At 51.1% G+C, this 70,753-nt stretch overlaps 1 long non-coding RNA gene across 2 annotated transcripts; it reads right to left on the reverse strand.

Moving 5' to 3' along the window:
* Positions 1-6,953: 6,953 nt before the first annotated feature.
* On the reverse strand, positions 6,954-8,964 carry LOC108539370 (uncharacterized). 2 transcript variants are annotated; one of them, XR_001888338.1, is made up of 3 exons: positions 8,771-8,964; positions 7,363-7,434; positions 6,954-7,041 (listed from the first exon to the last, which is right to left on the reverse strand). It is a non-coding gene; the product is annotated as an uncharacterized LOC108539370 (long non-coding RNA). The 2 variants fall into 2 exon arrangements; XR_001888337.1 differs by lacking the exon at positions 8,771-8,964 and adding an exon at positions 7,836-8,148.
* Between the last annotated feature and the right edge of the window lie 61,789 nt (positions 8,965-70,753).

The following is a 70,753-nucleotide window of genomic DNA, read 5'->3' on the forward strand; positions in this document are numbered from 1 at the left end:
ACCCGCCTTGGCCTCCCAAAGTGTTGGGATTACAGGCATAAGCCATTGCTCCCTGCCAAAGTTGTTATTATATTTTTAAAAATTGGGCCAGGCATGGTGGCTCATGCCTGTAATCCCAGCACTTTGGGAGGCCGAGGCGGGTGGATCACCTGAGGTCAAGTGTTCAAGACCAGCCTGGCCAACATGGCGAAACCCCATCTCTACTAAAAATACAAAAATTAGCTGGGCATGGTGGCACGTATTGTAATCCCAGCTACTCCAGAGACTGAGGCAGGGGAATCACTTAAACTTGGGAGGTGGAGGTTGCAGTGAGCTGAGATCACACAATTGCACTCCAGCCAGGGCAACAGAGTGAGACCCTGTCTCCAAAACTAACTAACTAACTAACTAACTAAACAAATAAATAAATGTGTGTTTCCCATGTGCATGTGTGCACATATGTGTGTGCACTTGTGGACATGTGGGGCCCCCTCCTGTACTCCATAGTGGTGCAGTTATTATTTTGGGTATTAAGTAGGCGCCGAACATGAAGGGAACCCAGTGCAATGAGCGTCACCTGGTAAAGCCATCTCAATGTCTGGACAACCAGTCTCCGTGCAGCTCCAAGGAGGATAACGGGAACCACAGAGGCTGTGAGCAAAGGGTTGCTCAGAGCCCCTCCGCACGGAGGTGAGGAGGAGGTGGAGCCATTCGTTATCCTGCCAGCTTGGCACAGAGGCTGGGTGCAGGGGTTGGGTGGCTCTGCTGAGAAGAGCCATTCCATTTCCAAGAAGGAACAGGGAGGGGATCGTGAGGAGCAAAGATAACCAAGTCAGTCAAGCAAGGCAAAGCACGGTGTAATCCGTGCCCCAGGCCATCACAGTGGCTGCAGCCAATCTCACGGCATGAGAGGTGGGAGAAGATGGGCTTCCCCAGGAGAGGCCCTGCCCTGGAAACCCCACTGCTTGCCCTGGGTCATCCATGATACTCATTCCCTTGTCTGTCTCAGTGGTGGGAGTAACAGCGGCATGTCAAGGCCGCCTAACCACAGTTGCAGACAGAGCCACCAGACGCTGGATCTGGGCAGCAACTTGGGGTTCACCGAAGCCTTCTCTGTGCGTGTCTCACGCTGGCCTCCCCATGGCCCTGAGAGGTGCATGCTCGGCTTGTTTCATGGGCTGAGTGGTTCAGTGACTTGCTCGGGGTCACTAAATACACAGCACTCATTTGGTTAAAAGTCTTTTTCATTTTCAACACTTCTTTCTTTTGAAGGGGGGAGCAAAGCATGATCGGTTGCCTTTTATAAATCTCGTTTTCAATTTCAATCTCTCTTTTTTTTTTTTATTATACTTTAAGTTCTAGGGTACATGTGCATAACGTGCAGGTTTGTTACATATGTATATTTGTGCCATGTTGGTGTGCTGCACCCATCAACTCGTCAGCACCCATCAATTCATCATTTATATCATGTATAACTCCCCAGTGCAATCCGTCCCCCCTCCCCCCTCCCCATGATAGGCCCCAGTGTGTGATGTTCCCCTTCCCGAGTCCAAGAGAAAGAGTCACAGCTGCCTCTTTTGTTATTGCCTTCATCTCCCACCCTCTTTCCCGCCTCTCCTCCTCGCCTTTCCCTCCCTAACCCTTTCCATGGCTCCTCTGAGCCGCCCAGGCATGGGGCCGGCTTGTCATGCTGGTGGCCTTGGGTGTGGGAGAAGAGGGAGAAGAGGTAGGATTGAGGGGCTCCAGCAGAGACAGGGTCTCAGGGGTCTTCACAGTTTGATGGATTTTTTTTTTTTTTTTTTTTTTTTGAGACAGTCTCTGTTGCCCAGGCTGGAGTGCAGTGACACGATCTCGGTTCACTGCAACCTGCGCCTCCCAGGTTCAAGTGATTCTCCTGCCTCAGCCTCCCAAGTAGCTGGGACTATAGGTGCATGCCACCATGCCCAGCTAATTTTTATATTTTTAGTAGAGACAGGGTCTCACCATGTTGGCCAGACTGGTCTCGAACTCCTGACCTCAGGTGATCCACCCGTCTTGGCCTCCCAAAGTACTGGGATTACAGGCGTGAGCCACCGCGCCCAGCCTAATTTTTGTAGAGGCAGAGTCTTGCCATGCTGCCCAGGCTGGAGTCAAATAGCAAGAAGGCTCTGCTCCAAACAATGCTTGGTTTTCCATTGAAGACATCTAATAACTTTACACATTTTTTTTTTTTTTTTAGACAGAGTCTCCCTCTATCGCCCAGGCTGGAGTGCAGTGGTGTGATCTTGGCTCACTACAAGCTCCACCCCGCAGGTTCACGCCATTCTCCTGCCTCAGCCTCCTGAGTAGCTGGGACTACAGGCGCCTGCCACCATGCCCAGCTAATTTTTGTATTTTTAGTAGAGACAGGGTTTCACCATGTTGGCCAGGCTGGTCTCAAACTCCTGACCTCAGGTGATCCACCTGCCTCGGCCTCTCAAAGTGCTGGGATTACAGGCATGAGCCACCATGGCAAGCCAAAAAAATATTTTTGTTTATTCAAAATTTCTCTCTCTCTTTTTTTTTTTTTTTNCCCGTCTTGGCCTCCCAAAGTACTGGGATTACAGGCGTGAGCCACCGCGCCCAGCCTAATTTTTGTAGAGGCAGAGTCTTGCCATGCTGCCCAGGCTGGAGTCAAATAGCAAGAAGGCTCTGCTCCAAACAATGCTTGGTTTTCCATTGAAGACATCTAATAACTTTACACATTTTTTTTTTTTTTAGACAGAGTCTCCCTCTATCACCCAGGCTGGAGTGCAGTGGTGTGATCTTGGCTCACTGCAACCTCTGCCTCCTGGGTTCAAGCGATTCCTGTGCCTCAGCCTCCTGAGTAGCTGGGATTACAGGCCCCTACCACCATGCCTGGCTAATTTTTGTATTTTTAGTAAGACAGGGTTTCACCATGTTGGCCGGGCTGGTCTCAAACTCCTGACCTCAGGTGATCCACCAGCCTCGGCCTCTCAAAGTGCTGGGATTACAGGCATGAGCCACCATGGCAAGCCAAAAAAATATTTTGTTTATTCAAAATTTCTCTCTCTCTTTTTTTTTTTTTTTGAGACAGGGTCTCACTCTGTGGCCCAGGCTGGAGTGCAGTGGCAAGATCACCGCTCACTGAGGCCTCGACCGCCCAGGCTCAGGCGATCCTCACACCTCAGCCTCCCAAGTAGCTGGTACTATAGGCACGCACCACCACACCCAGCTAATTTTTGTGTTTTAGTAGATATGGGTTTTTACCATGTTGACCAGGCTGGTCTCGAACTCCTGACCTCAAGTGATCCAGCTGCCTTGGCTTCCCAAAGTGCTGGGATTACAGACATGAGCCACCACACCCAGTGAATGGATGGTTGATTCTATTTGCTTTGTGCGGTCTGACTGATGGAAATCATCTCAGCCATGTCTGGGCATTGGAGTCAGGTTTAGGCACAAGTGGCCTCCAGGTCACCTGCAGAAACACACGCTGCCATGGCTCACCCCCTTGCTCCCAGTCACTCTGTGTCTGAGCCAACTTAGGATCACATATGTGTGTTCTCACACTTGAGACTCTTAGCAATTCCATGACTGAGGTATGACAACTTCCATTTTATAGATGAGGAAACCGAGGCTCCTTCAGCAAGTTAAATACCTGGCTCTCTGTCCCCAAACAGACACAGCACCCCACACCCCAAGGTCTCGGAGCTGATGGCAGTGCTGGGATGAGAAACCAAGCCCTTTGACTTCTAACCCAGTGCTTTTCCTACCATGCTCTGTGTCCCATCCTTAGTCCTAACCTTGAGAAGGCAGGACTAAGGTTGGAGGACTTGTGGCTTCCAAGTTCCTCCTGAAAGCCCTAGAGATTTAAAAAAAAAAAAAAGTGAGAGGTTAGCCTGATCTAGCAAGAGCAGCGATGGCACCCCGGGTGAGGATACATGCCAGCGAGTGAGGAGCCACTGACTAGGGGATTATCTCCTTGATAAATGATGGAGTGCCAGTTGCTTCTGCAGCTGCAGGGCTGCATCTGGGCCCCAGTGCTGACGCACGCTCCACCTCCAGATCCACATTGTCACCAGCTTGTTGGAAAAACAGACGTTATTGTCCTCTGTTCCTGTCCCTTTGTCCCTAATAGGCACTTAAGCGCAGGAGGGGGAACAAGAAATGGAGACAGAATTGTGTAACTATTTCAGGCTCTTTCCGGAAGCATGCACTTCTGTGGGACTTGGGGTCTCTGGGATAGAAATGGTGCAGGGAAGCACCCCCTGCCCCAGTGTTTTTGGGACAGCCCTGGGGAGAAGCTACCCTATTGGTCCAAGGCAGTGGGTGCTGAGGACTAGTTCTTGGAGGAGACACCTTCCCTCTCTCTTAGATCTGCACCTGGAGTGGGCCATAAGCTGACATTTCAAAGAAGGAATGCTGGGGACCTCTGGTCTTCCACCTGGACTCCCAGAGTTTGGAAGATTGGATGAGATCAAGGGCTGATGAGATAAAGGTCTTTTGTTCCATTCTTGTTTGGGCTTCATCCATCTGTCCGTCCGTCCGTCCATCCATCCATCCATCCATCCATCCATCCATCCATCCAAAGATTTGCTAAGCATATTCTTTTTTTTTTTTTTTTTGAGACAAGGTCTTGCTCCCAGACAGGGGTGGCAGTGGCATAGTCACAGCTCACTGCAGCCTCCAGGGCTCAAACAATTCTCATGCCTCAACCTGTCAAGTAGCTGGGACCACAGGTGCGTGCCACCATGCCTAGCTAATTTTTCGATTTTTTGTAGGGATGGGGTCTCACTATATTGCCTAGCCTTAAGCACATCCCTAAGGGCTTAACCCTACCCCTGACAGCAGCATACTGGTTTGTGGGTGAAAACTTTTCATGGAAAGGACAATACATTCTCTTCCATCAGGTCAGCCATGTCTATGACTTAATGGGAGCTCTGAGGCTCTCCTGCACCTAAATAGCTCTGCATCAACCTGCCTCTGTGCCTCAGATTCCACCATTAGTCAGTCCTCTGAATGAAGGCCTTCTATTTCCCAAAGGTCCTTGCTAAAGTACGAGCACATAACTGAGGAGATTCTCATCAAGGAAAAAAAATCTGCTTGTCACCATGGAGAACAGAGGATCAGGGCCTAAAATGAGTGCTACACAAGATAGGGACATTTTGATCGGGGAAAGATGAGAAGAGGGATGTCCATTCTGTGGGCTGCTGTCCTGGGAGGGAGAACCTGAGGGGCTGTATGAGAGAATTAGGAATTCAGGGAAAGCAGTTTTTTTTTTTTTTTTGAGATAGAGTCTTGCTCTGTCGCCCAGGCTGGAGTGCAGTGGTGCGATCTCAGCTCACTGCAACCTCTGCCTCCTGGGTTCAAGCAATTCTCTTGTGTCAGCCTCCTAAGTAGCTGGGATTATAGGCGCCCACCACCACGCACGACTAATTTTTGTATTTTTAGTAGAGACAGGGTTTTGCTATGTTGGCCAGGCTGGTCTCCAACTCCTGACCTCAAGTGATCCACCTGTCTTGGCCTCCTAAAGTGCTGGGATTACAGGTACGAGCCATCGCACCCGGTCTAGGGGGAACAGTTCTGAGAGGGACCTGGCTGCATGCATCATTGGTTGCCCCATTGTGCTTTGAGACTGGCTGTGTAAGTACAGACTCCTAAAGAACTATCTCAACCTTCCTGGTCCTCGCTGGAGTCAGATATGGTTTTTTGTTTGTTTGTTTGTTCGTTTTGTTTTTTGAGACAGGGTCTTGCACTGTTGCCCAGGCTGGAGTGCCATGGTGGTATAATCATAGCTCACTGCAGTCTCGAATTCTTGGGCTCAATGGATCCTCCTGCCCCAGTCTCCTCTGTAACTGGGACTAAAGGTGTACACTGCCTTGCCTAAGTTTTAAAAAATGTTTTGTAGAGATGGGGGTTTTGTTATGTTGCCCAGACTGATCTCAAACTCCTGGGCTTAAGCGATCCTCCTGCCTTGGCCTCCCAAAATGCTGAAATTACGGGCATGAGCCACTTTGTCCAGGTGGGATGCATTTTTATGTTCTATTGACCCTCAAAATGGGAAAGCTCGGAAATTGGGTCACCTCTGTCCCCATAGGTACCTCCCTCAACATTTCACTGGGATATGAGGGACAGAAATGGGGTGGAGGCGGAGGCCCTCGCACCCCATCTATCTCCCTTGCTCCTGCTGCCTTACCATGCCCTGCACTCTGCTCTGGGGCTTCTAGATGGTAAAAGTGGACAGAGCTTTTGAGGGCTCAGTCCTGCCACCAAGGATGCTGGCATTGGCTAGTGGGGACTCAGCAAAGGGCATTGGTAACCGTATTAGTTATAAATTGCTGTACGGCAAAGCACTGCAAGACGTAGTGGCTTAGAACAAGTGTCTATTTGCTTATGGTCCTGTGGGTGGCCAATTTGGGCTGGGCTCTCCTGGGCTTATTCGTGTGGCTGCAGTTGGCTGGTGCCTGGGATGGCACATATGTGTCTCTGTGCCTGTCTCCTCCCACAGCTGGAACTTGGGGGCTAATTGCAGGTGAGCTCAGGCCCCTAATCAGGAGCTTTTCTTTTTTTTTTTTTTGAGATGGAGTCTCACTCTGTGGCCCAGGCTGGAGTGCAGTGGCACAATCTCAGCTCACTGCAAGCTCCGCCTCCCAGGTTCATGCCATTCTCCTGCCTCAGCCTCCCGAATAGCTGGGACTACAGGCGCCCACCACCAGGCCTGGCTAATTTTTTTGTATTTTTGGTAGAGATGGGGTTTCACCATGCTAGCCAGGATGGTCTCAATCTCCTGACCACGTGATCCGCCCGCCTCGGCTCCCAAAGTGCTGGGATTAACAGGGGTGAGCCACATGCCTGGCGCTAGGGGCTTTTCAAAAGCAGAGTGCCCTGGTCCACCTGGACAATTTTGATGAAAGAAGAGAACGGCATTGAGAGGGTGTGGGAAGGACCCTCGCCTGCCATCCCCCTCACCTGATGAGTATTAGGGAGTTAATTACCTGGGAGGTGCTACCAGGCAGAGATGCCCTTCATAACCTCTTACTGCTTAACATTCAGAACCTGTTTCACCTTCCTGTTGCAGAACTTCTGAAAAAGTCACATAATAAAGCACATTAGAATTAATCTTAAAAAGGTTTCCATAAAGATGATGATGATTATTATCTAGGGATAATTCCAGGTGGGTGCACAGGCTTACTGAATGCTGGCACAGAGGAGTGAGGGAGAGGTCGCCCCTCCAACCAATGCCCCCAGCCTCTGTGGGCCGCACACATTTTCCTGCTCCAAGAGTGTCCCCAAAAGCTCCACCCCTACCCCGTCCTCACTGCATCCCAGCTCTTCTGCGTTCGCATCACAAAGTCTTGCTTCCCTCTGCTGGCCCTTTTCCGCTCCCCCAACTCTTCTACCCACCTGCCCACTCCTGCTCCCATGCTCGGATCTGGTATGGCAATAGAGGCGTGCTCTGGCCCAAAGACCTTTGCCCTGAGGACGAAACACAAGGACTTAGGATGGGGAGGAGCCATGAGAAGTTGGAAGGCCATATCCTTGCCTCCAAGCAGGGACTCCTGATTCAATAATAGCTCGGAAGGCGGTAACTGCCTACCTCTGGGACCTGGGCCACGGGCTTTTAAAAGCCTGTTCCCTATGCATATACAATTCTGCAGAACTAATCTATGGTGTCAGAAGGCAGGATAGAAGTTTTTCTTGTTGGGGTGGGGGGTAAGGGTCTGTTTAAACAGATGTATTCACTTTGTGAAGGTTCATTGAATTGCACACTTAACTGTGCACCCTTCTGAATGTATGTTACACCTCAAGGAAAAGTTTACCACCAAAGCCCTTTGTGAGGTAGAGTTGTGACTTCCATAATGTTGAAATTAAATTACCTCTGATAGGATGGGATGACGCAGTAGGAAGCAGCAGATAATCCACAGTTGTTTCCTACTTGGAATTAGAACATTCCGCATAATATGCACATTTGTGAAAGATTCGCTTTTGTAATTGTGCATGTTCTTGCTAATTTTAACATTGGCAAGAGCACACAAGAGCATGCACTTGCTAATTTCTAAACAGTAGTACTCAACTTCTAGGTGAGATGGTCCAGAAGCATTCAGGTGGCAGGAGGTCACATTGAGACAGGATTAAGAATTTGGCACAGATTGCCGGCCAGATGGGGAGACTCACACCTGTAATCCCAGCACTTTGGGAGGCCAAGGTGGGTGAATCACTTGAGGTCAGGAGTTCAAGACCAGCCTGGCCCACATGGTGAAACCCCACCTCTACTAGAAATACAAAAAGTTAGCTGAGCGTGGTGGCCCGTGCCTGTAATCCCAGCTACTCAAGAGGCTGAGGCAGGAGAATCGCTTGAACATGGGAAGTGGAGGTTGCAGTGAGCCAAGATTGAGCCACTGCACTCCAGCCTGGGCTGGGTGACAGAGCAAGGCTCTGTCTCAAAAAAAAAAAAAAAAAAAAGATTTTGGCACAGATTCCCTCTTCCCTCTGCCTCCTGTCCCTTAGCTCAGCATTGGATGTGGTTGTTGTTCGGGTTTCAGGAATGCACATTTCTCTCCTGCTTGGATGGGTCCTGAGGTCTTGAAGAATAAGAGCCATCATCTCTTGGTGTGAAGGGTTGAAAATAAACTGTCCATTGGAGGAGGGCCCCAGAACCAGATCCCAGATTGGTCACTGTCGTGTCCTGTTTGCAATGAGCCCCCCATCCCTGTGGCACACCCCTCTGTCATGTGCCTTTGGCTCATTCTTCTCATCAGAAGGTGGAGTCTTGTTCTCCACCCTTTGAATCTGGATCGGTCTTTTGGCTTACTTTGACCAAAAGGATCTGGTGAAAAGTGATGCCAGGAGTCTGGTCCCGCTTCCTGAAGGATGAGACGCTACTCGAAGCAGAGAAGAGCCATCCCAGCTGACATCCCTAGACCATCCGGCCGATAACCAGCACCAACCACCAGATGTGTGTGTGAAGCTGGCTTTAGACTCTCCAGCTATCCCAGTCACCAGCCAACTGCAGCCACCCAAGTGAGCCCAGGATCCCAGCTCAAATTGGCCACCTAGAGGACTGTGAGCAAATAGACACTATTGTTCTAGGTCACTAAGTCTTGGGGTGGTTAGTCACACAGCAATACATAACTGATACAGTTACCCACACCCTTTGCTGAGCCCCTGCTGGCCAGTGCCAGCATCCTAGGGGCAGGACTAAGCCTTCAATCTGGGAAGCAACTTTCTTCCCAGGATTGGTTTCTTCACTCATCCCCACCTGTTTCCAGGGCTGACACGCCAGTGCCCATTGCTCTTTATTAGTTTAATATATATTGAAACCTCCAAATAGATGCTGGGGCCCAGGTGGAACAGATGAAATGTGACTAAGTTCTGGGAGATGATTGATAATGAGTAGGGACTGGAAAATCAATTGTGTTAATTCCTGGTCTGTCACTGGGACCAAGAATTAATGAGAAAATCTGTCTAACTTAATGGTATTTACACATTATACAGAGTGTGATAAAATTGTCTGCAGGTGCTGCCTGGCATTTCAATTATATGAGGCCTGTGCTACCCAAGGGGCAGGCAGGTCTCAGCTGTCCAGGACCTGGGCTGGACATATACAGACTCGCTGGAGCCCCCCAAAGACCACACCAACTTCTGAGCAGGTCGTGATTCGCAGGTCCCAGGCCCTTGCATGGACCCTGTTGGCATGGCTGGTCCTTGCTGAGTGTGGATCATCCAACTGGCAGCATCCCAGGGTTTTGCTAGAGGGCACATTTTGGGCCTGCTCTGAGGATAACCACTCCAGAAGCCATGTGGGCAGTTGAACACAAGATCAAGCCAGGAAGGGCTTGATCTTATGTGTTGGCAGAGCCCATGGCTTGAGACACAGATAGTCCTCTTGACCCCCAACCCCTTCCCCAAGAGATGGTCAGCACCAGCCCTGCCCCATGTCACACCCACCAATTGGAAGGCTGCCTTGAGAAGTGTGGTGGAAACTGATGAAAGAGCCTGCTTCAGGGGCTGAGCGTGTGCTTCCCTGGAACTCTGTAGGCCAGGGCTCCTCCTGCTGGTATGGTTTGGCTGGGTCCCCACCCAAATCTCATCTTGACTCGTAGTTCCCATCAGCCTCACGGGAGGGACCTGGTGGGAGGTAATTGAATCATGGGGGCAGTTTCCCCCATGCTTGTAAGTAAGTTCTCACGAGATCTGATAGTTTTATAAAGGGCTTCCCCCTTTGCTCGGCTCCCATTCTTCTCCTTCTTGCCACTGTGTGAAGAAAGATGTGTTTGCTTCTCCTTCTGCCATGATTGTAAGTTTTCTTTTTTTTTTTTTATTGAGACGGAGTCTCACTCTGTCACCCGGGCTGGAGTGCAGTGGCCGGATCTTAGCTCACTGCAAGCTCTGCCTCCTGGGTTTACGCCATTCTCCTGCCTCAGCCTCCCGAGTAGCTGGGACTACAGGCGCCCGCCACCTCACCCGGCTAGTTTTTTTTAATATTTTTTTTTAGTAGAGACGGGGTTTCACCGTGTTAGCCAGGATGGTCTCCATCTCCTGACCTCGTGATCCGCCCGTCTCGGCCTCCCAAAGTGCTGGGATTACAGGCTTGAGCCACCGTGCCCGGCCTGATTGTAAGTTTTCTAAGGCCTCCCCAGCCCTGCTGAACTCTGAGTCAATTAAACCCCTTTCCTTTATAATTCACTCAGTCTTGGGTATTTCTTCATAGCAGCATGAGAAGGGACTAATGCACCTGCCTAGGGCTGCCCACGGGAGGTGGCATGGCAGCCAGCCTCCAAGATGGTCCTGACAATACTACTACTACTATTAATCCCCAGCTCCTGATACATCCTTCATGGTCTTCTCTCGTACTGAATAGGGCTGGTCTGAATATTCAGTAAGCTATCGCTTTGGCCTGGTTCTCTCTTGGATCACCCACTCTGGGGAGTGCCACCATGTGGGCACGCCCATGTAGGGAGGACCCCAGGCCTCCTGCCAACAGCCAGCACCATGTGAGTGCCATCTTGGAGGCGGGTCCTCCAGCCCTAGCAAGACCCCTGAGGACGGCGACCTCAGGAGAGACCCTGAGCTCAGCTGCTCCTGGACTCCTGACCCACAGAAACTGGAATAGGGATGGAGATGTTTATTGTTGTCTTAAGCTGCTAAGTTTGGGGGTAGCTCACTAATCCAGGTGGGGAGGGAGATGGGTGGGCAGGCCCAGGGTCTGTTCACCTTGCAGTGTGGCATTCATGGAACACCTGTGTTGCTCTGCCCTCCACATCCATTCTGATTTTTATTCCAGTGAAATCCACTTCTGCGTTTTGCCACCTCCCAAACCCACCCTGCCCTTCCTACCTCCCTGCCCTTTGCTGCTCTCTTTGCCAGGAATGCCTTTTCTGCTCCTCCTCCTTCTCTTCTTTATTCTTAAGATGAACTCCTACTCAGCCTTCAAGAACCAGCTCAAATGTGCCCTCATCTGTGAAGGCTTTTCCAGTCTCTCTTGGGCAGTTTTTGTCACCTTCTTTGGCACCCCCGTGATACTCTATTCCTCAACGGATAGCTGAGAAGGGTGAGCAATCATGATTGGTCCTCTGAGCTCTGGCATTTAGAAATTGAATTTCATTAATCAACTCTGCCCTTCTCTTTTCATTGGCACCCAGAGGAGGCTCCAGGTAAGGGTGTTGAATGAATGAATGAATGAGTGTGCAAGCAGAATGGCTGCCTTGGGGAGAAAGGGAGGAAACTTGTGAAGCCTGCATGGCGGGAGGAGGGCAGAGCTTGGCCTGAGTGAGGGCCAGGCTGCTTCTTGGCCTGTGTCCGTGAGTTCCAGGGCTGCTCATTCTAACACCATCAAGGGCGCTCTTCTCTCCAAATGCCCCAGAGCTTCCCTGGCTCAGGGGCCAGGCATACCTGGGAAGCCCTTTGTGTCGCTGTGTCCCTGTCATTCTCTGTTTTTTTATTTTGTCTTGTTTTGAGACAGAGTCTTGCTCTGTTGTCCAGGCTGGAGTGCAGTGGCTCAGTCACAGCTCACTGCAGCTTTGACCTCCTGGGCACAAGCAATCCTCCCACCTTAGCCTCCCAAGTAGCTGGGACCACAGGCACGTGCCACCACACGCTGCTAATTTTTAACGTATTTAGTAGAGACAGGGTCTTGTTATGTTGCCCAGGCTGGTCTTGAACTCTTGGCCTCAAGTGATCCTCCCATCTCAGCCTCCCTAAGTTCTTGGATTATAGGCATGAACCATCCTGCCACCCTCTTTCCCTTAACCTTGCCCTCCCTTGCCCACTGCTTTCCATGCCTGTCAGACAGCCCTCCAGAGTCCCTTCCCCTTATTCCAGACCTGGAGGGCAGATGAGCCGCAGCCAGACATCTGATTTCTCAAGCAGGTTTAAAGGGCTTTTCCCAGAGACCCTGAGCTCATTTCTCCTTTCTGTGTCTCCAAAGTGCCAAGGCAGCAATTTGGATCTCAAATGCCCCGATAGGGGTGCAGTCAAGTTCTTTATTGCACACAATGAATTTGTTATGTGGGGATTCTTTGGCCTAAAGGATGACTTAAAGTCCTGATGTTCCACTGTGTCCTAGCCTGGCCAGTGCTGAGGGGCAGGAGCGCTGCCTGGCTTGCCTGGCTTCTGAGAGGATGGTTATGGACACCTGAGATCAGGGACAGATCCCCTGTGGACTCCAGTCCTGCTGCTGGCTGCTCCTGTTTATTGAGAGCTTTACAGGCCCAGAGAAACCCATTTATCTGCAGTCCCACAGCAGGAAGCTGCAGGGCTGAGAGTTGCTCCCAGTCCTGTCTGACCTCAAAAGCCCCTGCTCTTGATCCTGAGGCCACACTCTCTCAGCCTGGTGAGTCTGTGGGCCCAGCTGCTTCAGGGGTACCGCACCCCCTCCCAGCCCCTAGTTCACCCAGGGGCCTTGTAAGATGCAGTAGGACTGAGCCAGAAGCCGAAGGGAATGACAGACTGGGGCTGAGGTTCCTGGGTCCCTGACACTCACAGACTGCTCCAGCTCTCGGAAGCCAATCAGAGACTCCGTGGTTTCCTGCTGAATTCTCCTCCCTGGAGGCAGAGGAAGGAGGTGCTTTGCCATCTCTGGTTGTGGGGCTTTATCTCTGGAAACTCTGCAGTGCGTGTGAAAAACCTGTGAACCGAAGAACGACGAAGGAAGATTAAAGAGGGAAAGGATTAAGATCTACAGGGTTTCCCATGCTCTGCAGAGCTGCTCAGAAGCTGCTCTGCGATCTCTCTATTAGACGACCCGACAGCTGCCAGCTCTGGAGGTTGAGAAGGGCTGAGCCCCTCACCCCAGCCTAGAACCACTGAGAAAGCAGCATAGTCAGGATGAAAAGACAGGAAGGGTGGGGGTGGGGGGCTGTGGGGTTGGGAGGTGGCAGAACACAGAAGTGGATTTCACTGGAGTAAAAGGGCAGACGGGGAGGGCAGAGCCATGGATGTGTTCCATGAGTGCCATGCTGCAGGGTGAAGGGACCCTGGCCCTCCCACCCATCTCCTTTCCCACCTGGATTAGTAAGCTACCCCCAAACTTAGCAGCTTAAGACAACAATAAACATCTCTATATTCCAGTTTCTGTGGGTCAGGAACCTGTGGGCAGCTGAGTTCAGGGTCTCTCCTGAGGTCGCCATCGTCAGGGGTCTTGCTGGGGCTGGAGGACTCGCCTCCAAGATAGAACTCACATGGTGCTGGGGTCCTCCTGCATAGGCCTCCCCACGTGGTGGTACTCCCCAGAGTGGATGATACAGGAGAGAAAGAACCAGGCCAAAGCCGCCATGGTTGGTTTTTGTTTGTTTGTTTGTTTGTTTTGAGATAGGGTCTCACTCTGTCACCCAGGCTGGAGTGCAGTGGTGGGAGTTCGAGCCCACTGCAGCCTCTAACTCCTGGGCTCAAGCAATCCTCCCACCTCAGCCTCCCAAGTAGCTGAGACTTTAGGCGGGCGCCACCACACCTGGCTAATTTTTAGTTTTTTCTTTGGTAGAGATGGGGGTCTCACTATGTTACCCAGGCTGGTCTCGAACTGGCCTCAGGTGATCCTCCTACCTCAACCTGCCAAAGTGCTGGGATTATAGGCATGAGGCCACTGTGCCTGGCCCCCTACCATGGTATTTTTATGAACTGGTCTCAGAAGTCTCATGCCATCCTTAGGGTCACCCGTTATTGTTCACAGCTTCCCCTGCACTCCAGACAATCACTGCTGACAGCCAGGCTTCCAGGGCTTCCTGCAGCGGCTGTGTCTGATGCCAACATGGCCAGCCCCTACAGGTTGTGATATCTGTGTCCCCAGGACCTCTTTTCAGATATCATGATGCGGTTAACTTCAGTCTAGGGAAGGTAGACCTTCCAAGTGAAGGCCATCCCACACCCTTCACTCACCTCCACCCTCCTCTCCTTGTTGCCCCGCTTATAGCCACATCTTCCATCTCCAAAGAAGATGCTCTCAGCAGTGACTGGAGCATGGGGAGGCTGGAAACAGTAGGAGCCCACTTTTATGGAGTGCTTGCTATATGTGAAGTTGGTACTGAGCACGGTAAAAGTTCTAACTCCTTACAGCCTCTCTGCAGGGTAGGTGCCTCCCATTATACAGATGGGGAAACTGAGACATAGGGAAGGTAAGCAGCTTGCTGAAGCCACACAGCTCTCAAGTGGCAGAACTAGGAATTGAACCCCAGTACTCTGCCTCCAGAGCCCACGCTGTTAACCTTATAGTTATAGCATTTGTGACGTGAGGGAACATTTCCTTTCCACAAGAAAGCCACATTCATCAGACAGGGATTGGAGTTCAGGGTACAGCAAGAAACACAGAGGTTAGGCACCTGGAGGGCTTTCCAGGCCACAGGTAGTGAGGCTTCAGTGCAACTTTGTCCCCTGAGGATGTTCAGAAAGTGAGGTCTTCCCAGGCTGTGTTGAGCACAGCCAAAGGCTAAAGGGCTATGGTCATTGTTTTTAAATTAAAAATTGTGATAATTTATACATAACACAAAATGTTCCATTTTAACGTTTTTCTTTTTTCTTTTTTTGAGATAGGGTCTTGCTCTGTCACCCAGGCTGGAGTGCAGTGGCTCGATCTTGGCTCGCTGCCACCTCCGTCTCCCAGGTTCAAGCGATTCTCCTGCCTCAGCCTCCCGAGTAGCTGGGATTACAGGTGTGTACCACCATGCCCAGCTAATTTTTGTGTTTTAGCACAGATGGGATTTCACCATGTTGGCCAGGCTGGTCTCGAACTCTTGACCTCAAGTGATCCGCCTGCCTCGGCCTCCCGAAGTGCTGGGATTACAGGCATGAGGCACCGCGCCCGGCCCAGTGTAACCATGTTTCAGTGTACCATGCAGTGGCATTAAGTACCTTCACATTGTTGTGTAGCTGTCTCCACCGCCCATCTTCACAACTGCTTCATATGATCTTTTCATATGGTTTTTTCTGCTGGCCCCAAGGCCTTTGGCCAGCCTGGACTCCCTTCCTCCCTGCCTCCCTGACGTGGATGGGGCTGCTGGCAGAGGCAGGATGAGCACACGGAGGGAGGAAGAAGGCACAACACAGACTTTCCTCTTCAGAAGGGAGGTATTAAAATGATCCCCCTTTGAGGCTCGATCTTGGCTTCAAAGACCCACGGCAGCTCTGTGGAGGATGAGCCGTAGCAACGGTGTGAGCGGGTTTATCAATAGTACCTGGAGCAGAGTAACTCATAAACCTTTCATTAGTTTTACATCGATGATGGCCCAAGTCCTAGGAAGTAGGTTTAGGCTGGAAGATGGATGTCTCCATAAATCATCATCTCGGCAAATTAGGGAGTTGGAGGCAGCCTTTTTATAGGATTTCCCAGCAGCTCACTTAGGAAGCTCTGCTTCTTTGCTCCCGTCCTGAGCTGATGCCAGATTCTGAGCCTCATATGCTTGGATGGAAAATGCAGTCAGAGGCTCAGAGAAGGGCCTGCCCAGGACTAGGAGGAAGAGAGCACCACACTGCTCTCCCTGTCCTTGGGTTCCTCCAGGCCTGGCTGCTTCTTTTATGGCCTTATCTGCCCATCTTGTTATCTACAGAGGGAGCAACTTTCTGGAAGGCATTTCTTTGAGAGAAAGAAATGGAGACAGTAGCAGCAGCAGCAGCATAGGCGGAACAGTTTTAAGATCTCTCACCCGGCCAGGCATGGTGGCTCATGCCTGTAATCCCAGCACTTTGGGAGGCTGAGGTGGGAATCACCTGAGGTCAGGAGTTTGAGACCAGCCTGGCCAACATGGTGAAACCCCGTCTCTACTCACAATACAAATATTAGCCAGGTGTGGTGATGTGTGCCTGTAATGCCAGCTACTTGGGAGGCTGAGGCAGGAGAATCACTTGAACCCGGGAGGTGGAAGTTGCAGTGAGTGGAGATCGCACCACTGCACTCCAGCCTGGGCGACAGAGCGAGACTCTGTCTCAAAAAAAATAAAAAAAGATACCTCAGCAGACATAAGAAAAAACAAGAGGGGAGCTTCTGCTTGCTAATGAGAACAACAACAATAATAATAATAACAGCATTCTTGGTGCCTGCCACATAGCCCATTGTCAGTACGGATCAGATGTTATTAAGGATTTATCTTTACATTATTATTATCATCACCCTCTCATTTTACAGATAAGAAAGCTGAAGTCTGAGAGGTTAAGTGATGTGCCTCTAAGATCAGCCCAGGAGCAGCCTCTTATTGACTTGACCTTCCTACCCTGCCTTCCCCTCTGAGTCTCAGTTTCTTCCCATCTCTGAAATAGAGAATCAACTTCAGTGCTCCCCATTCCCCAGAAATGAAGCTGGAGAGGAGTCAGACGGGAAACACAAAGCCTAGAGCTCCTAGGGAAGACAATGTGCCTGCTCAAAGGGCAGGGAAAGCCGTCCATTTTGGGACGATGTCCACATCTTCTATTTCATGGCACCATCTCAAAGGCAGAGAAGGCTGTCCATTTCAGGACGACTTCCATATTGATGGCCTTGGCAGATGTTGCTTATTCCCATTTTACAAATGAGGAAATTCATCCCTTGCCCCCGCCTCCCCGAGTTTCAGCCCCACAGCTAGTAAATGGTCCAGGCTGGCTGGAACCAGGTCCTGACTAGTGCTGTGGTGTCAGAGGTCAGTGGGCAGCTCAGCTAGTGCCACCAGGCTTCCTGGAAGGCCATGTCTCCAGACAGGATGTCAGGGCATGGGTCCCTGCTGCTCCCTTCCCCCTGGGCAGGGGTCCTCTCAGGTGGCTCCCCTCTGCTTTGCTCTGCAGCCCCAGCCTCAGGTGCTCCTATGCCAGCTTCTCCTGCCCACCCTTTCTGTCCCCCAGGGTTGCCCTAAATGCTCAGACAGACTAATTACAAGCGCTGGCACAGAACCAGGCTGCTGATTTGGCACGTGGGGCTTTAGGACTCAGTGATGCTCACCAGCGCCGGCAGGCTTCCTGACAAATCAAAGACTTTTCCATTTCCTTTCCTCTCTCCTTCTCTTGCCCCTGGAGGAGGAGCCAGCCTGCCAGCGAGTGAGCCAGTGAGCCAGTGAGCCAGAGGTGAGCTGCTGAAGTCTGTGTGGCATGCTGGCTGTGGAATGAGAAGGCTCTGAGCAAGCCATGTCCCAGGAGAACTTTTACTCAGGAATAATATGCATGAGGATTTATTTCCTCATTGCTGGGCTTCCAGCAGAAGTACAGGCACGTCTCTGCTTGGCTCCGGCAGGGGAACTCAGCTCAAAGGTTTCAACGAAGCAGACGAAGATTCTGATTCAACGAACACTGAGCACGTTCCGTGTGGGAGGCTCCATGCCAATAGCTCTGCCCACTCATCCCATTTAACTTCTTTTACTTTTTTTTTTTTTGGTGCCGGGCCTCCCTGTGTCATCCAGCCTGGAGTGCAGTGGCATGATCACTGCAGCTTCAAACTCCTGGACTCAAACAATCCTCCCACCTCAGCCTCCCTCCTGAGTAGCTGGGACTACAGGCACAAGCCCCCATGCCTGGCTAATTTTCAAGCTTTTTGTAGAGATGGGGTCTCACTATGCTGCCCAAGACAAGTCTCAAACTCCTGGCCTCAAGTGATCCTCCTGTCTTGGATTCCCAAAGTGCTGGAACTACAGGTGTGAGCCACTGCACCGGGTGGTCCCCAGTTAGCTTGGGAATACCATGGTGAGGCCATAGCCCCTGTCCTCATGTAGCGTTCAGTCTTGTGGAGGTAGAGATGCATAAACCAGCTGTAATATTGTGTACTAAATTCTACATGGCCAAGTGTGGTGGTACACGTCTATAACCCCAGCACTTTGGGAGGCCAAGGTGGGAGGATTACTTGAGGCCAGGAGTTCAAGACCAACCTGAGCAACATAGCAAGACCACCATGCCTACAAAAATTAAAAAATTAACCAGGCATGGTGGTGGACATCTGTAGTCCTGCTTAGTCAGGAGGCTGAGGCAGGAGGATCACTTGAGCCCAGGAGTTTAAGTTTGCAGTGAGCCCTGATGGTGCCACTGCACTCCAGCCTGGGTGACAAAGTGAGAACCTGCCTACAGGAGAATCCCTTGAACCTGGGAGGCAGAGGTTGCAGTGAGCTGAGACCACACCACTGCACTCCAGCCTGGGTGATGGAGTGAGACTCCGTCTCAAAAAAAAAAAATCCCAAAACCAAAACACCAAACAAAACACACACCTCAGTAAATTCTACAACAAGTATAAGTCTGGGAGACTCCAGGTGCAAAAGAGGGTGTACTTAACCTCTACCTGGGGGGACTGGAAGACTTTCTGGGGGATGGCATCTAACCTGAGCCCTGAGGAGTTAGCCAAGCAACATGAAGCATTCCAGATAGAGTTATGAGTTTGTATAAATGCCTGGAGGTGAGAGAGCATTAGTCTCTCTCTCTCTCTCTCTCTCTCTCTTCACTTTTCCAGCACTCTTGTGACTGCGCACTCTTCTGGATGCTGGACTGGCTGTGTCACCAAATAAGGCAAGCAAGCTCCCTGCTTTGTGGTGCTCACATGCTAGGGAATGTGGCCATTCAGGTGACCCAAAGACGTCTTGTGGCTGGAGGTAGACATGTGAAAGGGACCGTGGCCCCTGCCCTGCCCAGAGCACCCGGGCCCCATCCTCTATCCTTCTGCTGAGCCTGGCAGCTAGCCCCAAGCCCTCCTGCACCAGCCAGCTGTAGGGAGATCACCCAGGCCATGGCAGGAGCCAGTGCCAATGTTTTAATAGCCAGGCCGAGGCCTGCTGGGCAGCTCTGCTAATTACAGTGATTAATGTGTTTAATTTACTTAGAAACAGTAATGTGTCATCACTCTGTTGTCACAGGCGAGCTCAAGAGTCTGCTCCCTCCCCTTTCCCCGCACAGGTGTCCCCCAAGCTCCTGCAGGCTCCCTACGGTGGCCCAGCCTCCCTTGAGTCCAGTCACCTGGCCCTCCCATTCCCATGCCTGTCTGGTGCCTGCCTACTGTCTCTGTCCCGGTGGTGCAAGAAGGAGCTCTCTTATCCATCCCACTGCTAGAGTGCTGTGTGGCCGCAGTGGTCAGGGAAAGTGGGCCTTCTCATCCTCCAAGTCACCTTTGCAAGGAGCAGAGAGAGCCCTTGATCTCTAGCTCCCTTCATCCCTCCCCCGACCCCCACTTCGTCCCATGTGGCACTCACCTCTAGCTGAAGTCATTTGATGTGACTTCCTGTTTTATGGCCACCTTCCGGCTCTGGAGTGGGACAGGGACCTTTTCAGGTGCTCTGTTTGTTGAATGGAAGAATGAATGAAAGAGTCAAATCCCCCACTCTGTGTGCCTCCACCCTTAATAACAGGATGAGTTTGGATCTGGTGCTTTTCTCCTCCAAATCTCATGTGTCTCCCTTGCCAGCTCCCCTTCCAGGTAATGTCTATAAGGGACAGGTGGCCCAGTGTCTTCATCCTACAACCAGAGAAATGTTAAGACCACACTGCACAGAGTTGAAGCCCGATTATCTGAATCCATTGCTATGTTAGCTGGAGCAGTGCTATCAAGACCAGTACACTTCTGTGTGTGTGAGATGGAGTCTCACTCTCTCGCCCGGGCTGGATCACAGTGGTGCCATCTCGGCTCACTGCAACCTCTGCCTCCCAGGTTCAAGCAATTCTCCCATCTCAGCCTCCCGAATAGCTGGGACTACAGGTGAGTGCCACCACGCCCGGCTAATTTTTGTATTTTTAGTAGAGATAGGATTTGGCCACATTGGCCAGGCTGATCTCAAACTCCTGACCTCAGGTAATCTGCCTGCCTTGGCCTCCCAAAGTGCTGGAACAGGTGTGAACCACCATGCCCTGCCAAGACCAGCACGCTCCTGCCCCAGCGGTCAGAGGAGCCGGGTCTTGACTTCTAGCGGATGGCTTCAACTTCCAACTTGAACGAACTTTCTTTGACTGCTGTCATTTCCTGGTGCCCCCAGGGAAGGCAGAACTTCCTCATGCCTGGCAGTCTTCTCCTGATGTCCAACCTGACTCCCCCTTTGGACCCGCTCTGCTCTCCATCAGTGGAGTTGGGTGGGGGGCCTGAGGGAGAGGGGCCTCTTCTCAGGGGCAATCTAAGAACTTTGTTCCACCTGCCAGGCCCTCTGGTCCCTCCTGGTGCTGGGTCTGCCTCATTGCCTGGGGGGGGGGGGGGTTTGTTTTGCTTGCTCACTCATTGCCACGCTTGCCCCAGTAGGCAGCCAGCTGGCAGGAAGCCCACGGGAGCCCTTCTCTCACCCGTGCCTGGCATGGCCAGGGCTGAGTCGGGACACGGTTGGGTGGGGTAGGCTGTGTCTTCACTTACTCTCCCTGCGGGGGTAAGAGATGTCACCTGCCAGTCCTTCAGCCCAATTAGGACAGGACAAGGACAATGCAGAGAGAGGGATTGCAGTCACACTGAAAATCAAAACACACCTCAGAAGGGAAGCGAGTTAGAGAACCTGAATGCTACCCTAGGAACCACAGCCCCCGCCTTGCCATTAGATGTCTGTGACTGAGTCTTGTTGCATCTTGCTTGGCCTCAGTTCCTCCACCTGTAATGTGAGAAGGGAAGAACAGGAGGATCCCTTGAGCCCAGGAGTTCAAGGTTGCAGTGAGCCATGATCACGTCACTATACTACAGCCTGGGTGACAGAGTGAGACCCTGTCTCAAAAACAACAAACAAACAAAACAAAAAACCTAAATAAATTCTACAACAGGTATAAGCCTGGGAGACTCCAGTGCAAAAAAGGATGTACTTAACCTCTACCTGGAGGGACAGGAAGGCTTCCTGGGGGGATGGCAGCTAACCTGGGACCTGAAGGATCTGAGGAATTAGCCAGGCGAAGTGAAAAGTGTTCCAGGCAGAGTGATCAATTTGTACAAATGCCCGCAGGTGTTTGATGAGCTGAACACTAAGGTCTCTTCTAGTTCTGGGATTCAACACAGACAGTTCCTGCCTGAAGACACAGCTGAGAATGGAGCAGGGTAGATCTTTGACCCCTCAGGGGTGACCCGGCACTTCCCGGAGGCGCTGGGACCCGGGACCTAATGACCACCACCCCCACACAGGAGAGCTGTTGGGTCTCTGAAGGCCAGGCAGGAGGCCAGGTTGATAATTGACTCCTGCCGTGGGGGAGCTGGCCTGGCTTCATCAGTATGCAGGGCCTGTGAGGAGTGCTTAAGAAAAACTTATTAATTTCCCCTCCGCAAAGACTGAGAGTTCGACAGTAATCACAGTATCAAGTCGTAGTAATAATAAAATCCCTCCCGTTGAAAATCACGGTTGGGACTCTGGAGAGTTCAACAGGAAAAGATTGTATTAAGATAAAGGAGATTATAACAGGGCAGACATTAAAGGTTGTCATTGTCGGGTAAATCACATCAGGGAGGCCCCAGGACTGCTGTATCCCAGGGAGGGAGCGAGGACCCCGTCACTGACCTGGCAACCCCACTCCATCCGCCTCCTGCTCACCCTGGAACTCTGCCTCCTCCTGCCCTCGAAGGCTAAGATACACAGGTGGCTCCGGAGCTAACTTGGGAATCAGATGTCCTGCCCTGAGGACCCTCATTATGGGCAGGGGGTGGAGCACTATACAGGTTCTGGAGGAGGACAGAGATCTCTGCTCTAGGTTAGGCTCTTACAGTCTAGCCTGATGGTGATCTTCAGAATGTGTGCCCAGTCATGCAGGGGCCTGGGGGTGGGGTGGTGTTTCTGGGTCACCTGTCCTGTTGGCATTTTCCTGGTGAGGATGAGAAAGGAGGATGAGCTTGCAGAAAGGAGGTGATGGGGCCGGGCGTGGTGGCTCATGCCTATAATCCAAGCACTTTGGAAGACCGAGACGGGTGGATCACTTGTGGCCAGGAGTTTGAGATGAGCCTGGCCAACATGGTGGAACCCTGACTCTATAACAAAAAGTAAAAAAAATTAGCGGAGTGTGGTGTTGTGTGCCTGTAGTCCCAACTATTTGGGAGGCTGAGGCAGGAGAATCCCTTGAACCTGGGAGGCCGAAGTTGCAGTGAGCCAAGATTACGCCACTGCACTGCAGCTTGGGCGACAGAGTGAGACTGTCTTTCAAAAAAAAAAAAAAAAAAAAAGGATGAGAATACCAGGGCCCCTGGACACTGCCCTGCCCTGCCTCTGGGACACAGGCTGAATCAGAGAGGGTGTCCCAACCTGTCAACAGGGAGTCCCAATTCCAGTGGAAAAGCCCAAAGAATTCTAGTGAGATATTATCGAGATGAGGCTACACTTGCCCAGGTGCCAGGTGACCACTGCCCCCCGGGGCTGGGGCTGGGTGGGTTGCCGGGCCAAACCGGGGGTGGTGATCCTTCTCTTGGACATCTTCACTTGGGACAAATGAGAGGGTTCTCTAGGTCTAAAGATGCAGTTGGATCTGAAAGTTACACTAGACTTGGGACAAGAAGCTACAAGCTGTTAATGACTGGGGCAGGGGCCACATGGAAGAAAGGAGTTAATCATGGGCTTCTCCGGTCAGTACCAAGTGGCCCTATAATGTGCAGGCTTTGAGTCCTGGCTCAAAAGGTTTTAGCTCTGCATCCTTGGGCAGGTTACTTAACCTTTCTGTGCGTCAACTTTCTTATCATTAGAATGGTGGTGATAGCATCGACTTAGTGCTGTGATGAGGATTCAATGTATCATTATAGTGAAGAATTTTAAACAATAAAGGCCTGCTTTTATCTCTTAATTGCCCTTGCCTGAGGTCACACAGTCAGTAGGTGGCCAAGACCATCTCCTGCCCATCACCTACCTTTTTTTTTTTTTTTTTTCAGACAGAGTCTCACTCTGTCCGCCAGGCTGGAGTGCATGGGGTGATCTCAGCCCACTGTAACCTCCACCTCCCGGGTTCAAGTGAGTCTTCTGCCTCAGCCTCCCGAGTAGCTGGGACTACAGGCGTGTGCCACCACCACATTAGAAGGAATGCTAATTTCAGAGGGAGAGAGACACTCTGGGAAGGAGAACTTACAGAACACCCAGCTAATTTTTGTATTTTTAGTAGAGATGGGGTTTCACCATGTTGGCCAGGCTGGTCTTGAACTCTTGATCTCAAGTGATCTGCCCACCTGGGCCTCCCAAAGTGCTGGAATTAAGGTGTGAGCCACCGCGCTCGGACTCATCACCTACTTTCTGCAAGCTTCTCCTTGCAGAGTGCAGTGTGGCGGCCAAGGGCTTGGGCTTTGGACCCAGAGTGCCTGGGGTTCACATCCTGGCTTTCACTTGGGGCGGAACTTCAATGCTCATACTCAACTTTCTCCCTTAGGAAAGGTGAAAGTCACCCTCCCAAGGTCATAGCTATGCTGCTGGGTAACTTTCTGAGTAACTCAGAAAGGGGCAGCTGAGGCCGGCAGCTTTCCCTGGGGTCTCTGGCCCTAAGCCCCACCCCCCGCCTGTGGCTGTTAGGCCCAGTGGGACAGTGCTTCCTCCCCCTGGCCCTCCAGATGGCATCCAGTCCTCTGCGGCTGCAAGCCATGGGCACCAAGGACGGTTCTGAAGTCGCCCTGAGTTTATGAGGCTGAGCGGAGAGGACGAGGCGTGTTAAGTGTAATGGGGTTGTGTGAGATTAATGTGAGGCCGGGTGAAGCAGCTAAGGCAAGTCGTTTTGGCAGTTAATATGTACATTTAAGGAATGATTTGAGAGTGTGAAAACATTTAAAAGGAATGCTAATTTCAGAGGGAGAGATACTTTCTGGGAAGGAGAACTTGCAGAGGACAGAGCTGGGATGGGGCCGGGATGGAGGTGCCAGGTGACCCTGCTCAGAGTTCAGCCCCCTGCAAAGTTTGTCCGGGTCCTCCCAGGGCCTCTCTGTACCCACCTGTCTCCAGGAGCACAGGCCTCTCGGAAGACCCGAAGCGGGCACTGGGTGTTAAGAGCTGGGCTGGAACCTTGTGAAAGCAGGGTCCTTGTCCGTCTAACAGCATTATGGAGCATAGGGAGTGGAGGGGGTGCAGCTCAGGGGGCTTTGTGGAAAAGGTATCGTTTGAACGGAGCTTTGAAAATGGGTTGGGAGGAGAGGGTGGAAGCATGTGGATTTGGACTTTTCATCCAGGAGAGAAAGGTGCTCCGTGACTGAGCCTGTGATCCGGGTAGGATAGGGTGGCCGGTGTAAGAGGGGAGACTCAGCTTCTTCAGGCCTGCGTGCGGGCTTCACCAGGGTCCTGGAGAGCAGGAGGCCAGGAAGAGCAGCCTCCTCCTCCTCCTTCTCCTCAGGGAGCTCTCCCTCTCCTGGACCCTCTGGATGGGAAAGGTGGAATCTCTGCTCTGAAGTGCTTTTTTTTTCTGAAGCAAGTTCTTGCTGTGTCTCCCAGACTGGAGTGCAGTGGCATAATCACAGCTCACTGCAGCTTCGCAGCTTCGACTTCCCGGGCTCAGTTGATTCTCCTGCCTCAGCCTCTCAAGTAGCTGGGACTACAAGCACACACCGTCACGCCCGAAGAATTTTTGTATTTTTTGTAGAGATGGAGTTTTGCCATGTTACCCAGGCTGGTCTCCATCTCCTGTACTCAACTGATCGGCCCACCTCGGCCTCCCGAAGTGCTGGGATCACAGGTGTGAGCCGCTGCACCTGGCCCCACGTGCTCCTTGATGGCGCAAGCCTCCTCAGCCCTGCTAGTGAGATTGGAGGCAGGCCCTTCCTTCCTGGAGTTTGATCTTTCAGCACCAGAAAGTGTGTAATCCGGGATCTCCCGGGAACCCCTCGGCTCTAAGATCCCAGCCCTCCCATCCACGGATCCAGCCTAAAAGTGGAATGAGCTGATCCTCAGCTTCCCGTCCCATCTCCACCAGAGGCCCAAGAGCCAAGGAGTTAGTGCCACCACAGCTGGCTGCGATGAAAGCCTTTACAAGTGCCCAGTGTGGTTATTAATAATGTCTCCCGGCTCTGAATGCCTCTTTAATTCCTCTGCTTAAACCACTCTGGAATCCATAACACTTGCCCCTTAGCCTGTGGTTATTCCGCTCCCTTAATGGCCTTTTATGGAGGGACCTTATTGAAAGCTTTTCCCCAGCCTGAGTAAATCATGTCCTCTGGGTCATCCTTGCCTGCAATTTTATTAACTTCTTATGAGAAGTCAGAGGGACCAGAGGGAGGCCAATGTTTCCTCCATGTTCTGTCCTGCCCAGGCCCAACACTGTCCCTTTCCTGGCTGGGATCTCAGAGGAGGAGATGGCTGGGGATGTTGGAGATCAATAATGTTTGGAATGTCTCAACTCAGTGCCCCTGCCTCCTACACTCTCATCTGTCAATCCTTCTAGGTGGATAGGGACTGGGAGACCAGGCACTGTGAACTGGACAAGCAGGGGACACTGGGAAGCAAGGGCAAGTGCCAGGAGGGACAGGATACACATCAGTTACCTGGTGCATCAATTAACTGATTCAATGGTTACCTGGCGCACAGGTTACCTGGTACATCAGTTACCTGATTCATTGCTTACCTGGTGCATTGGTTACCTGGTTCATTGGTTAGTTACCTGGTGCCTTGATTACCTGGTGCACAGGTTACCTGGTGCATCAGTTACCTAGTTCATTAGTTACCTGGTGTGTTGATTACCTGGTTCATCAGTTACTTGACTCATTGATTACCCGGTGCCTTGGTTACCTGATGCACTGGTTACCTGGTGCATCAGTTACCTGACTCATTGGTTACCTGGTGCATTGATTACCTGTTGCACCAGTTACCTGGCTCATTAGTTACCTGGTACACAGGTTAACTGGTGCATCAGTTACCTGGTTCATTACTTACCTGGTGCATTGGTGCATAGGGTGATTACCTGGTTCATCAGTGATGTGGTGAACACCAGATTTGGTAGCAGAAGTGGGGGGCTGAACCAGAGCCAGACACTGGTGCCAAAAATTGGGAAATGGAAAAGGCCAAGGACCATGCTAATGTGAGATGATAACCGAGGAAGCTGTGTTCCGGGGAGAGGGAGTGTATGGAAACTCTTTTCTTTCTCCTGTGTTTTTTAGAGCTGCTCTAAAAAATATAAATATAAATTTTTTAAAAAGGCAATTGAGACCCTAGGAAATGGAGATGCCTGGAAAAAAAAAAAAAAAAAAAAAAAAAAAAAAAAAAAAGGATTTTCCCCCTGGACATCTGGGAATGTAAGGGTTTGTGGCTTTGGAATGGCTTTCAAGGGCCCCATGTGCTTCTCTCCTGCCCCAGGAGAAAGAGGGGAGGGGAGCAGGGGAAATAATGGGAAAGGTGGAAGAGGGCACTGGGGCTGGGGACAGGGTGTCGCTGGGGAGTGGGACAGGACTTCTTAAGGGAGCATAGACCCATCTCTGCTGTCTGCTCCCTGGGCCAGGGGCAGGGGCATTCCCCAGAGAAGGACCGTGTCAGACTGACATTCAGTTGCCCCGTCTTGTGCCAACTCTGAACTTCCCTGCAACCGCCAGCTCCTCCCCCTGGCCTAAGAGAAAGTCAGGGGAGCCACCCGGCCCAGCTATGGAGCTCCACTGAACTTCTCCCCACAGAAAGCTTTAGAAATCATCTCTATGACTACAGCGGAAGGGAGGCTGGGGTAGGGGTGGCCAGGGGTGGGGCTGGATCCCAAACCTGGAGGGGCCAGTGTCTTCAGCTATCCCCAGGAAGGGTCTTAGAGGGGTTTCCAGCCCTGACCGACCACTGGCAGCAGAGGTTTTGCCAATTCTACCTGGAGCCTAGGAAGGTGAGTTTGGCATGAGCAGCTCTGTGAGGACCCCCTGCCATTGGTGTCACCATCTGGACCAGCCAGGTCATTGGAGGAGGGTCCTGTGAGTCCCCTCTCCTCCCACTCCAGGAAGCAGAGTGAGCACCAGACCTGAAGTCAGGAATTGGGCTATTCCCAACTCTCACCAAGAGGCTGCAGTCCTGACCAGGCGCAGGCTCACGCCTGTAATCCTAGCACTTTGGGAGGCTGGGGCGGGCAGATCACTGGAGGTCAGGAGTTTGAGACCAGCCTGGCTAACATGGTGAAACCCCGTCTCCACAAAAATACAAAAAAACAAAAAAATTAGCCAGGCATGGTGGTGGACGCCTGTAATCCCAGCTCTTTGGGAGGGTGAGGCAGGAGAATCCCTTGAACCCGGGAGGCAGAGATTGTAGTGAGCCGGGGTTGCGCCACAGCACTCCAGCCTGGGTGACAGACTACATCTCCAAAAAAAAAAAAAAAAAGAGAAAAAAGAAAAAGAAAAAAAGAGAGAGGCTGCAGTCCTGATTCTGACCTGTGGCAGGGGAAATAGCTGGCTCTGGCTGCCCCAGCTCCTCCTTCGTTCAGCTCCGGGCTTGGAGCTAGAAGCCAGTTGATGCCCTCCCCTCTCCCTGCTTCCCCGAGCCGCTGGCAGGCACTGGCAATTCCCCTGTGCCAGGCTCTGTGTTGAGGGCTTTACACGTATTATCTCATTTAATCCTCTCGCCCACCCGGCCTACGTAGACTCTCCTCAGTGACTACCTTCCATTTGCCCCTGTTCTCCACTTCTAGCCCCGATAACAAGTCATAATATGCATTTGCTTGTTTACTTGTCATCTGTCTTCCCACTTAGACTGTGAATTCCTTTTGTTCTCTGCAGCATCCTGAGCACTCGGTAGAAGGCCTGGCTCACTACATACATTTTTTTTTTTTTTTTTTTTTTTTTAATAAATGAGGGACTTAATCAAGTGAAGGGGCTCAGAGTCATTTTCTCAGGATCACCCAGCTTGTGTCTGTAGAGCTGGAATCCACACCCATGTTGCTGAGGGAACCTGCTCCCCTGTGAGGACAGGAGCTGCTGGGAGGGGTTTGAGTTTCAGGCCCTGCACAGAAGCCAAGAATAACTGAGACTCCGGTGCCTTTACATTCACCTCTGCACGATGAGTTGAGTTTCCCAGTGGTGCTGGGAGCAGAGCTGGATTCTCCCCTAAACTGGAGGCTGGCTATTGGACACCCTTCCTGGCCTGAACTCTCTTTCCTTCCCTGCAGGGAACCTCAGGCATGGCTGCATGCTCTGGCTGGGAGTAACAGGGAGCCTCAGGCTGGGGAAGCAGAGGGATAGTAGAGCATACACCCTCAGATGGATGTGGAGGATATGGGAATAAAGGCCATGTTCCTCACCCCTGCTTGGAAAGGGGGAAGTGGGAGAGGCACAGCTCATCTGCCAGCACTGTCAACTCAGCCTGAGGAATAGACCCTGAGTCTGATGACTCCATCCCCACCACTACCTACCGCTCCATTCCCCTCACCTCACAGTTGCAAGACTGAAGGAGCCTCTCCCTCCCACTCAGCTCCTACTGTCTGTTTTCCACCCAGCAGCCAGAGTGGTTTTTAAAAGAACAAACCAGGCTGGACGTGGTGGCTCACGCCTGTAATCCTAACACTTTAGGAGGCTGAGTCAGGAGGACTGCTTGAGGCCAGGAGTTTCGAGACAAGCCTGGGCAAAACAGCAAGACTCTGTTTCTAAATAAAAGTAAAAAAATTATCTGGGCTTGGTAGTGCACTTGCATAGTCCCAGCTCGTTGGGAGGCTAAGGTGGGAGGATGATTTGAGACCAGGAGGTCAAGGCTGCAGCCAGCTGTGATCATGCTGCTGCCCTCCAGCCTGGGCAATAGAGCGAGACCCTGTCTCAAAACAATAAAAATAAAAGAACAAACCAGATTACGTCATTGCTGGCTTAAAACTTTGAATAGCTTCCTATTCTACTTACAAAATAATCCAGGCCGGGCACAGTGGCTCATGCCTGTAATCCCAGCACTTTGGGAGGCCAACGTGGGTGGATTGCTTGAGCCTAGGAGTTCAAGACTGACCTGGGCAACGTGGCGAAACCCTGTCTCTACAAAAAATACAAAGATTAGCTGAGCATGGTGGCACGTGCTATAGTCCCAGCTACTAGGGAGGCTCAAGATCCCTTGAGCCCAGGAGGTCGAGGCTACAGTGAACCATGATTAGGCCACTGGACTCCAGCCTGGGTGACAGAGTGAGACCCTGCCTGTGTCAGAAAAAAAAAAAAAAAAAAAAAAAAAAAAAGCTGGGCGCGGTGGCTCACACCTATAATCCCAGCACTTTGGGAGGCCGAGGCAGCGGATCACTTGAGGTCAGGAGTTCGAGACCAGCCTGGTCAACATGGTGAAACCCCGTCTCTACTAAAAATACAAAAAATTAACAGGGTGTGGTGGTGCACGCCTGTGACCCCAGCTACGTGGGAGGCTGAGGCAATAGAATCGCTTGAACCCAGGAGGTAGAGGTTGCAGTGAGCTGAGATTGTGCCACACTGCACTCCAGCCTGGGTGACAGAGCAAGACTCCATCTCGGGAAAAAACCAAAAAAATCCAAGCTCCTCTTTGTGTCCCACGCCTGATCTAACCTTCTTTTCTTTTTCCAGCCTCTTCTCACCCCAAGATCTCCTCCACTGCCCTGCTACACTGACCCTTTCTGCCCCTGTACCGCCAGAACTCGGTCCCTCTCCACACCTTTGCCCTTCCATTCTCTCTGCCTTATGTCACTGCTGGCTTAAAACTTTGAATAGCTTCCTATTCTACTTACAAAATAATCCAGGCCGGGCACAGTGGCTCATGCCTGTAATCCCAGCACTTTGGGAGGCCAACGTGGGTGGATTGCTTGAGCCCAGGAGTTCAAGACTAGCCTGGGCAACGTGGCGAAACCCTGTCTCTACAAAAAAGATTAGCTGAGCATGGTGGCACGTGCTATAGTCCCAGCTACTGGGGAGGCTCAAGATCCCTTGAGCCCAGGAGGTCGAGGCTGCAGTGAGATCTAAGGGCTGACTGCTTCTTATCATTCAGGTCTCGGCACAGATGTCACCTCTCTGCAGAGCCTTCTCCTGACCACCCCCAAGCCCAGCGCGTCCTATCTCCTTTTCCTGTTTTATTACTTCATTGCGCTTGACATTGTGGGTCTAAAATCTAAGATTTCATCATTTATTTATAGTTTCTTCTTTTCGTATCTGTCTCTCCCTCTGGAATGTCAGCCAGCTCCATGAGGGCAGGGACTGTGTCTGGTCATTGTTCTGACTCTAGGGCCCTGAACAGTGTGCGCCTCATAATAGGTGTTCAATAAATGTTTGCTAAATGAATGAATGAATGAACATTTCACATTGGAGGGAGGCTTGCTTGGGGCATCCCTGCTGGGCAGCTTAGCTCCTTCCTGCCCCAAGGCCTTGCTATGCCAATACTAGGAGGTGGGGAGAGGGGCAGAGAGGGAAGTGGGGATGCAGCCAGAGCTCCCAGCCTGAGTGCCACTCCTAAGGTGCTGAGCCATGGGGGTTGACGTCCGCTCTGAGGGAGATGGATGACCTGTACTGGGTGGCTGCCCCAGGGAGCTGGTTCCTATTAATAACAGCAGTAGCACTGCCAGGAGGGGAAGGGAAGGGAGGCAGAGGCAGTGGAGATGGGATAATGCCCCTCACCCCTCACCAGGCCGGGAAAACGGCATCATATTTTCTAGAAGACAAGAATGCCACTTTTTTAAAAAAATCAGGGCTTGCTGGTAAATGGGTCTGTGTCTGCTCTGCGGCCCTCCCTGTGGACAACCCCTCTGTGCATGGAGGCTTCTTCCCTGGCTGGGTGGACCCTACAAGCAGCCAGAGGGATGTCCCCCTCTTATCCCTCCCCTTGACTGGGCCAGCCCCAAACAGAGGCTGAGACTGAGAGGGAAGTGTCTGCACCCTGGGGCTGGGGAGGGTGAACGTTGTCCAAACTCCTCTGACTCCTTTCTCTGAGGGTGGTTATTGGGGAACAGAAGTGAAGGTGAGTATGGGAGGGAGGAGGAGGAGAAGGAGAGGGAGAACAGAGATGGTGCAGGCTGCTGGGTGGCAGACTAGGGCATGGGCAGGAAGGCCCAATCTGGCCCCACCAGATACCTGGCTTTGCCCTCATCCTGGGGCAGGCAGGGGGCATTGAGGAGCTGGCAGAATGCCGCTTTCTCTCCCAACAAGAAAAGAGCCCCGTCACTCATTTTCAGGTGAAGCAGCATGCTGTCCCCCAAGACACCTCTGTCCCCAGCACAGTAGCTCCCGATGGCTGCCCAGTGAGGATGCTGTGGACAGGTCCCACTGTCCCCCCAGGCTCTGGCGTGCTGCCCCCAAACCCAGATGCCCCAGCAGGGCCCCCCAGTGGCCCAGGTCTGTGGCCATCCTGGTTCCTGGCTCCACTGTCTGTCTGGAGCCCCCTTACAAGCCTCCATCCCCCACCAACGCCCTCCCCGCCCCACTGGGCCATAGCCCCAGCTTGGTCTCCATCTTCTCACTCAGCCCTGCCTCTCACTGGACCTCACTGCTGCCCAGCCCCGTCCCTTCTTTGAGCCCTGATCTCCAATCCTGAGTCCTCTGGCCCCAGACACGTCTATACTTCCATGACCAAGGGTCTTTGTAAATTCTTCAGGCACTCTCCAGAAGCCCCAGTCCCCTCATACTCACAGCTCTGAACACAGCCCAGCCCTGTCCCTAAAACCCAGACAGGACCCCCATGTGCCATGACCTCCCACTCTCCAGTGCAGCCCCTAAGAGCTGAGGGTTGGGCTTGGCGTTAGCCTGGAGGCCCGGAGCCTGCTCATTCAGTCCTGAGCTGACAGAGAATGTCATTAGCAGGTTCCTAACTGGGCCACACCTCCCGGGCTGTCAGGACGGCTTGTGCCAGAGAAGCATCACACTCCGTGTATGTCACTCCTTGGGGTAGTGGCACTTGGTGGTGCCGGAGGCTCCCACATGTACTTGTGAAAAGTCTCAGTCCCCCATCTCCTTCCAGCCACCTCTCTGTCACCTCCCTCTGCTGGGTTGTGGAGGGGTGGGGTATGTCTTGGGGCGTCCCTGTGTGGCCTCAGGCATCATTTTTCGCTCTCCTGGGGGTTGAGATTTCTTCTCCCGGCCCATTCACCCCGACTCCCATGACCCTACCCCACCATTTCCTAAGCAATAACCCCATATCAAGCACTGGGCTAAGCAGGGTCTTCGTGGCCTTACAAGGTGGGACCTGTCATTATTTCCATGCTCAGAAGAGGAAATGGAGGTTCCGAGTTGTCAAGCCACTTGCTCAAGGTCACAGAGCTAAAACCTAGTGGAGCTGTGATTAGGCTATCGGTCTGCGTGGCTCCTGCCTGAGTTCCTGGGGCTCAAGTTACCCCATATGAAACTGGGAGACCCTGTGTGGTCATTTCTTGGTGCCAGAGTCTGGGTGAGGGGCACAGGCAGAGAAGCTGGGTCTGGAACAGTCTGTCGGGTTGGACGCTGTGATCTCCTCCCACTGAAGCAGGAGGGATGCAGTCACAGGCCGTGAGTGAGTGTTTATTCAAAATGAAAGGAAATCTCCAGAACAAAGCAAGAAACTCAAAGAGAGAAGAGCAGGGTCTGGGTGGGAAAGAAGAAATTATCCCGTCCCTGACCTTCCCCAGCAAAGCAGACATAGCTAGAGCTGTCCTAAGCCAGCACCAAACAGTGGGCCCCTGGCCAGGCGCAATGGCTCACACCTATAATCCTAGCACTTTGGGAGGCCAAGGAGGATCACTTGAGGCCAGGAGTTTGAGACCAGCCTGGGCAACATGGTGAAACCCCCTGTTTCTACAAAAAATAGCCAGGTACCTGTAGTCCCAGCTACTCGGGAGGCTGAGGTGGGAGCATTGCTTGAGCCCAGGAGTTCAAGGGCATAGTGTGCTATGATCTTGCCACTATACTCCAGCCTAGGCAGCAGAGTGATACTACGTCTCAAAACAAAACAAAACAAAAAAACCCAACAACAAAGCAGGCCCCGAGGAGGCCTGTGGCAGGGGCCTGAGGGGTGGTGCAGGTAGGGTTGGTGGGGTTTTCCTGAGTCATTCCTCTAACTAGATAATAATGATGCCTACCTCGTTGGGGTGTGGTGGGAATATAGAGTACCTATAGTGTATACATAGTGTATATGTATACACTAGTATACATATATACTATATTGTTTTACCCCCCCAACCAATAAGTGTATTTTACAAGTGTAACCTTCTAGTGCGTAAGTATGGGTGCTCTTATGAAGCAAAACATATATAGTGCAACATGTGCCCTCTGTAGTGCTATCTAGAGTGCATATTGTAGTGTACGTGCTAGGTGAATATTTTACAAGTTACATGTGTTAGTGCCACATATAGCTGTGTATATGAAAACCATATATTACGTGAATGTGCATTACGCGCTGCACTAACATTAACATCACACGTGTTTGGCATTACGTTACACATCTCAATTCATATTAATGTGCGCGTAACATGTAGGTGGACATATAGTTGCATATGTAGTTTAATATGAATAAATGGTAGCGAATATCTAATGCATTTATAGGAGTTAAAAAACATATGTAGTGCCATTTTAACATCACTTATAAATTATTTAAACTACACGTGCAATTACAAACATAACACTGTATGTGCAACTACATATCCCACTAATAATATGTAAAATCTATATTGCAACTGTAATGTTCAACATAATATTGCCACCATCGGCTGCTTAACATGTAAAACAGTTAATAATTAACACTACACATTAAACATTTTACAACATGTGCACTTTTAACATTTACACCCAACAATATGGTCCTTATGTGGTTGTACATTGTATGGCGCCCATATAGTGTATAAAATAATGCCATATTACATATTATAGTATCATATTATTGCGTTGGTGGAAAACGTACTGCCCAAAACATATGGGCCATATATAATCGTGTATGGCCAGTTATTTATTTAGTGCCACGTGTGGTGCATATTTGTGGTTTGCATACACTGCTTGCATATGTTAGGTTTGTGTTATTACATACAGTGCTCAGGGACGCGCTGCCGCCTCCTTTGCCTGGGCTTCCAGGGGCAGGCAAACTGCCATCTCCCTCTTCGGAACCCCCAGGCGCGCGCAACCTCCCCCCCAACCCCGGGCCGGACGTGCTTCAGGCAGCCAGCCTTCCCTTTCAAGACCCCATGCAAGCCAGGTGCCTTTTTATTTAGACTTGAATTATTATTGAAACAAACTTGGAAATCAGCCTTCAAAAAGTATTTAAAAGCGAAGAAAGCATTTCACCCCCTAGCTTTCATAAATCCAAGCGGGCGGCATTCAAAGGAAAAAAGGGAAAACAAAAAGAAAATTTCAACCAGAAGGCCTGGAAAAAACAGATGGCGGCTTCGTGGCTTGTATTCCTGCCCCTCTCTGCTTAGGGGCGCCGCTGGGGAAAAAAAACCAGTCTTCCTTCTTCCTTCACCTGAAAAAGAGCCTGGGTTCCGAAACGCTGTGCTCCTTCTTCCCCCTTTCCCCCTCCACCTCTTTCCCTTTCTTCTTCTCCTCCCCCTCCTTCTCCTCCCCCTTTCTCCTTAACCTCCTTTCCTCCCCTTCTCCCAACCCATTCCCCCGCGACCCCCATCCTCCTCCTTTTCCCCCTCCTTTCAAACCTCCCCTTTCCTCCTTCTTCCTTCCTCCTTTCCTCTTCTTTCCTTCCTTCTTCCCACCATCCCCCCACACCCATTCCCTCCTCCTTTCCCCCTTCCTTTCCCATCCCCTTCCTTCCTTCTTTCCTCCCTTTCCTCCTTCTTCTTCCCTTTCTTCTTCCCACCATCCCCCCACCATCCTCCTCCCTTTCCCCTCCTTCACCTCCCCCTCCTCCTCTTCCTCCTCCTCGTCCTCCCTTTCACGGTCGCCAGGGAGAGGCTGCTGTCTCCATAGCAAGGGCTGGATTTAAGTTGGGGACCAATTACCCTTTTTCCTTATGCAGTGCACATACCCAGATTCCCTTTCTAGCCTCAGGGCTCCTGGTGCCCCGTGGGGCAGGGGAATGTCTCCGGGCAGTGTGGTTTGGGGTTGGGAGTTGGAAGGACTGTGGTTCCTGGATGATTGTGGAGAGATGTGAATTTGGGAGTCTGGTTGTGAGGCCATATGAGGCTGCCCAGTGTGTGGCTGTTGTGCTTTGTGTCCCCGTGTGTGTGTCCTCCTGTGTGTATGTGTGTGTCCCTATGTGGGTATGTGTGCGTGTATGTGTATGTCCCCGTATGCACACAAAAGCAGCTGAGCATTTCTCAGGCCTGGCCTGGAATTTCAAATCCCCTCGGGATGAAAGGGAGCTGCTGGCTGCCTGTTCTGTTCCCCTAACTACGGTCGCTGCCTCTCCTTTATGCCAAGCTGCTCACAGCTGAGAGCAATTCAGGGTCTCCCTCTCTCCACAGCAAATCCTGGCTGGGGACCCCACTCTCCTGCTCCACAGGCCACCTGGACGCACTGCCCAGGGCCATGGGAGGGACATCTGCAGCGGATGGACATCAAAAACTAAGGCCAATGGCTGGGCGCAGTGGCTCATGCCTGTAATCCCAGCACTTAGGGAGGCTGAGGTAGGAGGATCACCTGAGGTCAGGAGTTCAAGACTAGCCTGGCCAACATGGTGAAACCCGTCTCTACTGAAAATGTGAAAATTAGCCAGGCATGGTGGCGGGCATCTGTAATCCCAGCTACTCAGGAGGCTGAGGCAGGAGAATCACTTGAACCTGGGAGGTGGAGGTTGCAGTGAGCTGAGATCGAGCCGCTATACTCCAGCCTGGGCTACAGGGAGAGACCCTGTCTCAAAAAAAAAAAAAAAAAAAAAACTAAGGTCAATTGCCAGTGAACAATGAGACAGCGTGGGGGTGAGACGGGAGGACGCACCAGGGGGGCTCAAGAAATGCCAGAGGCAGGAGACAGATGGGACCAAGGGGCATAGAGCCTGCTCCAGTGGCTCCTCGGAGTGAGATGGGCCAGAGAGGGAGGCAGGAGACCAGAAAATACCAAGGAAGAAAAATCTAAGGCAAGGGAGACCAAGAAACAAAGGAGAAGGAGTCAGACATGCAGCTGCAGGGACAAAGACACATAAACCAGGGACGAGAGAGACAGAGCGAGAGTCGCCTCCAGCTGCGGCTGGGTGGGGAACTTGGATCCCACCAGGGCTGTGGATTTGGGAGCTTGCTTGCGGGGAGGCAGGCTAATTGGCGATTTCATCCAGGTCCTCCAGAACGTCTGCAGAAAAACAAACCCGCTAAACGTCTCTCACCGTCTGTCATCTTCATTTTGCTTTTGTTTTCAGAATAAAGAGAATCTGAAACTCCTGAGGAGGAGCGGTTCAGGCGGCTCTCAGGCTGTCTCCTGTTCTGCTCTTTCTTCATGCTTTTCTGGTCGGAGTCTTTGTTCTGCAGCTACTGGCCCTGGTTCAGGCCAGCAGCCTCTCTGACCCAGCGTGCTGGTGTCTCCATCCCCGTCTCTGTCACACTGTGGTCTGGAGTGTCTGGTCTCTCACTCCCCTCCCCCTCCCCCCAGGCTCTGCCTGAGCCACCCCACCCGCCTTGGCCCACATGGCTGCTGCTGATCCCTGCTACTCTCAGCTGTCTCTGTGGCTCAGCCTGCAGATTGACAGGGCCCATAAATCACCGTGGCAAGGCAGGGCCCTGGGAAAGGAACACGGGGCCAGGTGCTGACACGGCTGGCCTTGGGAGCTGGGGCTCTCAGGTTTCTGGTGAATCGTTGGGGCGTGGAACCTGTGGCTTCTCTCCCAGCTAAATGGAGCATTTTGGTTGCAGTGCCCGTGTCTCCTGCTGATTTTCTCCAGCTCCCTGCAAGGTGGGACAAGAAGAAATCGGTTGAATGTGAAGCAAGTGGGATTTGGATTAGACTGAAAAGAAGAACTTGCCGTGATGAGGCTTAACTTTGGAAAGCGGAAACACTGGGATGGGAAATGGTGAAATCCCTTGGCAAGGAGTTGGTAAAATCTGGATGGATCCTGTCTGATGATTTATAGTGCTGCCTGGAGACAGGGGAATGAACCAAATGATCCACTTGACACAGAAGCCCTTGCTTTGTTTGGGGGGGACCCCGGGGGCCAGGAGAGCAAAGAAGTTACCAGTAGAGGCTTGGGGGACATGCAGCGTGGCAGTAGATCTCAGCTCCCCTCCTCTCCTGCTGTGTGATCCTGAGCAAGTGACTCAAACTGGCCGGTCTCTATCTGTAAAATGGGGATAATCTGACTTCATAGAGTTGCCCTGAAGCTTAAAGGGCAGTGTATGCAAAGGGCTCTGCACAGTGCTTGGCACAGAGAACTTTTAATAAAGCACAGTTATAGGCCAGGCATGGTGGCTCATGCCTGTAATCCCAGCACTTTGGGAGGCCGAGTTGGGCGGATCATCTGAGGTCAGGAGTTCAAGACCAGCCTGGCCAACATGGAGAAACCCCATCTCTACTAAAAACACATTAGCTGAGTGTGTTGGTGCATGCCTGTAATCCCAGCTACTTGGGAGGCTGAGTCAGGAGAATCTCTTGAACCCAGGAGGTGGAGGTTGCAGTGAGCCATGATCACACCATCGCTCTCCAGCCTGGGTAACAGAGCGAGACTCGCTCTCAAAAGCAAACAAACAATCAAACAAACAAAAACCAGTTATTATTGGGCAAGATACTCAACCTTTCTGAGCCTCAGTATCTTAATTAATAAAATCATAACCCTCATTTACTTATTCAACACACACACCTGGAGAGCCCCAACCACGTGCCAGACCCCATCCCAGGCTCTGGGGACATAGTAGTTCACATAACAGACAAAATTCCTATCTTTGCAGAACTAACATTCTAATTAGGGGGAAGGGAGAGAGACAAACAAGAAACAAATAGATGTGCTATGAGAAACTAAAGCTGAATAAGGGGCGTAAAGAGTGATGGCTGGTGCAGTGGCTCATGCCAGTGCTTTGGGAGTCCAAGGCAGGAGGATCACTTGAGGCCAGGAGTTCAAGACCAGCCTGGGTAACATAGTGAGACCCTGTCTCTACAAAAAATTAAAAACTTAACTGGGCATGGTGGTGTGTGCCTGTAGTCCCAGCTACTTGGGAGGCTGAGACAGGGATTGCGTGAGCCCAGTAACTCAAGGTTGCAGTGAGCCACGATTGCACCATTGCACCCCAGCCAGGGGCAACTTAGAGTGAGAATCCATCTCTTAAAAAAAAAGTGATAGATAGGAGAGGCTATTTTATATAAGGTGTCCAGACAGGCTGCTCTGATAATATTTCAGCAGAAACCTTCAGGAAGTGAAGGAGTGAGCTGTTAGGGGAAGTAGGGTGGAGCATGCAGGCAGTGGGAACAGTGATTGCAAAGGCCCTAAGTCAGGTGAGTGTGGTTGGATTGGAGCCCACGAGGGGAGAGTGGGAGGAGAAGCCATTGAAGAGGAAACACGTAGTTCATTGTGAAGGCTTATCTATTGGCCTGTGGAAATGCGGCACTCTTGCAGAATTTTGCTAGTGGAGTTCACCTGTCCTGGGAGGCCCTTTGGTTCCAGCATCCTGGGTGAACTTGATCTCCTGCTGCTCCCACCTGTTCAGGACCTAGAGAACAGCAAGCCCAAGGCTCCATCTCCTGTTTACTGCTGTCTGTTCTGCTCTGTTTCTGATCCATGGCATGCAGCCATGACTTTTTAATTTACAAAATCCTTTATTGCCGTAAGTGGAGAGGAGTTTCATGCATGCAAACTTGTCCCAACCTGGCAGCTTCATCTTCATTTTGTAAATGTTGCAATGAAACTCTGGGAGGTTCTGTGCTTACTGGAGGCGTATGGGCCATATGGTGTGGAGGAAGGGCTGTAGTTGACCACTGCTTTATAAGCAGCTTTGTAAATGTATATATTTCAAGATGACACACACATACACACACACACACACACACATCCAGAGTGACACAATCATAGGGCCATTGCCAGAGCAATCATGAGTACCGAAAAAGTGAACACATGGCCTCTGCACATCAGGTCCCAGCCAGCAGCTGTGGCAGACATCCCTAATCAATCACAGAACTCCTTCATGCTGAGCTCAGATGCAACCTCAGAATCCTGGAAAGCCCATATGGGGTTGATTCATAAAAAGAAGCATTGGCCATTTTTGCTGCAGGGGCAAGCTGCTTTGGGGGGCCCTTTCCTGGGGGATAGGGAACAGCACTGGCATAATCTTGGGACTTAGAACCCTGTTCTTGAACCCTTGGCAGCATTCTCTGCCAGATTATCAACTGACTGCAACTCTGGAACGTGAGACAAAATTAGTGCTGCCTCAGAGAGTGCTGTCTCGAGATTGGCTTTCCAGCGAGTGACTGGGTCTCCTACTCACCCCACAGGTGGTGCTGTTTGAGTCCCTGGTAGGATTTGTTCCAGCTGCTAGATATGGATTAGGCTTTTGACTGTTGAACCCAGACAAGGGGACCAGCTGTTTAATGAGCCGGAGGAGGAAGTGGCTCCTGAAAGCAAGTCCTTTTCTTGGCTCAGGCATGCAGATCAGACATGGAACCAGAAAAGCTGCCTCACCAAGCTTGGTAACCAGAGGGAAATGAATGATAGTGATCTGACAGGGAAGGATAAGGACAGGAGAGAAGAGGGGAGGCGGGGAGAGGAGCAGGAGGGGAGGAGCCAGGAGGGAAATCATGGACCAGCCTTTGCCTAGACCCCAGGGCTCTGCTGCAGGCTCCATAACCCTGGCTTCTTTTGCTATCAGAATCATTGCGCCTTGGATCCTGGAGATCCTGAGGCACGTATATGATCTAGGTGTAGGCTAGATACAGATTTATATTTATACCTGGAGACAGGATAACCCAGGTTCAAATTCCTGTTCCTCATTCACTTGCCTCAGTTTCCTCATCTGCAAAATAGGCTTCATGTTTCCATGAGCAGGGGTGTAATGCTCCCAGACTTCCCCACCCTGTCACATTCTGCCATTGAGCTGTTGGTAAATGTTCAAACTGCCATTTGGACCTTTATCCATGGGATTTCAGTTTCTCTCTCTTGATTGGATCTGAACTTGGTGGAGGAGGTGGTGGGTTTATTCATTAGAACCCACAGGCCGGGCATGGTGTCTCACACCTGTAATCCCAGCACTTTGGGAGGCCGAGGCGGGCGGATCACGAGGTCAGGAGATCGAGACCAGTCTGGCCAACATAGTGAAACCCCGTCTCTACTAAAAATACAAAAAACTAGCCGGGCGTGGTGGTGGCGCCTGCAGTCCCAGCTACTCAGGAGGCTGAGGCGGGAGAATGGCGTAAGCCCAGGAGGCGGAGCTTGCAGTGAGCCGAGATTGTGCCACTGCACTCCAGCCTGGGCGACAGAGCGAGACTCTGTCCCCCCCCCCAAAAAAAAAGAACCCACTGAACATTAATGGCACCGACCCACATGTTTGATGTGAAGATTAAGCAGGTGAAGGTATGCTTTGTAGCTGCTTGTATCCTCCATGTGTAGATATATAGCTAATCGATACCTATGCATATCTATACCTATGCATATCTATACCTATGCATATCTATGCCTATCTACGCCTATGCATACCTATGCCTATCTGACTATCAATACACACTGGGGGCCAGCACAGATCGGTGCTTAGTTTGTTTGTTTGCTTTTTGAGACAGTGTCTTACTCTGTTGCCCAGGCTGGAATGCAGTGGCATGATCTTGGCTCACCGCAACCTCCACCTCCCAGGTTCAAGCAATTCTCATGCCTCAGCTTCTCAAGTAGCTGGGATTACAGGTGCCTGCCCCCAGGCCTGGCTAGTTTTTGTATTTTTAGTAGAGATGGGGTTTCACCATGTTGCCAGGCTGGTCTCGAACTCCTGACCTCAAGCAATCCGCCCGTCTCAGCCTCCCGAAGTGTTGGGATTACAGGTGTGAGTCACTGCGCCCGGCCAGGTGGGTGCTTAGTTTAATTTCAGTTGGTGAGTCCTTCCCTTCCAGCCACCTCCTAATGTGCCATTGTCGGGAGAGGGCAGGGAGGGTCTGAGAGCAGCCTCATGCCTTCCTGGAAGAGTGGGCCTGGCTTGGGGCCTGGAAAGCAGGGATGTGGTGGCAGCTCCCCAGGCAACTTCCTGCTGCTCAGCTGAGATTTGGAATGAGTGATCCCCTCCCTGCACAAACCCAGGTAGTCCTCAGGGAGGCAGGTGAGGGGAAGGTTCCAACTCTGCTTCTGCCACCAACAGCAAGGGGTGACCTGGGGGAAGTGAGTAGGTTGGGCCTGGGCTCGGGGCTCCGAGGAGATGGGTGGCAGGGCACAGCTTCCTAGAAGGTCAGGGAAGCAGGGCTAGCTCCAGTCACTGCCCCAACTGTCACCCAGTTTATGGAGGACTGCTCTGTGCCAGGCCCAGTGCTGAATAAGACACGCACGGTCCTGGCTGTCAGGTGGTTGATATTAACCTGCTATCCTTCATGAAAATCATGAGAGTGCTGTCGGCCACAGTTCTGCAGAGAAGCCGTTGGGGCCACATGCATTTCAGATTTCAAAATCATTTTCAGGTGTTAGAAATGTAATGTTCTCTATATTATGGACGTCTCCAACTTATTCATATTTCTGTAGCGAAATCCATATGAATAGTGGGATAAAGACTCTAAGTACCTCTAAGGTCAGTTCAGTTCAGGTTTTGCTGCCAAATGAGTTCTGAAAAGCTTTTTGGTCTCAGAGCTTTGGGGATGTTGGAATGACAGAGAAGGGATGAGGGACTGACCACTTCCCAAACTCTGAGAAGCACTGGGCCAAGCACTTTCACTGGCTGAATACGTTAAACGCTCACAACAGCCCTATGAGGTCCGTTCTAGTTTTGTCATTCTGACTTTACAGAAGAGGAGATCCAGACGCGGAGAGGTTAAATAATTCACCTAAGGACACGCAGCTAGTAAGAGGCAGAGCTTGGATTCAAACCCCTTGGGGTCCAAAGCCCGCCAAGGTCACATAGTTTACAATCCAATGTGTGCTGGGCAGGTTGGGGAGGTGGGGGGAGCACTAGCAAAAAGATGGTTACAATACAATGGAAGAAGTGCCACAACTGGGGGGTCCAGGTCCCTGAAGCCCAGAGGCGGGGGCCCAACTCAGCTTAATGGGTTGGGGAAGATGCCCCAGGGGAGGCGGCAGCTTCCCCAACCCCGAGGGCACCAGCCAGGTGACAGCGGGGAAGGGAAAAGTGTTTCAAGCAAAGGGAATAGCATAAACAGGCAGAACAAAGGCCTAGAGGAGACAGAGAGCTAAATGGGGGTGCAGCCTGGAATGGGAGGCCTCGGGGAAGGTGGGGGAGCCGGGCGGCGACACGGAGGGTAAGCTGGGACCAGCCTCACAGGGCCTGGGGGGCCATGCTGTGTCCTCCTGACTCATCTACTCCCTGACCCCTCACACCACCCTGGGGAATCCCACCATGGGAGGAGGTCAGATCTTCCTGCCTTCTGTCCAGGAAGAGGGATCTGAGGAACAGGACTGTTTCCCATGCATGAGGTCCTGAGTCCGCAACCCCAGCAGAGCTCCCCTTCAAAGGTGATGGGCAGGGGAGCAGGGGACTTAGAGACACACAGAGAGGGAAGGATTCATTTTTTTTTTTTTTTTTTTTTTTGAGACAGGATCTCATTCTGTCACCCAGGCTGAAGCATAGGGGCACGATCTTGCAACCTCTGCCTCCCGGGTTCAAGCAAGTTTCATGCCTCAGCCTCCCAAGTAGCTGGGATTACAGGCACACACCACCACAACTGGCTAATTTTTGTACTTTTAGTGGAGACAAAGTTTCGCCATGTTGTTCAGGCTGGTCTGGAACCCCTGACCTCAAGTGATCCACCCACCTTGGGCTCCCAAAATGTTAGGATTACAGGCGTGAGCCACTGCTCTCGGCCGGGAAGGATTTATCTTTGACTAGGAGTGCTTGATGAAACACCGGGGCTGGGGAAGGGGTGGGAGGATGAGAAGTGGACCAGTCCTTGGAGTGTCAGGACTCCCTCCCTGGGGGACCATCTCCTCCCTCCCCAACAGGCTGGTGCTCTGCTCCAGCCACTGCCAATCGAGCAAACCCTCTGAGTGCCGAGGATGTACAAGCTGCCTCTCTCCTGGAGACGAGCCCCTGCCTGACAGATGAAATCTTTATTATGATGATTTTTATTTGGGGGCATGTGAGTGCGTGCACATCTGGGGCCCAGGCGGCAGCTGAAATTCCCACAAACGTGGCTCATGAATATTCCACGGTGTTGCCTGCCGCACTTTGCAGCCATCGATTATTTATATGTGAAATAACGAAAGCTTCATAAATAATGGAACTGCCTGTGTCCCAGCTGCGTCTCCTGCGTCCCTCTGCCTGGTCCAGGTGAGGGGATAGGCTCTGCAGGGAACTGGCATCCGAGTAGGGAGTGGCCTTGGCGTTCAAAAACTACTTTCTCCAGCAGAATCCACATCCTTCATAGGAAGGAGGCCTGTGTGGCGCAGGAGTGTGTATGTGTGTGCACATTGTATGTGCACGTTGCGTGTACTCACTTTCCCACCCAGGGAAGGGCCAGAACACACAGGACTGGGCTGCTGGGGTTGTTTACACTGTAGACTCTGCAGGAAGGCTCTGATGGGCACAGAGAAAAACCTTGTGTTAGATTACTCATGACCTGGGAAAACAGCAGACATTTCTTTGTTCAATTCAGTTTCAGCCTCACCACTGTTGACTTCGAGTTGGCCAGTGTCTGATTCAGGAGGGGAAAATGGTTTTATGAAGTTCTCCCCTGTGTTACCCGTTTATTTATTTATTTATTTATTTAGAGACAGAGTCTCACTCTGTTGCCCAGGCTGGAGTACAGTGGCACGATCTTGGCTCACTGCAACCTCCGCCTCCTGGGTTCGAGTGATTCTCCTGCCTCAGCCTCCCGAGTAGCTGGGATTACAGGCATGCACCAACACACCCGGCTAATTTTTTATATTTTTAGTAGAGATGGGGGTTTCACCATATTGGCCAGGCTAGTCTCGAACTCCTGACCTCGTGATCTGCCTGCCTTGGCCTCCCAAAGCGTGCCCAGTCAAGTGTTACCCCTTTAGACACAGAGCATGTCTTAAAGGGACAGAGAAAGCCTCCAATCAGCCTTGTCCCCCAAATCCTGCACTACACAAACTGCTTCCAAGTCTTCAGGGGGAATGTTTGGGGTTCAGGGGAGGTGAAGGCATGGCAGGAGAGCAGGTGTGCCCATGCGGAGTGGAAGCCTGGGATTGAAGGTGAAGACCTGTGTGCCCAATTCCTCACCACCCACCAGACATTTGACAATAGCTTCTTCCTCTGAGCAACTTCTATTTTTCAGTCTTCTCACCTCCATTGTCTCCAGTCCGTACAACCACCTTTAAGGCAGGTGCAATTAAAATACCACTTTGCAGAGATAGTTAGTGCGGTTAAATAATTTGTCCAAAGTTGCAGAGCTTGATAAGTAGGAGAGCCTGAGTCTGTCCAGTTTTCCTCTTTCCACTGTTTTCTTCCTTCCCTCCTTCCCTCCCTCCCTCTCCCTCTCTCTCTTTCTCTCCCTTTCTCTCTCCTTCCTTCCTTCATTCTCTCCCTGCCCCTTCCTTCCTACCTTCCTATCTTCCTTCCTTCCTACCTTCCTTCCTTCCCTCCCTGCCCCTCCCTTCCTTCCTTTCTTCCTTTCTTTCCTTCCCTCCCTCCCTCCTCCCTCCCTCCCCCCTCCCCTCCTCCTCCTCCTTCTTCTTCTGCCTCCTTCTTCTTGCTTCTTCCTTCCCTCCCTACCCCCCTCCCTACCTCCCACCTCCTCCTTCCCTCCCTCCCTCCCTCCCTCCCTTTCTTTCTCTCTTTCTTTCTTTCTCAGACAAGTCTCACTCTGTCACCCAGGCTGGGGTGCAGTGGTGCAGTGTTGGCTCACTGCAACCTCTACCTCCCAGGTTCAAGCAGTTCTTGTGCCTCAGCTTCCCGAGTAGCTGGGACTACAGACATGTGTCACCAAGCCCAGCTAATTTGTGTATTTTTAGTAGAGATGGGTTTTCACCATGTTGGCCAGGCTGGTCTCAAACTCTTGATCTCAAGTGACCCACCTGCCTCGGCCTCCCAAATTGCGGGGATTACAGATGTGAGCCACCACACCTGACTCGCTGTTTTCCAATTAAGGTCTTTCCTATTGTCTGGCCAGCACTGGACAGGGCGAGGACATCTACATCCTCAAGGGGTGCACATTTTCTCCGTGACTGCTGAAAGGGGGAAGTGTTTGGACTGTACATTGATTGGGACATTGAATTATTGGTATGAAATACAAGTTGGGTAAAATATAAAAACTAAGTCTGACGAATGTTCTTATCTCTGGTTGAATCACTAAGGGAGCTTTTTGAAAACTGGTTTTGAATTAAACTTTATTTTGAGATAATTATAGATACACATACAATTGTAGAAAATAATACAGAGAGATCCCATGTACCCTTTACCCAGCTTTTCCCAATGTTAACACTGCGCAAAACTGTAGTATAATTATGCCGGTGAGCAGACATTAACATAACCCACTAGGCTGGGCGTGGTGGCTCATGCCTGTAGTCCCAGCACTTTGGGATGCCAAGGAGGGCAGATTGCTTGTAGGCCAGGAGTTCTAGACCAGCATGGTGAAGCCTCATCTCTACAAAAATAATAAAAATTAGCCAGGTATGGTGGCAGTGCCTGTAGTCCCAGCTACTAGGGAGGCTAAGGTGGGAGGATCGCTTGAGCCTGGGAGGTCGATTCCGCAGTGAGCTGAGGTCGTATCACTGCATTCCAGCTTGGGTGCCAGAGTGAGACTCTCTATGTATGTATGTACGTATGTATGTATGTATCTATCTATCTATCTCTATGTATCTGTTTATCTATGTATCTAAAATCCACTGATCTTATTGAGATATCAGCAGTTTCCTGTGATGCTAATTTGTGTGTTTATGCATTTAGATTACATATGTAGGTTTGTGTATCAAGATACAGAGCAGTCCCATTGGCATGAGGGTCTCTTATGTTGCCCTTTTATAACCACATCCACCTACTGCCCTCTCCACCCCAACCCCATCCCTGACCCTTGGCAACCATTCATCTGTTCTCTCTGTAATTTTGTCATTTTTGAGAATGTTCTATAAATGGAGTCATACAGCATGTAACCTTTCAGGATTGGCTTTTTTTTTCCCCCCACTCGCTCAGCATCATTCCCTTAAAATTCATCCTAATTGGAATGTATATCAATAGTCCATTCCTTTTTATTGTTGGATAGTATTCTACGGTGTGGGAGCAACACAGTTTAACTCGTTGAAGGATCACTGGGTCATTTTCAGTTTTGACTATTGCAAATAAAGCTGCTACTGGGGTGCTTTTAAAACACTCAGCCTGGAGGATCTGACTCAAACAAAGGTGAGTCTAGGGTAAGCCCTGGAAATGTATAAAAGTTTGTGCCATCACTGACCAGGGTAAGGCATGCATGCAGAGTTGGGGGAGTAAAGTTTAGACTGGATCCTCACCACGCCCCTAAAGTGAAAAACAAAGAGATACATATATATATATATTCAGTCAAAGATATGTACCTTGTATGGACAGCTTGAGTTCTCTGAGGTTACTTCTATCTTTGTCTATGATAGAAAAGGCAATATGTGGCCGGATGCAGTGGCTCATGCCTGTAATCCCAGCAATTTGGGAGGCTGAGGTGGGTGGATCACCTAAGGCCAGGAGTTCGAGACCAGCCTGGGCAATATGGTGAAAGCCCATCTCTTCTAAAAATACAAAATTAGCCAGGTGTGGTGGCACATGCCTGTAATCCCAGCTACTTGGGAGGCTGAGGCAGAAGAATTGCTTGAACCCAGGAGGTGGAGGTGGCAGTGAGCCGAGATCGTGCCACTGCACTCCAGCCTGGGCAGCAGAACAAGACTGTCTCAAAAAAAAAAAAAAAAAGAAAAAAGAAAAGAAAAGCAATATGTGTTTAGGGAGAAAGTTCTGGTCTGGAGTTTTGGAGGATTTGTGTTGTACTCTTTCTCTTTGTACCCTTGAGTTCTTGCCTCACGATGGGACTCATTTTGTCCATCTGCAAACTGGGAGCTGATTTTACTTCTTTAGATATTTATGATAGAAGAAAGCAATTGTCACTGTGGTCTTAGGATTCCTTCAGTGCAGACGCCTGGGTTCATCTGAAGGCCGGGAAGGAGCTCCTGCCTCTTAGTTCCTGCCTGTGAGTTGGAAGGGCTGGGAGCATCCTCAGGGCAGCTGGTTCCTCCTGCAAGTCTTCCTCAGCAGCCCATGAAGCTGACACTGCCCAGATGTGACATTGTCACTTGTAGCTCAGGACACAGGCTCAGTCCCTGGGAGAAAAGACAACCTCAGGGTGAACTAATGAGGCCAAACTGCACACCACTTCCGCCCTCCATCCCAGCCCTCCTCCTGCCTCACTGACAGCCGCTCATCCTGCTTCTCTCGCTCCCCTCAGCTCTCCCTCCGGAAGGAAAGCCGGACCCCCTCTCTGCTTCCAAACCAAGGCTGGAATTATTTAATGCCAAATCAGTAAAAGCGTCAGCAGCTTGCAGCTTAACTGCTAAGAGGAATGATTCATAACCCCATGCCAGGCACCGAGCACTTCCTTCCCATCGCCTCGGCCCACCCCGCGCGAGAAAGGAGATAAATTACTGTCATTGCTTTTTATGGTACATATAATCGGGTGGCAACATGGAGACTCGACTCATCTCAAAGTCATTTACAATGAATTATTCATTTGGCTGAAAAAAGTCTTCAACTGAAGGGGGAAGTAACCTCTCGGCTCCCTGGCTTCGGGCTGCCCTGTCGGTAGGTGGGAAGGTAATCCTGGGCCTGGGAGATCCAGGTTCCCCTTGGTAACTTCTGGACCTCAGAACCCGAGAGCGTGGGCAAGAGGGTGGGGTAGGAGTCTGAGCTGCAGGAACTCACTTACCTAACGTCCTTCTGGAAAATACTGCTGGGGTCCTGGAGTATCTATTCCCTCCCACTGGCATACTCAGAGGAAACCACAGATCCTTGTTCACATCAGGTAACCCCTCTCTTCCTCCCTCCCTCTCCTTTCTTTCTTTCTATAAACATTTCTTTCCCCCAAGAGAGAATCTCACTCTGTCACCCAGTTTGGAGTGCAGTGGGGCAATCTCAGTTCATTGCAACCTCTGCCTCCTGGGTTCAAGCAATTCTTGTGCCTCAGCCTCCCAAGTAGCTGGGATTACAGGCTCCCCAGTAGTTGGGATTACAGGCACCTCCATGTTCCACTAATTTTTTTGTATTTTTAGTAAAGATTAGATTTCACCATGTTGGCCAGTCTGGTCTTGAACTCCTGGCCTCATGTGGTCTGCCTGCCTTGGCCTCCCAAAGTGCTGGGATTATAGGCGTGGACCACCATGCCCGGCCTCTATAAACATTTGTTATCTACTAATATGTGCATCTCAGTCAGCACATGGCACCTTATGCTGCAGTATCAAGCATCCCCCTACTTTCAGAGGTGTAAGAGCACAAGGTATATTTCTCAGGCAACTCGTCATGCAGGTCTGTCTTGTCCTCACTCTGGGAAGAGGCTGGTGGAGCAACCACTATCTTTATGGTTGCTGCCACAAGCATATCCTCTTAAAACATATACTCAGAAAGGACACATGTTGCTTCTGTTTGCATTTCTTGAGCCAAAGCAAATCTAACGGCTACACCCAACTTCAAATGGGCAGGAAAGTGTTACCCGACCTTATGCCCTGGAGGGGGAGAAAAAGGAACATCTGTGAACGCCCCTGATGCTTATCTCGCAGGGGCTGTGTCAGGCCTTGGAAAGTAACAATGAAAGGGACCTAGTCTTTTTTCTTGACGGTCTAGTGCAAGGGGCAGATGGAAAAGACATGCACAGACAAGGATGATCCAGGGGGCTCCACTCCAGGAAAGAGGTCTTCCTGGAACTCCCAGGAGGAAGGGTGATGTGGGATCTGGCCTCAAGGGACCTGATCCCTTGGGGCTTTCTGGTCATGGGCAAGTGAATTCATGTCTTCAAGCCTCAGTTTCTTCCTCCTTCACTTGGGGATGATGAAGGTGACACAGTAGCACCCCACTCATTGGGTGGTTGGGAGAAATGCGTGAGGTTATGTCTGTCAAAGCCTTTGGAAGGTGAGTCATTGGCATGGTTTGCTATGAATTCATTTGCATTTGTTTTTGGAATAACAACGCTAAGTTGCTTCTAGCAGGGACATTCAGTTCCTGAGGTTGGCCCCCACCAACTGTGCTTCTGAATCAGGGTTCAGCCTGGTAGGCCTGGCTGGCTGGGAGCTCCCCAAGGGGCAGCTCCAGCTTTATGAAAATAGCAATTCCCCTGGAGAACTCAAGTGTGGACTGGGGGCGGTGCCCCCTCCTGATAGGAGGGGCTTTGGACTGGAGGGCAGCCTGACCATGGTGAGTGTGGAGCTCACCTACAGGTCTCATCTGCGGGTGAGGTCCCAAGCCCCATCCCCAGCTCCCTGTGAGCCTCAGCCCCTGTGGCATTCATTCATTTATCCCACACATATTGATTGAGTGCTGGTGCTCGCAGGCATTGCACTGGAGCTGGGGACACAGCAGATGAACAGGACAGACCAGTCTCTATTCTCACAGTGCTTGCATGGCAGTGGAAGAACAGGTCATTTTTGTGGTTGACACTGTTGGTTGACCAAATGCCCCGGGATCCCTTTGCTCATTTCTGTGTGTTTGTCCCTCAGCTTCTGTGTGCTTTTTTCTTTTTTTCTTTTTTGAGATGGAGTCTCGCTCTGTTGCTCAGGCTGGAGTGCAATGGCGTGATCTGGGCTCACTGCAACCTCTGCCTTCCGGGTTCAAGTGATTCCCCTGCCTCAGCCTCCCATGTAGCTGGGATTATGGACGCGTACCACCACACCCAGCTAATTTTTGTATTTTTGGTAGAGACGGGGTTTTACCATGTTGGCCAGGCTGGTCCCAAACTCCTGATTCTCAGGTGATCCACCTGCCTCAGCCTCCCAAAGTGCTGGGATTACAGGCGTGAGCCACTGCACCTGGCCCTGTATGCTTTGTTTCTGAGAACGAGCCTGCGCCTGTGACTCTCTTTAGAGGACAGCCCTGGGCTGTGAGAGCTGGTGTGCCCAACCCATACAGAGAACCAGAAGTGTGCTAAGAGTTCATGTTTCCCCAGAGGCAGCCCTTAGCCCAGGACTGATGAGTGTTGGAGAATAGAAGTCCTGCTCCCTCACCTTGAGTTGGGACATCTCTTAAGATGTCATTTCTACTCCAGGGCCTCCCATAGGGCCAGGCTAAGGCTGGGGCTTTGCTTGAAATTGCCTCCCTGGTTAGCGTCCTCCCTTCTCTGTCCTGCCCCCTTATCAGTTTCTTCTGGGAGCACCTTCCTGAATCACCAGCACACAAATCCTCATAGCAGGGTTTGCTTCTGGGGAGCCTCACTTATAACACCTACCTGAAACCCACCCTTTCCTTCCTCAGTGGGCAGAGCCTCTGTTTTGTTCTCAGCTCTTTCTCCTCTCCACAGGACTCAGCACGAGTACTGTTGGTCTGACTGGTCACACTTGATTTGTCCTGAATAGTGTTAGCTGGGAGCAAGTGACTCAGATGTGGCCAAGGACACAGGATGGGATATGGGTGGGGGGACTTCTGGGCATGGTTTTCTTTTTCTTTTCTTTTTTTCTTGAGGCAGAGTCTGGTTCTGTCGCCCAGGTTGGAAAGCAGTGACATGATCTCGGCTCACTGCAACCTCTGCCTCCCGGGTTCAAGCAATTCTCATGCCTCAGGCTCCTGCGTAGCTGGAATTACAGGCACGTGCCACCATGCCAGGCTAATGTTTTGTATTTTTAGTAGAGGTGGGGTTTCACCATGTTGGCTGGGCTGGTCTCGAACTCCCTACCTCAAGTAATCTGCTCACCTCAGACTCCCAAAATGCTGGGATTACAGATGTGAGCCACCACGCTGGCTTGGGAATGGTTTTCTTAAAATGATAGGCAGAGGACAAATCCACTTCCCCCACTGGACGCATGGCCACATGCAATGGCAGGAACCTTGGCCAGTGCACTGAGGAAGCCAACACACCAGGATGGTGCAGCTCAAAGGCGAAGGCACCTGTGCTCCACACGACGCCCTGGAGGCTCAGATTGCCAGCCTGGAGCCCCTACCTCAGAATGCCTTGTTCTGTGAAATGAGAAATCCCCTATTTGGCAAAGCCATTTTGAGTCTAGTCTGCTGTTATTTGCAACTAAAAATATCCCAGTGGGTATGATTTTATTTACTTATTTTATTTTAGAGACAGAGTCTTGCTGTGTCACCTAGCCTGGAGTTCAATGACGTGGTCTCCTCCTCTCAGGTTCAAGTGATTCTCCTGCCCCAGCCTCCTGAGTACCTGGGATTACAGATGTCCGCCACCACGCACAGCTAATTTTTGTATTTTTAGTAGAGACAAGGCTTCACCATGTTGTCCAGGCTGGTCTCGAACTCCTTACCTCAGGTGATCTGCCCACCTTGGCCTCCCAAAGTGCTGGGATTACAGGCGTGAACCACCATGCCTGGCTTGACACAGTGGATATGATTTCAGATAGTGATAAGTTGCCATGCAAGATGGGTTCCTTCTGGGTCTCTGTTTAGTCTGCCAGGTGGGTCCCATTGGACTTCCGTCATGTACTAGATTTGTGATAAATTACACAATGTCATATGGCATGGGGTAAGGAATAGGCTTCATTGGATGGAGAAACAGATTTTTTTTTTTTTTCTTTTTTTTCTTTTGAGACGGAGTCTCGCTCTGTCGCCCAGGCTGGAGTGCAGTGGCCGGATCCTCAGCTCCACTGCCAAGCTCCGCTCCCGGGTTCTATGCCATTACTCCTGCCTCAGCCTCCCAGGTAGCTGGGACTAGACAGGCACTCCCACCTCGCCCGGCCTAGTTTTTTTTTTTTTATTTTTTTTTTTGAGAACGGAGCTCGCTCTGTCAGCCCGGGCTGGAGGGCAGTGGCCCGGATCTCAGCTCACTGCAAGCTCCGCCTCCCAGGTTTACGCCATTCTCCTGCCTCAGCAGAGTAGCTGGGACCTACAGGCGCCCGCACCCTCGCCCGGCTTAGTTTTTTTTATTTTTTAGTAGAGACGGGGTTTCACCGTGTTAGCAGGATGGTCTCCGCATCTCCTGACCCTCGTGATCCCGCCCGTCTCGGCCTCGCCAAAGTGCCCTGGGGATTACAGGCTTGAGCCACCGCGCCTGGCTCTGGAGAAACAGAAAATTAACAAGGTAGAGTCAATAAGCAAAACAAATTGAAGGTATGGGGTCAGATAGCAGTGGGAAGGACTTCAGGTGTCCTGGGAATGTAACATCATATTATTTATCCCTCATGTCTCCTGAAACAGCTTTTCTGTTTGCTCTTTTGGGCTCTAAAAATCTTGTTTCCTTCTTTGCTATGGCCATCGGGAAGCTCAGTGTTAATTTGTGGCACCTCTCATTTACTGTTAGTACCTTATAGTATGTAAGTTTATGTTGTTCCTTTTGCCTGACATTATCTTATTTTTCCTTCACTCCAAGTTCCTCATCTATCTGTTTTTATTCTATTGGGCTCTGCCTATTTCTGTAAGTTCCATCAGTTATTCTTCATAGTGAAGTAGGATACGCCTGAATCCATCCATCCATCCCCTGAAGCTGCACTTAGAACCTCCCTGAGGATGATGGCTGCTAAGTGGCTCTGAAGAGCCTCCCCAGGCATCTGGCAGGCTGGGGAAAAGCCGAGAAAGGCCTCTTTCTCTGCAGCTTCAAGGAGGTATTTATTGACTGCCTTTCAGGCACATTTTAGCTGTCATCCAACATTCTCAATCTTAGTCCCCTTCTCTAGGCTAAAGGGAGAATGATGGTCCTACCCCAGTCTCCCAGATGCCAGGTCTGGGAAAGGGAGTGGAAAATCCTTTGAAATTCCCAATAAATAAATAAAAATAACATGGAGGGCTCATCACCATGGAGACCAAAGGCTTGGTTGGTCGTCATGGTGACCCTTGGATAGGCTGTCTGCCTGGAATGATCAGCATCACTAGGAAAGAAGGGCCAAGAAAGAGGTGGAGAGACAGGACCGCATGCCACAGGGTGAGAGCCAGGTGCCAGCAGGTTTCTCCAGGCAGGTCGAGAACAAGAGTGGGATAACATGGGGGTGCGGGAGGAGATCAAAGTGGGGGGAGCACATTATCTTCTAGAACTTTCTTCCCGCCACGCTGCCCCCTCTTTCATCCACCTGATTCCTCTGTGCCCCATGCCCCCGGGGCTGGGAGGGGAACCCGGCCTCCTCCTTGGCAGTGCTGCCAGGGAGTCTCCATGACAACCCCAGCCCCAACCTGTGGAAGCAGAGCCCTCAGCTAGGACCTCAAGGGAGTTGCCTGGGTAACCGGGCTCCCTTGCCCCACTTCCCCGCCAACCAAACCTCCTCGGCCCCTCCCCCTCTTTGCGATGGGAGGGTGAGAGGATGGGGTCACCATGGAGACTCAGCTTCCCTCCCGCTGCCCCCTTTCCAGAGCAGCTGTCACAACATGACCGTCGGGAGGAGACCTGGGAATGAGGTGTCTGCTGGGCGAGGAGACAAATGACCAAGACCCTCTCTCTGGCAGAGGAAGAGCATCCTGGCTCTTTAAGAAGTGACACTTCTTGGGATGTTTGAGGTGTTGAGTGCAACTCCCCTCAGCCACCCCCTGCTGGAAGTCCTGGGCTCAGCGGTGGGCCTGGGGAAGGAGGTTTGGAGGAGGGACCTTCTCACTCCCTGCCCGGCTGTACCCCTGCAGATGAGCTGTGGCTCTTTCAGCAACCGAGAACACTCAGGTGGTTAATGAGCATTTATTCCCAAACGAGGAGACAGTTACATGACTAGTTGTTATTTTATCTTGCTAATGAAAATACATAAAAAACAAAATGGCCAATTAGCAAGACCATTTGTTCCCAGGTCTTGGCTGTTTCTTTCTGGAGAGGGAAACCATTCTCAGTCAACTGTGGTGGCCTCTGAGGCCCCTTCCCCTCACTCCTGCCCTTGTGGTCCCTGGTACCCTTGCCTTTGATTTCTGATGTGTGCTGCCAGCAGCCAGGCAACCCCTGCCCATGTTCCCCGCCAACCCCACTCTGCAGCCTTCTCATTTCTTTCTTTTTTTTTTTGAGATGGAGTCTCGCTTTGTTGCCCAGGCTGGAGTATAGTGGCGTGATCTCAGCTCACTGCAACCTCTGCCTCCCAGGTTCAAGTGATTCTTCTGCCTCAGCCTCCCAAGTAGCTGGGATTATAGGTATGCACCACCACACCCAGCTAATTTTTGTATTTTTAGTAGGCACGGGGTTTTACCATGTTGGCCAGGCTGGTCTTGAACTCCTGACCTCAAGTGATCCCCTGCCTCCCGCCTCGGTGTCCCAAAGTGCTAGGATTACAGGCATGAGCCACCGTGCCCAGTGGCTTCTCATGTCTTTCCTTCAGCTGGCCAGACACCGCTAGGTTCTCTCATCCTTTCCTCACCACCTCCTTCTCTCACTTCCAATAAAATACCTCATTTTCTTTGCTCTGCTCCCAACCAGACTTCCTTACTGTCTGCACCCTTACGTGTGTAATCTGCAAGGTGGGTACCACCATCCCCATTTTATGGATAGATAAATCAAGGCTCAGGGAAAAGGCAGTATGTCCACTGGAAGGTTGTAAGCCAGAGGGATTAAGAGTTTGGAATCCAGAGGCACTCACTCTGCTTAGCTTTGAGTTTCTGCCTAGAGACTTTCCAGCCATGTGACATTGACCACACAGTCTCAACTTCAGTCTTCTTGTCTTCTCATTATACACTTGGTTACGATTACTGGGAGGGCTGCTGGAAGAGTTATTAATACATGAAAAAATGTACATCAAAAGGACTTAGCATGGCACTTTACACATAGTAAGAGCTCAAAATTGGTAACTATACAGCTGGGCATGGTGGCTCATGCCTATAGTCCCAGCACTTTGGGAGGCCAAGGCAGGCAGATCACTTGAGGTCAGGAGTTTGAGGCCAGCCTGGCCAACATGGTAAAATCCCATCTCTACAAAAGAAATTAGCCCTGTGTTGTGGAGCATACCTGTAGTCCCATCTACTCGGAGGCTGAGGTGGAGGTTGTGGTGAGCCAAGATTACGCCATTGTACTCCAGCCTGGGTGACAGAGTAAGACTCCATCTAAAAAAAACAAAACAAAACAAAAAAAAAAACTATCATCATGGTGCATCTCCTGGGCAGACCTCATTCCATCCATCTATCCATCAGTTAATTGAACCATCAAACTTTGATTGCCAAGTACATGGTACACAGGTGATGAAGGCACAGTCCTCGCAAGAAGAGGCTTGCAAACTAGTAAAAGAGACAGACACACAGACACATAATCAAATATGCAAGGATGGTGAGAGAGGTTTGAACAGAGCCTGTGGCAGGGGTGGGGATGGCCGATTCTCCTTGCAGACGGGTCAGGGGTTGCAGAGCTGACCCTCCAAACGTGAGGATGGGAGTGTCCTCTGAGTTGGGAAGCGTGTGGCCGAGCTCACCTTTCTTCCTTGGCCTCCCTCCTCCACCTGTTCCAAGCAGCCCCTTGGATAAAGGAGGTGGGTGGTCAGTGATGGCAGCAGCTAATTTTCCTGTTCACAGGCTGTAGTGCCATGTGACCTGGCCCAGCTTCAGTGGGCGTGCTGCAGGCACCAGATGTCTCTTAACGTCTTCTCAGTTCAGATTGATGAGGAGGGGCAGGGGTCCCCAAAAGACTGCCCTCCTCCCTCCACCTCCTGCGTTGTGGCCTGCCCTCTGAAATGCCTTGAATGCTTTTGGTTCATTGCCATGAGCAGGCTCAATTGCCTACCAGCATGAGGACTGGAGTTTATGAACCCCAAACCCGAACACATGGTCTGGTCGGTGCGTACTTTGGCAATAGAACAGAACACCAAGATTGTCATGAAATTACAAACAGATGGGAGGGAGGGGATACCTGTGTGGTATGGTTGAAGGGATCGAATGACATGGGCCCTCAGCAACAGCAACAGCAACCCCCCTCCACACACACTTGCTCCCCACTCCCCACTCAGTTCCTGATGCCTGGGGTTTCACAGTCCTTCCTTTGTCTAGAGTTTATTCCTATAGTCGTGCCTCTGTGCCTATGTCCAACAAATGTATGGAGCCCTCCAGAATGCCAAGCTCTGTGCTAGGCAGGGAGGACCTGAAAATGAACAAAACCCAGCTCCTGCTCATGGTCACAAAACTCACCGTCGGCTGGGGAAAGAAAACTCACAAACAGTCGAACAAACCCAGCAAGGCTTGGAGTGAAGCACCATTTACAGGGCACCATTTACGCTGGCGAGGGCTGCCTAAACTTGCTGAGGGCCAACCTCGAGGAGAGGGGAGACAGGGAAGGCTTCCTGGAGCAGGTGACTCCTCAGCTGGATGTTGAAGCTTGAGAAGCAGCCAGCTGAGCAAAAGGGGCTGGGGTGACAGAGGAGGGCTTTCAATGTAAGGTGGCCCCTGGCACAGGTGCTGTAATGTGCCCATGGTTTTCTCAGCTGGTGCTCCCTGATGTGGGTGTCATGGAAACTCTCCCAAAGGCACATGGAGGTAAAGCAGGGGATGGCCTGGGAGAGCCCCGAGCCCTGTGCAGCATAAAGGGTTTGGGGGTGTTACTGCAAAGGGGTCCCAATCCAGACCCCAAGAGAGGATTCTTGGATCTTGTGCAAGAAAGAGTTGAGGGCAAGTCCATAAAGTAAAAGCAAGTGTATTAAGCAAGTAAAGGAATAAAAGAACGGCCACTCTATAGGCAGAGCAGCCCCGAGGGCTGCTGGTTGCCCATTTTGATGACTATTTCTTGATTACATGCTAAACAAGGGGTGGATTATTCATGCCTCCCTTTTAGACCATATAGGGTAACTTTCTGACGTTGCCATGGCATTTGTAAACTGTCATGACGTTGGTGGGAGTGTAGCGGTGAGGATGAACAGAGGCCACTCACGTTGCCATCTTGGTTTTGGTGGGTTTTGACTGACAGGCTTCTTTACTGCAAGCTGTTTTATCAGCAAAGTCTTTATGACCTGTGTCTTGTGCCGACCTTTGGTCTCATCCTGTGACTTAGAATGCCTTAACTGTCTGGGAATGCAGCCCAGTAGGTCTCAGCCTTATTTCACCCAGCTCCTATTCAAGATGGAGTTGCTCTGGTTCAAACGCCTCTGACCATAGGAGCTAAAGGTGAACTGAGGGCATCCTCCCTGGGCTTCAGCAGGAAGGGACAAGGCTGGGAAGAGGGAAGGAAAGGAAGCTGCCACCACAGAGCACAGACCTTGTACCTCGTGCTGGATTTGACCCTTTGTGCCTGTATGACAACGCCAGGCTATTTTACCTTTGCCCCTTTCTTGGGGGCACTTCTCATCAGTTCGCTTCTGCTGGCTGGTTAGTGCCCTGCGCAGGGCCTGGGGCATCTGTTTCTTCTATTTTTACTAGAGAAGCTTATTCAGGCTCTGTGCATAGGAAGTGCTTAATGAAGGGCGCCTTCGGTTGAGACACAGGGATCTAGTCGGGGTTTCCAGAAAATCTGCCTGGGCACTCACACTTCTCTAAAATGTTCTCTTGGCCCTGGGAGCCAGCGGGGTTGTAGTGGGAATCTGGGGCCCTCGATCCTAAGCATGGAAGCTTGGGTAAGCCTGAGAACCTTTCTGGGTCAAGGCTTCCTCATCTGTGAGCCTAGGATGGGGCATTTGGCAGCTCTTTGAAGAGGGATACTTTGTAGATAGCGCCTCACCCCACCCCTCTTCTCACGATGTCAGTTCATCTGCAGTGACCTGTCCTGGGTTTTCCTTGGCCACCAGTGACATTGTGGGAAAGTGTGACTTGGGGACACCCACTGGATCAGTAAGCATTTATTTATTTATTTTTGAGATGGAATTTTGCTCTTGTCACTCAGGCTGGAGTGCAATGGCGTGATCTCGGCTCACTACAATCTCTGCCTCCTGGGTTCAAGTGATTCTCCTGCTTCAGCCTCCCGAGTAGCTGGGATTACAGGTGTGCGCCACCAGGCCCAGCTAATTTTTATATTTTTAGTAGAGACAGGGTTTCACCATGCTGACCAGGCTGGTCTGACTTCAGGTGATCCACCTGCCTCGGCCTCCCAAAGTGCTGGGATTACAGGAATAAGCCACCACGCCAGGCCAGTAAGCATTTCTTTAGTTAGTTTTTCAAGCCACAGGAAGCCTGATCTTGTGTGTTCAGCTACTGCCCTCAGTCTCTGTGTATCTTGTGGCTATTACAGACACTGTTAGCGTCGATCGATCAGCCCAGTGTGACCACCTAGCTCTGCTAGAGGAAGGATTCTTGGCTTCCATAGACCCAGCAGGGGACCCCTCTCTGGTGTGTGCAGGGGTAGGGAAGAAAGGGAAGGAGAGGGACAGGGAATGCTTGAGGGAGTGAAGAAGTGGATGACTATGGGCTATGCTGCTTAATGAATCCACTGCCAAACTTTAGCCTTCACCCCTGTCTCACATTATATGTTCAGTGTGGTTTAGAGGGGATGGGGGTGCTCTGTCTAGCATAAAGGCCAAAGACCCAGACCCATGGGGGCTCTTTCATCCCGTGGCTGCAGCACCTGGAAATGAGACTCCGAGGGTCACCGCAGCAGGCGCGAGGGAAGGGAAGGCCCCACGCTGGCTTCCTCGTTTTCAGCTAGTAGTGAAAGTGACTCCTGTGACTTTTTTTTTTTTTTTTTTGAAACGGAGTCTCGCTCTGTCACCCAGGCTGGAGTGCAGTGGCGCTATCTTGCTCACTGCAACGTCCACCTCCCCAGTTCAAGCGATTATCCTGCCACAGCCCCCTGAGTAGCTGGGATGGCAGGCATGCATCACCATGCCCAACTAGGTTTTTTTTTTTTTTTTTTTTTTTTGTACTTTTAGAACAGACAGGGTTTCTCCATGTTGGCCACGCTGGTCTTGAACTCCTGACCTCAGGTGATCTGCCCCCCTCGGCCTCCCAAAGTGCTGGGATTACAGGTGTGAGCCACCATACTCGGTCTTCTCCTGTTATTTTCACTTGCAGCCTTTTGGCCAGACAAGTCACATGGCCCTGAGAGGGGGCTGGAAAACATGGAGGAAGGGTGGCTTTGGTCGCTGGACACACATCTCTGCCATGGTGATTGATGGAGGCTGTGAAAGGAAAACCTGAGTGAAGAAGTGAATGAGGTGAGGTGTGAATGAATGAAAGAGTGAGCGGAGGGTGCAAGGGCTCATTTCCCAGCCTGGGAGCCTCTCAGGACGGCCGAGTCCCAAGGTTCCCGGTAGCTGCACGGAGCATCCCTCCCCTGGGGGCCGTGTCAGCCACAGTCCAACTGTCACCTCCGGAATTACATTTCAAAAACTCATTTTGAGAGAGACAAGCTGGGCCCAGGGGGGCTGTATCTCTGTGTCCTTGTCCTTGGGAGGTGGAGAAAGGAGAAGAGGAGGAGGAGGGACAGCAGGAGGGACGGGCCAGGCTGCAGAAAGCAATTAGTGGAAAATGGGAAATTACTTTCTCTCTGTGTTTGGCATCACCGTCCTTCCCCAGCAGCTTCAGTCCGGCTGTGCTGAGCGCCAGGCAGGTGTAGCCTTGGCCAGGGATCCACTCTGGGGTGAGACACAGGGCTAGTGGGGACCGAGGGCTGGGATGAATCAAGGAGGGCTGGCCCCTGGCCCCTGAGTACTGCACATACACTTTTTTTTTTTTTTTTTTTTCCGATGGAGTCTCACATTGTTACCCAGGCTGGAGTGCAATGGTGTGATCTTAGCTCACTGCAACCTCCGCCTCCCAGGTTCAAATGATTCTCTCAGCTCAGCTTCCTGAATAGCTGGGATTACAGGCGTGCGCCACCACGCCCAGCAAATTTTTGTATTTTTAGTAGATATGAGGTTTCACCATGTTGGCCAGGCTGGTCTCAAACTCCCGACCTCAAGTGATCTGCCCACCTCAGCCTCCCAAAGTGCTGGAAATACAGGCATGAGTCACCGTGCCTGGCCTACACTTGGTTTTATCAAAGGCAGGAATGATATATCATTTCATCTTAGGGCATCCCTGTGGTGCCAGTGCATGCCTGGATTCTTAGCTGGGGTCCATCCCTCCCAAATTAGAACCTGAGACAAGTGGTTGAGCACTGGTAGTTCAATTGCGAAGCAGGCTTGAGGGAGGGGCGGGGGGTTAGGAGAGCCAGAGAAGGAGGAGAAGACATTCGAGGCTGCCATATTGAGGTTACTGCCGTGGTCCACGGGTGCTGATTCCACGGGGACTTCCTGAGAAGGGTGGAGAGACTCCCAGCGGACAGAAGGTATGAGATGCATCCACTGACTCCCTTCCCCATTGGCTGAGGGTCCCTTGTGGGTGTTGACTCCCCTGAGTTCTAGGCTGCATTTGCCTTGAGGGGCTCTTGACCCACAGCACATGGAGGTGGGAGGTTGCTGTTCTCTGCTGCCTCAGCTGACATCACCGGTGGATTCTGGGGAGGCAGCCCTGGGCTACCAGAAGCATGTGCCACGCAGGGGCAGGGCAGCCCCGTAGGGGTGGAGCCGGGGATCCCTCCCGATGGGTGCCAGTCCCCACTGACATCTTTCTCCACTCCTCATTCTACTCCCACAGTCAGAGACTGCCTGAGAACAGGAAACCTACCTCCTCTATTTCTGGGTTCCCAGTGTCCTGCCCAGAACCCATCATGTGGCAGAAGCTCAGGACACAAATGTCAGGGGGAGAAAACTAAGTCCTTGCTCTGGGCGGGAGTCAGGACCTGTGCAGTTCCTTGGCCCTGGAATGGTTTCTCTCCTGCCTCACTCCCTGGTGTAGAATTTGGCCTGGAGGTTCCCTGCCATGTGACTTGGCAGGAGCTCCCTCTAGAGGAGGGGGAGTGATATAGCTCCAAATCTCACGTTGAGGCTGGGCATGGTGGCTCACGCCTGTAATCCCAGCACTTTGGGAGGCTGAGGCAGGCGGATCACCTGAGGCCAGGGGTTCGAGACCAGCCTGCCCAACATGGCGAAACCCTGTCTCTACTAAAAATACAAAAAAATTAGCCGGGCTTGGTGGTGCATGCCTGTAATCCCAGCTACTTGGGAGGCTGAGGCAAGAGAATCACTTGAACCCAGGAGGCGGAGGTTGCAGTGAGCTGAGATCATGCCACTGCACTCCAGCCTGGGCGATAGAGCGAGGCTCCATCTAAAAAAAAAACCCAAAAAAAGTCATGTTAAAATGTGATCCCCAGTGCTGGAGATGGCGCCTGGTGGGAGGTGTTTGGATTATGGGGTGGATTTCTTTTCGTGCCGTTCTTGAGATAGTGAATGAGCTCTCTTGAGATCTTGTTTAAAAGTGTGTGGCACCTCCCTCCATCTCTCTTGCTCCCACGCTTGCCATGTGAGATGCCTGCTCCCCCTTCACTTCAGCCACAATTGTAAACTTCCTGAGGCCCTCACCAGAAGCTAGTGCTGGCCCTATGCTTCTTGTACAGCCTACAGAACTGTGAGGCAATTAAATTTCTCTTCTTTATAAATTACTCAGTCTCAGGTATTTCTTTATAGCAATGCAAGAACAGCTTGACACAGGGAGTGTATTTTTGCATCGGTTATAGACTACATTGCCATTGCATCCATGATTAAGAATAGGCTGGGCATGGTAGCTCATGCCTGTCATCCCAGCACTTTGGGAGACTGAGGCAAGCGGATCACCTGAGGTCAGGAGTTTGAGACCAGCCTGGACAACACGGCTAAACCCCATCTCTACTAAAAATACAAAAATTAGCTGAGCATGGTGGCACACGCCTGTAGTCCCAGCTACTCAGGAGGCTGAGGCAGGAGAATTGCTTGAACCCAGGAGGCAGAGGTTGCAGTGAGCCAAGATAGTACCACTGCACTCCAGCCTGGGCGACAGAGTGAGATTCTGTCCATTCCCCGCCCCCCCCCCAAAAAAAAAAGAATAAAGAAATTCATAAGGGTGGGTCCAAATCCAATAAGATGACTGTCCTCACAAGAAAAGGAAGAGATACCAGGGGTGCATGCACACAGACGAAAGCCCCTAGGACTTAGCCTCGTGGGTTTCATCTCTGACCCTGGTATAGTGATCTCTCAAAGTGGTGATGCTCTGTTTACCTTGATGTGTGGGGAAGACGCCACCCTAGTTGGAGTTAGGATTGTAGATGGGTAGAGGAAGTCTCCCAATTTTTGTTTTCCGTCCTGCTTCTCACCTTATTCTGACAAATCACCACCCAGATTGGATCATGTACCCCTGCCCTCTTTTGGAGAACTGCTCTTTCTTCAGGCCTTCCTCACTCCATCTGCTTCTGGAGGTTAGAAACCACTGAGATTTTGAGATTGTTTGTTACGGATTGAAAAAAAAAAAAACTGACAGCCGGGCACAGTGGCTCATGCCCCTAATCCCAGCACTTTGGGAGGCCGAGGTGGGGTGGGCAGATCACCTGAGGTCGGGAGTTCATCACTAGCCTGACCAATATGATGAAACCCCACCTCTACTAAAAATACAAAAATTAGCCAAGCGTGGTGGCATGCACCTGTAATTCCAGCTACTCAGGAGGCTGAGGCAGGAGAATCGCTTGAACCTGGGAGGCAGAGGTTGCAGTGAGCCGAGATTGCGCCACTGCACTCCAGCCTGGGCAACAGGAGTGAAACTCCATGTCAAAAAAAACAAAACAAGGCCGGGCGCGGTGGCTCAAGCCTGTAATCCCAGCACTCTGGGAGGCCGAGACGGGTGGATCACGAGGTCAGGAGATCGAGACCATCCTGGCTAACACTGTGAAACCCCGTCTCTACTAAAAAATACAAAAAAATAGCCGGGCGAGGTGGCGGGCGCCTGTAGTCCCAGCTACTCAGGAGGCTGAGGCAGGAGAATGGCGTGAACCCGGGAGGCAGAGCTTGCAGTGAGCTGAGATCCGGCCACTGCACTCCAGCCTGTGCGAAAGAGCAAGATTCCGTCTCAAAAAATAAATAAAAAAATAAATAAATAATTGCATTCCCTTTGACACAGATACTTCATTTCTAGGAATTTATCCCATAGAATATACATACTCAAGATTGGGCAAAAAGAGNAATGGCGTGAACCCGGGAGGCAGAGCTTGCAGTGAGCTGAGATCCGGCCACTGCACTCCAGCCTGTGCGACAGAGCAAGACTCCGTCTCAAAAAAAAAAAAAAACAAACAAAACCCCCCAAAACTGACTAACAATCTATGAGTTGAGAGACTATTGTTATCCCACATTTTAGCAAGGCAATTTAGGCATGGAGAGGTTAAGTGACTTGCCCAAGATCACACAGCTAGTGAGTGGTACATCCAGGATACAAACCCAGGCAGTCTGGCTTCAGTGTCCGTGCTTACAACTGGTTCTTGGATGATCAGAGTTCTTCACCATTCATTGATCCAGTGATTTAATGAATTCATTCTTTGACTTGTTAGTTCATCAAACATTTACACAAAATAAGTTCCACCATTAATTTCTCTCATAACATCCCCATCTTTTTCTTCTTAGCATTTATCAATGGTTGCCATGTCTAGGAGTCTATTCCTATGCTGGTGGATCTGTCCCTCTGCTTAGATTTTATGCTCTGTGAGGGCAGGGACCATATCTTTTTTGTTCTCACAGTATATCCATCAATAGCAGTCCATAACTGCTTGTTGAGTAAAACAGAGTTAGTTGTTAAATGCCAGCCCTGGCTACATAGTGGGAACACAGCAATAAGGCATGTTACCTGTTTGGAGGGCAGGTGCAGGAGCAGAAAGGCATCTGATCCCCAAACACCATGCTGAGGAGCTTGACCTTTATCTGCAGGGCATGGGGAGTGGTCAGTTGCAGGTTCCTGGATGTGTCTGAGTCTGACACCACAGGCACTTTTGTGTAAAGAGTATTTATACGTAGGAAAAGAGTGCCTGACAAAAGTCCTGTCCAGCTCTGAGACTTGCTGATTGGTCTGATTAGGATGCCCAGAGCGGGAGGCAGACAGAGGTGGAGAAGGAACTGGGTGGCTGTAACAGAATTTATGGGAGCTGGGGCGGAGGCGGGGATGGTTGGCAGCAAAGGGAAGAAGCCAGTAGGGCAGATAGTGAAAAGAGAGATGACATGAGCTCACCAAAAAAGTAGGAGGTGTGAAGGAGAGGGCTGCGCCAGAGGGGCATCCAAATTTAAGCAAGAGGTTGCCCGGAATGCTCCATGTACCCCGTCTGGCCCAGGGCAGGAGAATTGCTCAATACGTGGTCATTGTTGTTGGGGTTGTGGATGATTTGGTGGAAGACTGTAGCTGCTGAGGTCTGGACATGAGGATTGGGATTCAACAGCAAATGACTGGAGTGTGCACGTCAGAGCTCTGGACTGGGAAGCAGGTGTCCTGGGATCTAACTACCGGAAGATCATTAGATGGATCGCTGTCATCTAGCTATTTATTTTCTTTTATCGTGACAAAATATACATAGCATAACATTGACCATTTTAACCATCTTAAGTGTACAATTCAGTGGCATTTAATACATACACACTGTCATGCAACCATCACCACCATCCATTTCCAGAAGTTTTTCATCACCGGACAGAAACTCCATTCCTCTTAAGCAATCACAGCTCATTACTGGGTGGAACAGATGGATAACTGTGTTTTGCCATCAATTTGCTGTGTGCGTTTGGTGAAGCCACTTCCATTCTCAGAAGCCAGTTCTTTCCTTATAACTGTAAAGTGGAGGTTTCTTTTGATTTTGCTAAGCTGAAAACGCTAGGTGGACAGATGATGTCTCTGAAGGAGAAAAACGTTGAGTGAGTGTGGAGGGCCGAGGAGTGAGCCTGAGTGGGTGTGGGAAGAGGAATGGTGACAAAAGAGGAGCTGGCAAAGGAAACAGATGAAGAGTGGGGTGAGAAGGAAGAACAACTTATTTGGGTTTGGGAGAAAGGTTAGGAAAAGGGGGAAGAAGAGAAAAAGAAGAGGCTCACCCAAAGGAATGCTCAAAACCAGGCAGTTAATGTGATTTCATGGGACGAGGCTGGGATTCAGCATAAAATCCAGGGTTAGAGCCAGCGGCCTCATCCTCTTCGGAGTAGGAATCGTGTGGCAGAAACGGAGGCCACCAGCTGCCTGTGAGGGCGGGCTGGGGGCTGGACAGGAGGCTGGGACAGCTGGAGCTGGGTGTGTGTGTTAGGGTCAAATTAGGAGAAATAAAAAGACTGCTAAGCCAGCCTGTCATTATTCAACTCATGGTAAAGAAAACATTTTTTCTTTCTTTTTTTTCTTTTCTTTTTCTTTTTAACAGTCTCTCTCTGTCTTCCAGGCTGGAGTGCAGTGGTGTGATCTTGGCTCACTGCAACCTCTGTCTCCCGGGTTCAAGTGCTTCTCCTGCCTCAGTCTCCCGAGTAGCTGGGATTACAGGTGTGTACCACCATGCCTGGATAATTTTGTATTTTAGTAGAGATGGGGTTTCACCATGTTGGCCAGGCTGGTCTTGAACTCCTGACCTCAGGTGATCTGCCCACTTTAGTCTCCCAAAGTGCTGGGATTATAGGCATGAGCCACTGCACCTGGCCACTTTTTCTTCCTTTTTTTTTTTTTTTTTTTGAGACAGGGTCTGGCTCTGTCACCCAGGCTGGAGTGCAGTGGCATGCTCTTGGCTCACTGCAACCTCTGCCCCCAAGTTCAAGGGATCTTCCCATCTCAGCCTCCCAAGTAGTTGGGAGTACTGTTGTGCACCACCATGCCTGGCTAATTTTTTTTTTTTTAATTTTTGGTAGAGATGGGGTTTCACCATGTTGCCCAGGCTGTTCTCAAACTCCTGGGCTAAGAGATCTGCCGGCCTTGGCCTCCCGATGTGCTGGGATTACAGGTGTGAGCCACCGTGTCCAGCAAGAAAATGTATGTCAAAGGGAAATCAACATGGTAACGACTGTGTATACTGCTTTATTCACACACACCCTATCTGGTTCCACATGAAATTTACAGGTTTGTTTTATTTTTATTTTTGAGACAGAGTCTCGCTCTCGTCACCAGGCTGGAGTGCGATGGTGCGATCTTGGCTCACTGCAACGTCCAACTCCCTGGCTCAAGCAATTCTCCTACCTCAGCCTCCCGAGTAGCTGGGATTACAGGCACCTGCCACCATGCCCAGCTAATTTTTATTTGGCATCAGTTAATGAATGCTTACATTTTGGGTTGAGAAAAGATCAATATAAATAGGTAGCAGGCAATAACCCTCTTTTGTGAATGTGTTTCATAACAACTTTTATTTCTTGAGCAGCTTTTCTGCAGCTGACCTGGTGATAGCTCAATTACACTTCACACCAACCTGAATAGGGTTGGTTGTCTTTGTTTTGGTCACTTTTTATATATTATCCCTTTTTACAGATGAGAAAACTGAATCTTGGAAGGCAAGGTGACACCATGCTGGAAGAAGAGCAGAGAGGAATTGGTACCCACTCAGGACCCTGGAAATCTTCATCCTTCTGGAAGGACCAACCAGGCATTCATCCTTGGCCTCCACTGGCTCCTTCTCTGTCTCTAAAGAAGATTTTAAATAATGTGGCAGGCAAGGCTGCTTGAATGCTGGGGACAAGCGATGGTCCCTGGGCTCCTCCCCAGGGCTCGATTTCTCCTTCGCTGGCGCTGTATCCACAGGCCCCCCTGTGTACGGTGCAGGATTGGAAGGAGTACTGGATGGGGAGTCAGTGGAAGAGGTGTGAGTAGCAGCCCCAGGCCAGCCTGCTGGGTGATCCTGAACCAGGCGGTTGCATTTTCTGATCCTCAGCAGGCTCGCTGTGAATGGGAGCTGATACCCACAGCAGGGCTGCTGCAGGGATCAGGCCAGACTGGAATGTGAAAGGTCTCTGAACAGCCGAGCCCAGGGTGGGTGAGGGAAGGTAACATTGGCAACCTGTGGGCGGGCCCTGGCCACACTGATGGCGGAACCGTCTTCCTGTTATCCTGCTCACTCTCTGTGGGGTTTTCAGAGGAAGCAGAGTCCCTCGGCTTCAAGCCAGATCTGGGCTTCCAAAGACCCACGAGGGAGGCCCAAAGAGGGAAGGTTATGGGAGGATTCTGGAGAAGAGGGTGCAGGGGGCAAAGCCTCTGCCAAACAGCGCCTCCTCTGTGCATGCGTGTGTGTGGATAGGTGTGTGAAGTGTGTGGTGTGTAGTATGTGTGGATGTGTGTGTGTGTGGTGTGTGTGTATTAATGAGTGTGTTGTGTGTGTATGGGTGTGGTGTGTATGGATGGGTGTGTGGTGTGTGAATGGGTATGTGGATGAATGTGTGTGGTGTGTATGTGTGTGTGGTGTGTGTATGAGTGTGGTGTGCATGTGGATGGATGTGTGTGTGAATGGGTGTGGTGTGTGTGTGGTGTGTGCGTGTGGATGGGTGTGGTGTGTGTATGGATGGGTGTGTGTATGGATGGGTGTGTGTGGTGTGTGTGGATGGGTGTGGGTGGTATGTGTGGTCTGCATGTGGTGTGTATGTATGAGTGTGATGTGTGTGGTGTGTGTGTATGAGTGAGTGTGGTGTGTGTGTGGATGGGTGTGGTGTGTATGTATGAATGGCTGTGTATGGTGTGTGTGTGGATGGGTGTAGTGTGTACACATGGATGGGTGTGTGTGGTGCGTATGGTGTGTGTGTATAGGTGTGTGTGGTGTGTGTGGATCTGTGTTTGGTGTGTTTGTGTGTTGTGTGTGTATGGTGTGTGTGGTGTGTGTGGCATGTGTGTGTTGTGTGTGTAGATTTAGTAGGGACGGGGTGTGGTCTGTGCGTGTGTGGCGTGTATGTGGTGTGTGTGTGAATGGACGTGTGTGGATAGGTATGTATGGTGTGTGTCGTGTGTTTGTGGTGTGTTGTGTGGTGTGTGTGGTGTGTGTATGTGGATGAGCATATGTGATGTGTGTGTGTATGAGTGTGTGGGCTGTGTGTGGGAGTGCAGATGAGAGTGTGGGCTATGTGTGTGTGGCGTGTATGTGGTGTGTGTGTGAATGGACGTCTGTGGATGGGTATGTATGGTGTGTGTGATGTGTGTGTGGTGTGTTGTGTGGTATGAGTGGTGTGTGTGGTGTGTGTATGTGGATGAGCGTGTGTGGTGTGTGTGTGTGTGCGTGTGTATGAGTGTGTGGGCTGTGTGTGGGAATGCAGATGAGAGTGTGGGCTGTGTGTGTGGTGTATGTGTGTGTAAATGAGCGTGTGGGCTGTGTGTGGATGGCTATGTATGGTGTGTGTGTGTGGCGTGTGTGTGGTTTGTGTGTATGGACGTGTGTGGATGGTATGTATGGTGTGTGTTGTGTGTGTGGTGTGTTGTGTGGTGTGTGTGTGTGTGGTGTATGTGTGCAGATTAGCGTGTGGGCTATGTGTGTGGTGTGTATGTGTGTGGATGAGCATGTGGGCTGTGTGTGGATGGGTATGTATGGTGTGTGCATGGGTGTGTGTGGTGTGTGGTGTGTTGTGTGATGTGTGGGTGGGCGTGTGTGTTGTGTGGATGGGTGTGTGTGTTGTGTTGTGTGGTGTGTGTGGTGTGTTGTGTGGTGTGTGGATGGGGGTGTGTGTGGTGTGTTGTGTGGTGTATGGTGTGTGTGGTGTGTTGTGTGGTGTGTGGATGGGTGTGTGTGGTGGGCTGTGTGTTGTGTCATGTGTATGGTGTGCTGTGTGGTGTACGGTGTGTGTGTTGTGTGGATGGATGTGTGTGGTGTGTTGTGTGTTGTGTTGTGTGTGTGATGTGTGGATGGGTGTGTGTGGTGGGTTGTGTGTTGTGTGGATGGGTGTATGTGGTGTGTTGTGTGGTGTGTGGTGTGTGTGGTGTGTGGTGTGGTGTGTGTGGTGTGTGGTGCGTGTGGTGTGTCGTGTGGTGTGTGGATGGGTGTGTGTGGTGGGTTGTGTCTTGTGTCGTGTGTTTGGTGTGCTGTGTGGTGTATGGTGTGTGTGGTGTGTGGACTGGTGCATGTGGTGTGTTGTGTGTTGTGTTGTGTGTGTGATGTGTGGATGGGTGTGTGTGGTGTGTTGTGTGGTGTGTGGATGGGTGTGTGTGGTGGGTTGTGTGTTGTGTCGTGTGTATGGTGTGCTGTGTGGTGTATGGTGTGTGTGGTGTGTGGATTGGTGTGTGTGGTGTGTTGTGTGTTGTGTGTGTGATGTGTGGATGGGTGTGTGTGGTGTGTTGTGTGGTGTGTGGATGGGTGTGTGTGGTGTGTTGTGTGGTGTGTGGATGGGTGTGTGTGGTGGGTTGTGTGTTGTGTCGTGTGTATGGTGTGCTGTGTGGTGTATGGTGTGTGTGGTGTGTGGATTGGTGTGTGTGGTGTGTTGTGTGTTGTGTGTGTGATGTGTGGATGGGTGTGTGTGGTGTGTTGTGTGGTGTGTGGATGGGTGTGTGTGGTGTGTTGTGTGGTGTGTGGATGGGTGTGTGTGGTGTGTTGTGTGGTGTGTGGATGGGTGTGTGTGGTGTGTTGTGTGGTGTGTGGATGGGTGTGTGTGGTGTGTTGTGTGGTGTGTGGATGGGTGTGTGTGGTGTGTTGTGTGGTGTGTGGATGGGTGTGTGTGGTGTGTTGTGTGGTGTGTGGATGGGTGTGTGTGGTGTGTTGTGTGGTGTGTGGATGGGTGTGTGTAGTGTGTTGGGTGGTGTGTGAATGGGTGTGTGTGGTGTGTTGTGTGGTGTGTGTGGTGTGTGAATGGGTGTGTGTGGTGTGTTGTGTGGTGTGTGTGGTGTGTGAATGGGTGTGTGTGGTGTGTTGTGTGGTGTGTGTGGTGTGTGAATGGGTGTGTGTGGTGTGTGTGGTGTGTGGATGGGTGTGTGTGGTGTGTTGTGTGTTGTGTGTGGTGTGTGAATGGGTGTGTGTGGTGTGTGTGGTGTGTGGATGGGTGTGTGTGGTGTGTTGTGTGGTGTGTATGGTGTGTTGTGTGGTGTATGGATGGCTGTGTGTGGTGTGTGTGGTATGTTGTGTGGTGTGTGTGGTGTGTTGTGTGGTGTATGGATGGCTGTGTGTGGTGTGTTGTGTGGTGTGTGTGGTGTGTTGTGTGGTGTATGGATGGCTGTGTGTGGTGTGTGTGGTGTGTTGTGTGGTGTGTGAATGGGTGTGTGTGGTGGGTTGTGTGTTGTGTGGTGTGTGTGGTGTGTTGTGTGGTGTGTGTGGTGTGTGTGGTGTGTTGTGTGGTGTGTATGGTGTGCTGTGTGGTGTATGGTGTGTGTGGTGTGTGGATGGATGTGTGTGGTGGGTTGTGTGTTGTGTGTTGTGTGTTGTATGGTGTGTGTGGGAGTGCTCTCTGGCCAGGTGCAGTCTTCTTCCTGTTCAGCTCCTGGGGCTGCTGCTACTCTTAGTTCAAAAGACTTTTTATCCCTGGCAAGGACAATTATTGGGGTCACAGTGACCTGCCTGTTTCAGTGCCTGCCTGGGCTTGTTTGGTCTAAGACAAAAGCTTGAACTCTGGAACTGCCCAGAGGGGTGAGGGATGCAAATTCCCTCTGCCTGACCTAACTGCAGTGTTCACGGGACTGACTCATTGTCCCCCCGGGTCAGGACAGGAGTGACATTCAAAAGAACTCACAAGCAGTTTGACCAGGTATTGATCACAACCAATGGATTCTGGGCTTGAGGAATCCACCAGAGGCCTTTTTGGTTTATTTGCCCAGAAGCCCATCAGTCACCATCCGGGGAGAACAAGGAGAGAGTAGGCCTGATTCCAAGGAGCTCTGGCGTTGGGGCAGGGGGACT

The sequence above is a fragment of the Rhinopithecus bieti genome, unplaced genomic scaffold, assembly GCF_001698545.2.
Source record: "Rhinopithecus bieti isolate Rb0 unplaced genomic scaffold, ASM169854v2 scaffold_16234, whole genome shotgun sequence".
NCBI lineage: Eukaryota > Metazoa > Chordata > Mammalia > Primates > Cercopithecidae > Rhinopithecus > Rhinopithecus bieti.